The 72089-nt window shown below is 37.2% G+C and overlaps 2 protein-coding genes across 2 annotated transcripts; one reads left to right on the top strand and one right to left on the bottom strand.

Annotated features, from left to right (window-relative positions):
- The first annotated feature begins 32461 nt into the window (after positions 1-32461).
- LOC100655901 (olfactory receptor 4C3D-like) lies at positions 32462-33501 on the top strand. The gene has a single exon (XM_003423450.3). It carries the CDS (start codon positions 32569-32571, stop codon positions 33499-33501), a length of 933 nt encoding a protein of 310 aa, XP_003423498.2. The 5' UTR covers positions 32462-32568.
- A 19571-nt stretch (positions 33502-53072) lies between these two features.
- LOC135232081 (olfactory receptor 4A47-like) lies at positions 53073-53990 on the bottom strand. Its single transcript, XM_064289371.1, has one exon. It carries the CDS (start codon positions 53988-53990, stop codon positions 53073-53075), a length of 918 nt encoding a protein of 305 aa, XP_064145441.1.
- Positions 53991-72089: the final 18099 nt, after the last annotated feature.

Raw genomic sequence — 72089 nt, forward strand, 5'->3', positions numbered from 1 at the left:
TTATGCCTTTCACTGTCTTTGAGCTATTTTACAACTCTTCCAGTTATAGAAAACTGATAATGCAAATAATTCTTGTCCATAAAATTGGAAACATTGTCTGATGGGGGTTCAATTGATTTCCCTCAGTTATTGTGGATAAAGTCAGTTTTGCATCTATTTGTAAATTCATGACACATCCCTGATTGAACAAATGTGCTACACTGGATTCTCCTTTAAATGGATTATAACATACTCCTGGTTCCCTTCTTAATTAATGTGTTAAATAAAAACTTTGTCATGTATTCATTTTATATTTGTATGAGAGCCATGATTTTATATTTTTTGGAAAAGTCTTTTGTCTTCGTGTATTAGAATTACTTAGAGAGAAAGCTGAAAAACTCTCAAAAATCCTGATCCTCTTTCTCTGTGTCTTATTGCATTATGGGTTTTTCTGTATTATTTTATTCGGGGGAGTTGTTTTAATTCATTTATAAAATCTCTTTTTGAGACTTTGAAATCAAATATAAACAAGATATGATATTAAAGAACATTTTACCAGCCCCTCTAACTCCATTCCCAAAGAAAATTAGAGAAAATGAATGTCATGGATTAAATTATGTCCCCCCCAAAATGTGTGTATCATTTGGGCTGGGCCATGATTTCCAGTTTTGTGTGGTTGTCTTCCATTTTGTGATTGTAATTTTATGTTAAAGAGGATTAGGGTGGGATTGTAACAGCCTTACCCTGGTCACATTCCTGATTCAAAGTAAAGGGAGTGTCCCTGGCATGTGTTCTGCACCAGCTTTTAACTCTCAAGAGATGAAAAGGAAAGGGAAGCAAGCAGAGAGTTGGGGAGCTCATACCACCAAGAAAACTGCACCTGGAGCAAAGTGCATATCCTTTGGACCTGGGGTCCCTGTGCTTGAGAAGCTGCTCAACCAGGGGAAGATTGATGACAAGAAATCTTTCTCCAGAGCCAACAGAGAGAGAAAACTGGCTCCTGGATCTGACACCCCGAATTTGGATTTGTAACCTACTAGACTGTGAGAGAATAAATTTCTCTTTGTTAAAGCCATCCACTAGAGGTATTTCTGTTATGGCAGCACCAGATGACTAAGATAATGAATATCCTTATTAATCAGAATAAAACCTGTGGAGTCTGGGGAGAGAAGGGGGAAAAGGATTACCTAATGAAATATAGTTTTGAGGTCCATTTAATAATCCATTTGTCAAATATTTATTAATCATCTATTATATGTGCAACACTCTAGAAAGTTGAGAGATAGCAGTGAACAAACAGATAAAATCTCTACACTCAAGTAGCATACATTCTAGTAGGGGGAGACAGAAAATAAGCTAATAAAAAAGGAAGTAGATAGCATTTCAGATTGTAATATATGCTATAGGAATATTAAGCAGGATAATGGATATTTGGAATCTGGGGTAGGTTGTTATTTTCTATAAGGTAGTCAGAGAAGGCTTCTTTGAAAAGGGAACATGTAAACTAGACTAGAAAGAAGTGAAGAAGGATGCAAGAAGACATCTAAGGAAAGAACATTCCAGACCAAAAAAAAAAAAATCAGGAAGTGCAAACACTCTGAGGAGAGAATGTGGTTGGCATCAGTGTCTAAAGGAGATCAGTGTGGCTGGAGAGCAATGAACAAGGACTGATAAGTGGCAGGTCTGATAGGGCTTTGTAGGATCATTTTAAGGGGTATTAATTTATTCTAAGTGAAAAACAAAGCCATTAAAAGGTTTTGCACAGCAAAATGGCACGGCCTGACTGAATCTTAGAATTGATTGTTCTGGCTATTGTGTGGGGAATAGACTACAGAGGGACAATAGTAAAAGCAAGGAGGTGATTAGTTAAGAGGTTATTGCAAGAATTCAGCAGAAACTTGATGGTGATTTGCACTAGGATGGGCGTAGTGGAGGTAGATGTATGATGATAGTAGCTTCAATACTACCTGCTGATGGACTTGATGTGGGGTGTCAGAAAGAAAGAAGGGTAAAAATTATTCCAGAGTTTTGGACTTCACCCCGTGAAGGACATTGTTGACCTTTATTGAGACTACTTCACGTACAGATGCCATGATTAACGTGGTTAACGTTTACTTGGGTGCCTTTGAAATACCAGGCACATTTAATCCTTGTATCATCATTGAGTCATACATTGTTATTATATTTATTTAAAAGATGCAATAACTAAGATAGAGGGTAAGGAAATTTTTGGATGTTAGTCAGTAAGTTGTAACCCTAGACTTACACTGAAATAAAGAGTTAGCAAAGGTAATTCTGTAAAATGTGTTTAACCTCTGAACCTCTCAACTATTTTCTGTCAAATGAGGACAACTAGCTTGAAGGGTGGCTGTCAGAGTGTCAAGACTACTAGCTCTGCAATTGGCCCAAAGTAGAGGCACAATCAATATCAACTACTTTTTTTCTTATTGAAATTTTTAACAGTAGGGTATGTTTACTGCCTGTGAAATTTCATAACATACGACTGTGACTATTGAAATTATATTGTTCTTTCTATGAGGCTGTATGTGTGCCACCCAAAAGCAAATACTTACAAAAAAGGATGAGGACACATTTTACTCTCATTTATCTGCAAGGTTTTTAAGAACCTAGCATGAGCCTTTTATGTGTTTTCTTCTTTATTAAAGTGATTGTAAGGTATTTCACACACACATGCACACACACACCACCGCCACCACCACCACCACAAGCACCACCACTATCACCAGAATTAATGATTAGTTTTGGCTTTGAGTAGATAGAAGCAGAATCTGTCACATGATTAGTGTTTTAATATGAAGGTGAAATCTAATTTTATGACATCAATATATAGATTTTCTTACAAGGTTGTCACTCACTGATGCCCTCCCCCCCAATCCCACTTTTTTTTTTCCTTATTGCTAAGCTTTCCCCATCCCCCAAAAGATCTCTGCTGTCCACTGGTCTCCAGCTCTTTCTCATACCTCCTTCTTATCTTTACCTCCATTTTCAGATCTCAGAGTGAGTTCTGAGGAAATTAAGGACTGAAGAAATTAAGCCTACTTTCCCCACAGGACATACGAGAATGCTTCATAAATTATAAAGTTTTGCATAAAGGTTAGGCATTATTATTACATGCATTGATCAAAAACTAATATTAAATGATTGCTTCTTATATTCTTTTACGGTAGGCACTGTGCAAAGCACTTCACGTAAATTACCTCTTTTAATTTTTTTGAAGCACTATATTTTTTATATATAGTAGGAAGGTTATTCTTTCTGTTTTACATATAGGAAAATTGAGATAAACAGAGAGTTAGCCTTTTATCCCAGAACATATGGTTAGTGAAGAGTAGGTCGGAAGGCTAATTCAGCTCTCTCTGGCCTCAAATCCGGCTCTTGGCCTTGACGCCATGTTATCTCCCATGTAAGAACTTACCTAAGTAGTTAATATGATCCTTCTTTATTATTTGTCTATCAACAAAGGCTTTAAGAAAGCTCTCATCCTAACTTGTGGAGGCATAAAAATGGATTCAAAAAAACACTTAGGAATTTGAACTATGCCTATCTCTTTACTTCCCCTGAGAATTTTCCATCTTCCCTCTCAGGAGAATTTAGAACTAGAATTTAGAACTACTTACGTATTTCTTTGGGGTCCTTGTGGCACAGTGGTTAAGAGCTACAACTGTTAATCACAAGTTTGGGAGTTCAAATCCACTAGCCACTCTTTGGAAACCCTATGGAGCAGTTCTACTCTGCCCTATAGGGTCACTATGAGTCAAAATAAACTCGAAGGCAATGGATATATACTTATTTGTTTAAGTCAGTTTGTAAAGCATTACTACCCCTGTCCAAATAGTATTTCTAACCCACTCTAAATTCATCATTAAGAGTAAGTAGGCCCCTGAGTGGCACAAACAATTTTTCATTTGGCTACTAACCCAAAGGTTGGTGATTTGAACCCACCCAACAGCTCCACGGAAGATAGGCCTGATGACTTGCTTCTGTAAAGATTACAGTCAAGAAACCCCTATGAAGTAGTTCTACTCTGTAACACGTGGTGTAACCATGAGGCGGAATCAGTATGATGGCAACAGGTTTGGTTTTGATTTTTTGGATAATATATCGAGCACTTAGTAGTTGCAATCCACTTTCACATTTAAACTCAAATAACCCCATGTGTATATTGTTCCTGATTGATAGATGGGAAAGCTGATGCTCAGAATGCTTCATTTCACTTGCACGGTGTGGTGTAACTACTGAGCAGTAGAACTAAAAGCCAGCTTATTCTGTTTCAGTTCCATTATGTGTTCTTTCTAACTTGAGTTCTCCAGAATCAGTAGTCTCTGAAAAGAGTTGGACCCCATTTCCTACTGAGCAGAGTAAAATCCTATTCATATGACAGTATGAAGAGAATTTTCTGAGAATTTAAGTACATACAGGCCAGAATGTGATTATATATAAATAAGGAGATAGATGATAGATGACAGAGAGTTAGATAAATGGATGGATAGATGGATGAATGGACTGGTTGGTCAGTAGCCTGGTCTGTCGGTCAGTCGGTACGTAGATAGGTAGATAGATTCTTTTCATTTTGCAAATGAGGGAACTGAGACTGAGAGAAGAAACAGACATTTACAAAATTGCACATTCAGACTGTGGTAGACTAAAGATAAGTATTCAGATTTCCTGAGTCTCAACCTCTTTATCGTTTCCCTACATGGAATAGCTGATATTCTCACTTGTTACAGAGTAATTCAAACAAAAGGTATTACTTCGTTTGTCTAATTGATCTATATCATGGCTTCAATAACTGTAATGGATTGAATTGTGTGCCCCCAAAATATGTGTCAACTTGGCTAAGCCATGATTTCCGGTATTGTGTGATTGCTCGCCATTTTGTCACCTGACATTATCTTCCTGTGTTGTAAATTCTGTCTCTATGATGTGAATGAGTTGGGATTAGAGGCAGTTACGTTAATGAGACGGGACTCAATCTACAAGATTAAGTTGTGTTTTAAGCCAATCTCTTTTGAGATATAAAAGAGAGAAATGAACAGAGAGACAGAGGGACCTCATACCACCAAGAATGTAGTGCTAGGAGAAGAGTATGCCCCTTGGACCTGAGATCCCTGCACTGAGAAGCTCCTAGTCCAGAAGAAATTTGATAATAAGGACCTTCTGAAAGAGCAGACAGAGAGAAAAGTCCTTCCCCTGGCACCAATGCCCCAAATTTGGACTTCTAGCCTCATAGACTGTGAGAGAAAAAACTTCCGTTTGTTAAAGCCGTCCACTTGTGGTATTTCTGTTATAGCAGCACTAAATAATAAGACAGTTCCCCACATTGGTTTCCAAATGATACCAGCCTTTTGGGAAATGAAAATGTTGAAAGATCATAAGCAAATAGCCTTTGAATTTGTTCTAAAGGATTTATCATATAAAGACAAATCACAAAATGTAAAGATCGATGATACAGAATTTTTAAGCTTCTATTTTCCACACATATTAAATCTGTCTTTCCATCTTTTTCCAAAACAAGCAAGTAAATTAAATTTGAATGTGATAAGAATCACCCCCACATCCTTCAAATTAACCTACAAACACAAACTGTACATTATGGAAAAGAATGGATAATTCAGAAAGCAGAATCAAAATCCCAAATGTATTTTGGGAAAAGATGCATGGAAAAATTACTACCAGAAGTACTGGACAGATAACCAAAAATCTGGACAGATAACCAAGGACCTGGAAATAACGTGTCTAAATAAGATGTCAAAATTTCTATGGAACATCACTTCTGTTCACCTCTCATGTTTCCCCTTTTTGAACTTAAGTGTGTATAGAAGTTATCCTATACATGTCAGAGTGGGTGGGAGGTGGTGGACAGTGGGGCTGAGGAAGCAGATAATGTATCTGTAGTTCATAGGTCTTCAGATTGAATGGAACTACACCTCAGGAGTCTCATCCACACTTGGACATGATTTAGATGATAAGATACTGACCCTTAAGTCAGAACTCAATACTGTATTTGGATGAGGGTTGAGAGAGGAGCCTTGTGAAAGGGGACAGTGAGTATATTTTTCTTGTGGAGGGGATGTGCATTGCTGAGGCCAAAGGACATACTGTGGCGTATTATATTTCTACCACATTATATCCTGTTATATATGCTTTTCCAGAACATTGCCACTTCCTCCTCAAATGGTGGCATCTATGCCCTTTCTATTTGAACATGGAAGGGAATTTATGACTCTGGGGACTAATAGGATATGACAGAAGTGATTCTTTGTGACTTCCAAGGTTAGGTAAAAAAAAGACAATGCTCTTCTACCTTGCTCACTCTCTTGGTACACATACTTTTAGAGGTCTGATTCACCATGTAAAAGTCTCCATGCTTGACAGACTATATGGACAGACAACATAGAAATAGAGGGAGATGCCCAAACAGTGCCAGTTATTCCAGGCATCACTTTTCAAGACTTTCAAGACCAGGTACCAGATATATGATAAAGAAACCTGTTAGATGACCTCATCCTCAATCACTTCTGATTTTAACCTCATGAGAAACCATGAACCAGAAGTACCCAGCTGAGCTGCTTACAGATTCATGACCTAGAGAAACCATCTGAGATAATAAAGTGATTGTTGTTTTCAGCCACTAAATTTGGGAGCAATTTGTTACACAGCTATAGTATATGAAAGAGTACAGTAATTTAAACACTATAGTATTGGCTCATAGATAGACAGACCAATTGATCTAAATAGAAATTCAAGAAACAGAACAATGGATCCATAAATATTTTATATATAATAGTGACAGCATTGCAGGGTAGTAGGAAATAGAATAGTTGTTCAATATATGGTGCTGGAAAAATCCAGTTATCCACATTACCACCTCAAACACTACATTAAAATTCAAGCTGTATATAGATTAAAGACATAAATGAGAAAAGCAAAGCTTTAAAACTTTTGAAGTAAATTATCTTTTTAACCTCCAAGCAGGGAAGGACTTTGAGAAGTAATTGCATTGGCCTTTCCTTCTGAATCCAGTTTCCTAATCTCTGGATCACAGCTTAGATTGTCAATTCTTGATCTCAACTGGGTCCACTCCAATATCCAAAAGCCAGCTCCTCCAATCCCTCCAATGATTATGTAAGTTTTTAATTCTGTGTACTGAAACTGCACACACACATTTGTATGTGAATACATGTGGATCTGTTTCTGATCACACACGGGTTCGTATCTGCCTACTGAGACGACTATTTGACTAAACACAGGTCTATATCCATTTACACATGATGCTATAGTTTACCATACAATGGCATGTATCTGATCACATATGGCCTGTATTCAACCACACATGGTTTTTTATGTGACCTTACAAGGGTCTGTACTCAACCAGGTATGGATCTGTATCCAGCCAAACATGGATTTAGCTATAACCAACCTCCCATATATCTGTATTCCATCTTTGGGTGGTGCAAGTGGTTTGTACTTAATGAATAACCTAAAGGTTGGTGATTTGAACACACCCAGCAGCACTGTGAAAGAAAGGCCTGTTGATCTGGTTCTGTAAAAGTTACAGCCAAAAAAAAAAAAAAATCCTGTGTGGAAGTTCTGCTTTGTAACAGATGGGATTATCATGAGTTGGAATCAATTCTACAGCAATGGGTTTGGCTTTTGGTTCTGGCCATGGGAAAATTTTTGATTTGGTCCAATGAGATGTAACTTGGAAGAATTAATTGGTATGTAATGTCTTATTGGAATAGTTTCCTAGTGTTTTCAGCTGTGGTTTGAATTACAGAGTAAGTGAAGCCCAAAGTGGAATTAAAAATCTTTCAGAAAAAAAAAAATTATTTCAGGATAAATTCATTTTAAGCCACCAAGAGTTGTAGCTAATGGTTCTTTGCAATTTCTCTACAACTGTGCATTGGTCCTTGGTCCTATTTTAAGAGCTTTCCTGCTATTGCTATACAGCATGGTCTCCTACCACATTAGTGACTTTGGTTGGCTTAGTGGAATGTGTTGTTATTCTGGGCATAACTGTATGTCATTCATTTTAAATATTCAAGTGACCACTTCTGGGGGTTATGCCAAAGGCATTCTATTGTTTTTTGAGCCAATGCCTGGGTTTTTTGTTGTCATTTACATGACCCACTTTAATCTCCCCTCAGAACATCCATAATGCCTTCCATAACAACATTCTCTATCACTTCATTTCTTGACTGTCCATTTCTCAAGAGATTGTTTGCCTGACCAAATGGTGAGTGCATTAACCACAACCCATGAGTGTGTAAAGAGCCAGACACAGCTCTGACTGTGAGAACCAAGTGCTTCCTGCATACTGAATATACTGCTCATACATCTGGGCACTGGGTAGAATGAACTTTGCCTTTTTTGACTAAGTTTGTACCATTCAGAGGGAGAATTTCAGCAGATTTCCATATTGAATCACACCCTTCTACGTGAGAACTCTCTTTTGAAAACAAAGTATCTTGTTTTTCTTTAGCAGGAAGTGAATATTGCATTCATATCTCTCAACAAGAGAAGTGGAAATCTTGCCAGAGTTTCCATTTTGTTTTGAAAAATATGCTTTTGAATATGATAGACTTCCCCTGAGCCACATTCCTTGCTATACATCTGTATGTACTATTTTGTTTTTTTAAGTTTTGTTATGCTGATCAATCTCTTAGCAAATGAGCCTCTGACATCACCCATGACATAAAGGGCACTCATGATGTCATTTACTCACGTCTCTTTCAGAGCCCAGTGATCTTCTACTAGTTGTCTTTCAAATAGCATGCATCTCAAAACTCTATCAGGGAACTTTTGAACGCTACCTCCCAGTGTTGTTCATCACGGGGTGGCAGTATTAGGCTTCTGCCAAGGTGTCCATCTGCATATGTTCATAAAATGGACATTTCCAAAGTTATCTGAGCACTAGGATTATGCCTTTCTAATGCAAAAGCTGTACTAAGAAAAAAAGAAGACAAAAAACAGAACTGATACATCTTAATTGTGGTATTAGCAAAGGATAATTAACATGCCATGAACTGCCAGAACAATGTAGTGAATTAACTTAGAGTGTGCTCATGTCTAAACTTTATCGCACAAAATTGTGAGTATGCTAAGCATATCCTTGGGAAAAAAGTAAACATATATTTTGCTTCTTTCCACATATAACTATGCCTAACATTTCTTTGATTCTAAAGTTCATTTCAAAGCAGAACAATATGGAAATTGTATTTAAATTTTGAAAAAGTAATGACAGATTATAATGTAAAAATTAAATCAATTGACACTGGCTCAAAAAACACACTCATACACATAAATTAATCAAATTCATATATGCATTTAAGATCAGGGTGTTTCAGTTAGGTTGCTTTTGGTTGCAAATGACAGAAAATTCAACTAAAAACTTTTGAATATGAAGTATTTATTAATTGGACAGCACAACTGTAAACTTCAAGGTTATGGCAAGCTCCAGGGTTAGTTGATAAAATGTATCAATTTTGTGTAAAGGAGCCATGCATGCAAGTAAAATTTTAGCTGGTTCAAATTTAAGGTACCAGTCTGAAGTCCTAGTCAAGTTGAGTCTTGGTCCAACTGAGAATAAAGGGATTAAATTAAGACACATCCTCTTGGATTGGGAGTTAAATCTTTATGTTGTGACTATTGATGAAAGCAATTGTTGATTGTGTTTCAGAAATAGATCAGTACGGTTCCAGCTGACCTAGATCAACAACATTTGTTCCTATCCAGAGCTGCAGAATTGTGCCTATCTGCCTTTTCAAGAATTGGAAGTAAATATCAGTCACTTAACTAGTTCCAATGTTCTCTGCCTCTGAGCCGTAGGGTTTATTGGGTGTACAGGCTCTAACAGTCAGAGTAAGGCCTTCCTCTACTAGGAATATGGTTAGGCAAGAGAATCTGGGGCTTGTTCTCCCTTCATTTTGAAATAAACATTATCTGCATTACCTAAAGATTTACTAATATAAAAAAAATAAAACTCATAATTTATTATTCAACTTATTTTAGAATTTTCTCTTCACATTATAGACTTTTCTCATTACTTGCTTGTCTGCTGCTTTTTCTTGGCAAGACCCAAGTCTTTTTCCTTTAGGGATTGTCTAGGGAGGAAAACTGTCCAGGAGAGGTAACTTCATTTGAATTTCTTGCAAATATTTAACAACCAAATTTATAATGAACTTGCATTGTCTTTCATTTAAAACAGTGATGATGTAAAAAGCCACACACTACGTCTGCATTTATAAATGGAAGAATTATTTCCTGACAGAATGACCCAAGAGATTTCTGAAAACTCCAATTCCTATCCAGGCTGGAGGATTTTTTTATTTGGCATCTAGATCTGCAGATGTTTTCTTGTTATATTTTCTGTTAATACATATCTCTCATTGCTTGTAGGAATTTCTGAAAGTGTATGATTCTCTGAAGTTGGAGGGATGTAGGGGCATTCTTCTAATGAGGAAAGAAATGGTCTTTGGATATGCTTTTTGAATGACTGAATTGCTGAAAAGTTCTGCTCCCACCTGTGAGAAACTCTGTCTTGGCTTTTCTGGGAAGATAAATCCCAGCATTTGCCTTTTTAGGTACAGAATTAATGACTAGGGACATGAGTGTTACCCTAAATCATCAGTCAAAGTAAAATACTTTTTGGTTGCTTCATCCTAATTGATTAAAAGGAGAAAAATTCAAATGACTAATATCAGTAATTTTTCCATTTTTCTTTGTGTCACTAAATAACGGGCTTGGCCAGGTTAATTTCCATTAATTTGCCCAATTTTTACAGACTTATGCAAACATAGCATCTTCATTGTTCTTTGAACACATTTTCCCAACAGGTAAGAACATTCATCTATATACTATCTTTGTACTCTAAAAACTGACCAAAACCAAAATCAAGTCAAACCCTTTGTAGTCGAGTCAATCTTGATTCATAGCGACCCTATAGGACAGAGTAGAATTTTTCCAAAAAGTGCCTGGTGGATTTGAACTACTGGCCTTTTCATTAGCAGTGTAGCACTTAACTACTAACCACCAGGGTTTCTGTTAAAAACTGACAATATTTTTAAATGTCTTCATATTCCAGGCATCCACTTTGGATACATATATACCTCCACATGTATCAAAAAAAAAAAAATATATATATATATATATGATGAACAGCTTGTATGGAAGTATGAAAAGTGTCACCACTTGCAACTATTTCTAGATCCACTGAACACACATTGCCATGTGTTCTGTGTTTGCAGATAAATACATGAGATATCTGCAATTATTCTCAATAAAAGAAGCCCTGATTTTCAGGACCAAGGACAAGACCCAAGAGGTGAGTTTTTGAAATCTCTAATGGAAAACACTCATTATAAATTTACATGATATATTGAAATGTAGCTAATGTCTTAAATATATTTCATTAGGTTAATTCTGAATTTGTAAAATTAAGCAAGAGAAACAAAAAATTAATCAGAATATACATAGTCTATTTGGCTTCAGTATTTTAGCCTGATAGACATTTACTGTCCATTTGCCAAATAACAAAAGAAACATGTTGTGCATTAAAAATAAGTCAATAGATTTGTAATTTTGGTTCATAGGTAATGTGATATATTAATAAAGATTTATAATTAATTTAGATGTATTTGAACTAAATCAAATAACCAAGCCCACTGCCATCCAATTGAGTTGATTCTAACTCATAGCAACCCTGTAGCACAGGGTAAAACTACAGGGTTTCCAGGGAGTGGCTGGTGGATTGGAACTGCTGACCTTTTGGTTAACTGCCAAGCTCTTAACCACAGAGCCACCAAGGCTTTGTATTTGAACTAACCCAGTAAAACCCAGTGCAGTTGAGTCGATTCCGACTCATAGCGACCCTATAGGACAGGGTAGAACTGCCCCATAGAGTTTCCAAGGAGCGCCTGGTGGATTTGAACTGCCTAACCTTTGGTTAGCAGCCGTAGCTAGAGAATTTAAAACTGTGTATTATATCAAGTGTGTCAGGGTATAAAGAACAAATGCCTGTTGTGTTTGCAAGCTTGATATGTGCTTTTATGTGTGAATATTTTAAAATTATGACAACAACTTTCTTCGGATATATACAAAAAGAAACAGAGGATCAGTAAATACCTTTTTTTTTTTTTTTACTGTAACTTAGAGAGACTTATAAAACCGTAATTGTAATGTACTATAGAGGTTATTAGGGAACCCTGGTGACGTAGTGGTTAAGTGCTACGGCTGCTAACCAAAGGGTCGGCAGTTCGAATCCGCCAGGTGATCCTTGGAAACTCTATGGGGCAGTTCTACTCTGTCCTATACGGTAGCTATGAGTCGGAATCGACTCGACGGCATTGGGTTTCTTGGTGTTTTTTATAGAGGTTATTTTTGTTGCTATGGCATTTTAGTTTCTATTTGTAAAAAGCCAGGTTCTTATAAAAATATGTTAAAGGATTTTTTTTCTAGAAAGGTGTTAACTTAGGCGTTTAAGTTGAAATCCTACTTTTAGTTTTTATAGTATCAAATCTTTGAGGACTGAAACTGTAGTGGATACTTTACATACTCATTTTCTTTACATGTAATTTAGCTGGCCAATAGAATATTTATTTCAGTGAAATCCAGCGTTATTAATAAGATTAAGAACATTAGATTTTGCAGAAGATAAGTAGTTAGAAAAGATTTAGATATAAACTATCTTTACCATTATATTCTTCAACAGATGTGCCTTTATTAATCTACAGCTTCTAAAATGATAGAACTCCTGAGCCACCCAGACATACAGAGCTCTCGTTACAGCTGATTTCTAAAAGAAAGCTCAAAATTCTTCTGCACATGTTCCTGTCGCCGCCAATCCAAATCAATATAAATGAAATCAGTTTGTCTACATCTGAGGTTTAGTCATTCAGCAACTTTCTCCAACAATGAATAATCCTAAAGTTTGTGTTTATATCTATATATGTACTATTCACTCTTATTTGAATTTGTCGTTAACCATAAGAGCTAAGGACTTTGAGGAGTCAATGCTCTTGTTCTTTTTGTTGTTGTTTTCTTTGTTTTTCCTTTTGCACTTTCTTTTCTTTTTTCTCCTTTTTCTTTCCTTCCTTTCTTTTTTCTTCCCTTTCCTTCTCCTCTCCTCCCATCTTTCTTTTATCTTTTTGTCTTCTCTTCCTCTTCACCTTCCCTTGCTTTCATTTTCTTTTCTTTTTTATTCTTTATTTTCTAGGAGGGTCTCTGTTTATTTGCAATGGCTTCCCAAGAAGCCTCCTGAGTAAGTTCAGGAAGCCTCAGAGGTTGGCCTTCCAGCACTCTTTCACTAGAAGAAATCTTCCTGAAGAAGATTTCTTAAGAACGCTATCCACACTTAACACATTAATATTACTCATGTATAATATTTCTCAAATATAATATCCCTGCTTCCTGATTTGATTCTCCTTTTCTTTCATTTTCTACTCTTTAGGTCTCCATCTGATGCATGGGTACAATCTTTTCCTTTTTTCTGCTTAACTTCCGTCAATATACATAGCATGACAGGTAGATATTACTACAGATATGCAGCAAAATAGATAATTCTTACAATATACAGTTTTATCCTATGTCCAAAACTGGGTGTTCATGAGTTATAGGTCTATAATATTCTTTTTATAAGTAATGCACATATTCCTAAATGGCCAAAGATCCAGATGATTTGTATTGATCCTATGTCTATAGTGAAACATTCAAGAGCAATAATAAAAGTTATGATTTATTGATTCTTTATCAGGTTCCAGGCAGTGATTTAGGCACTTTACATGCAAAAAAAGACACACACAACCTTAAGAGATAGGTATTATTAGTATCCCCATTTTACAAATTCTGAAACTGAGACACAAAGAGGTTTATTAAGTTGCCCAAGATCACATAGATAGTAAGCGGTGAAGGTGGAATCCAAACACTGTTTTTCCAGAGTTCACATTATTCTTCACTGCTATGTTCTAAGGATGTCCTGGGCCTTAAATAGCCACACACTGAGTGAGATACCTTACCCATTTTCTGGTCACTGTAAAGGTCAAATCTCAACACTGGCTAGCATTTTTAAAGTCATAGTGATGACCTTGGAGATTGTTGTTTAATTATAAATATATAAATAGAAGTATCCAGCAGAATAAAATTAGGTGGGTTTTCACTGAAAGTATCATAGACAGTTGAACTAGGAAGGATTCCAAGATTATCTAATTTAATTCTTTTATTTTCCAATGAGTAAACTGAGACAGACTTGTGACTAAATTTAGAAAATGACTACAACTCATACTTTCTGATGCTGAGTTTACTCTTTTCCTCTGAATATGCTCCTTTTTGAAATCTGGGCATTGAAGTTCTAATTTTGACTGCGAGATCTCAGTGCCTAAGAAGCACTATATGTAAAACACTGTCCCACTGTCTTCTACCTATCTTTACAGTGTCTATTTTCTCCCCCCATCACTACCCAGCTCACCCCCAATTGGTTTGAAAATACTGGCTGCTAAAGTACTAGTTGGTAACTTCAGTTCAAAAATATTTGCTGAAAATATAGATCATACTGCAAGGGTACTCACCACAAATACTACCAACTTACAGTAACAACTCTATCCCAAAAGAGCATAGAAGTGTGTTAAGAGTGGTAGGATAGGCAAAGTGGAAATAGAAAGCATTATGGACCCTTAAGAAGAGACCTACAATCTATGTCCAAATAATTGCTACAGGGAATATTGTGCTAAATAATTGATACATTTCAAATTCCAGCCTCTTCAAATTAAGGATTCATGAAGACTGGACAACCTTTGAGGCAGGAGGGACTGAGCTTCTAATAGTGGAACATCATAATATTTAATGAGATATTCCTGAAGAGGGGTTATTTTTGGTGCTATATAGATCATATTGTAAAGGTACTCACCACAAATAGTACCAACTCTAAGTACTGATTCTATGTAAATTTATTTATTTAGAGTTTATCTTCACCACCAGAGAATAAGTTTCTTGAGAGCAGAAATAATTTCCTCCTTTGTCATTGCTGACTTCAGTGCCAAGCACTGCCATATTCTAAAAAAGGATTAACTGTTGGGTCTCTGACTGCTCTTGTCTATAGAAGATCCATTAACATTTAGAGATAGAACCTCTTATTTGTAGATCCAATCCAGTCATCTGAGAAGTAGAATTGTTGAGGGAGTTGGAATATTTCGAAGACAACCCTAGTAGACATTTCTAAATGTTTATTACGTATAAGTCACTGTAGAAGGTTAACTTCTTCAAGTGCTCCATGACCTAATGGACATACAAATAATTGTGTTCATGATTTCATTACAGGTCTTGTTCTACTGAGCTCCCAACTCTGAAACGGATTGTTTCCAGTTTTTGTTATCATAAGCAGTGTCATTGTGGACATTCTAAAAGAAATTATTTTGTGTTAAATAGGGTATTTAGATGTTCACTTTTAGAGATGTTGAAATTTTTTCTTGAAGTGGTATCATCAGTTATACTCCTGCCACCAGAGCTGAACAGTTCCATTACTCTATATACTTACCAACACCAAATATTGTAGATGCTTGATATTTTGGTCATTCAATGGATATAAAACTGTGATTTCACTGTGGTTTTAATTTGCATTTCTTATTTCTATTGAAGTTGAGCATGTTTTCATACGTTTATTAGATGTCACTTTGTTCCCCTCTTCTATGACATGTATAGTATATTCTTGTCTTTTGCCAGCTTTTCAACTGGGTTGTCTTCCTGTTATTAAATTGTTTGTGTATCCTGTGTACTAATTCTTAAATTTCACTTAAAAGTAGTTCAAAAGTCTTTTCCCTGTTTGTGGTTTTTCTTTTTACACTTTTATAATTTCATTTGAAATACTTCTTAATATAGTTAAGTTTCTCAGTCTTTATGTATTTGGTTAACACTTCTACGTCTTACTTAAGATGTTCTCTAATATAAAACCAAAACTTGTTGGAGTCAAGTAGATTCGGACTCATAGCGACCCTGTAGGACAAAGTAGAACTGCCCCCATATGGTTTCCAAGGAGTAACTGATAGATTTGAACTGCCAACCTTTTGGTTAGCTGCCAAACTCTTAACTATTGCACCACGAGGGCTCCATCCTCTGTTACAAGGACAGGAAACATTCTATATTGTCTTCTAAAGATTTCAAAATTTTGAATTTTTAATATCTGACTTAAATCTACTGAATATTTTATTTTTATAGCTAAACATGACATCAGCACAGCAATCTATTCTTTCTGCCTTTTTCATCAACATAGGATCCCCAAATAAAAATGGGACTAATTCCATTTAAATGTAATGGAAGAATGGCTGTGTTCATTGGCAGACACGTTTCTTTCTTAGTAACTAGGGCTTCCAAACATAGCCAGCTCAAAATTTTGAGTACACAGAGCATAAATGCTTTAAGTGGTTTGTTATGAATATTAAACATAATAGTGACAAGAGCCACTCTGACCTCTATGTTTTGTTCACAAGCTTTTTATTCTGGCTACAGGAGAGATGGTCTTGGTTTAAGTATATACCACATTCTGTGGGATAGCATACCAATGCTATTTTTGTTGTCTTTTGTTTTCCAGGCAGCACTATCATAAAGTATTCAGAACCAAATCCATAATTTTATCATGTCTGATGGGTAATGGGAGCATTAGTAAGACCAGTAAAGTTCATGCATATTGGTGGATTGCTTTGCTATGAAATATATTTCTTGGTCATAGATAATCTTTGGTGAGACTTCATGGCAGTGATTAAAAAGTTTCTTGCAAATCTACATACAGCAGAGCTAAAAAGAGAACATTATCTGTTCCTGTGAAGACAAATCACTGCCTCTTTCATGATTGACTGGGTCTAATATAATAATAATAACCACCTGTCTGTCAGCTTGTTGTACTGCCATGGTTCATGTGTTGCTGTGATGGTGAAAAATATGCCATCAGTATCTCAAATACCAGGAAGGTCACCCATGGCTGACAAGTTTCAGCAGAGCTTCCAGACTAAGACAGACTAGTAGGAAGAACCTGGCAATCTACTTCCAAAAAGAAAAGAAAAATCGACCGGTGAAAACCTTATGAATAGCAATGGAACATTGTCTGATATAGTGCTGGATGATGAGATCCTCAGGTTGGAAGGCGCTCAACATACAACTGGGGAAGATCTGTCTCCTCAAAGTACAGCCGACTTTAAAGACGTAGATGGAGTCAAGTTTTCAGCACCTTCATCTGCTGATGTGGCACAACTCAAAATGAGAAGAAACAGCTGCAAGCATCCCTTAGTAATGAGAACATGGAATGCATGAAGAATGAATCAAGGAAAACTGGAAATTCTCAAAAATGAAATGGAACATTTGAAGTTTGATATCCTGCACATTGTTAAGCTGAAATAGACTGGTATTGGCCATTTTGAATCAGACAATCATGTGGCCTACTATGCCCGGAATGACAAGTTGAAGAGAAATGGCATCACATTCATTTTCAAAAAGAACATTTCAAAATCTATCTATCCTGAAGTACAATGTTGTCAGTGATAGGGTAATAGTGATACACCTAAAAGGAAGACCAGCTAATATGACTATTATTCAAATTTACACACAAACCACTAATGCCAAAGATGAAGAAACTGAAGGTTCAGACTTCTGCAGTCTGCAATTGGTCAAACATGCAATCAAGATGCAATGATAATTTTTGGTGATTGGTATGCAGAAGTTGGAAACAAGGAAGAACAAACAATAATTGGAAAATACGGCCTTGGTCATAGAAATGATGTTAGAGATTGCAAGATAGAATTCTGTAAGACCAATGGCTTATTCATTGGAAACACCTTTTTTTTAACAACATAAACGGCGACTATACAGGTGGACCTTACCAGATGGAATACACAGGAATCAAATTGACTACATCTGTAGAGTGAGACAATGAAGAAGCTCAATATCATCAGTCAGAACAAGGACAGGGGCTGACTGAGGAACAGACAATCAATTAGTCATGTGTAAGTTCAAATTGAAGGAGAAGAAAATTGAAACAAGCCCATGAGAGCCAAAGTACAACCTTGAGTATATCCCACCTGCATTTAGAGACTATTTCTCAAGGCTAGATTTGATGCACTGAACACTAACGACCAAAGACTAGATGAGTTGTGGAATGACATCAAGGACATCATACATGAAGAAAGCAAAAGGTCACTAAAAAGATGGTAAAGGAAGAAAACACCAAAATGTATGTCAGAAGAGGCCCTGAAATTTCCTCTTGAAGACAGAACAGCTAATGTATATGGGACAAATTATGAAGAAAAAGAGCTGAACAGAAGAGTTCAAAGGCTGGATTGAGAAGACAAAGTATTATGATGAAATGTGTAAAAACCTGCAAATAGAAAACCAAAAAGGAAGAACATGCTTAGCATTTCTCAAGCTGGGGTACCGAAAAAAAAAAAAAAAAAGCCTTGATTTGCAATATTGAAGAAATCTATGGGAAAAATATTAAATAATGCTGGCAGCATCTAAAGAAGATGGATGGACAGGAGAAAGATGTGGCAGTCTGCTTCCGTAAAGATTAAAGCCTTGGAAACCCTATAGGGCAGTTCTACTCTCTCCTATAGGGCCACTATGATTTCGAATTGACTCCATGGCAATAGGGTTTTTTTTCTTTTTCTTTTTTTATTACTCCCTACTAAAGAAGGAGTCCTGGTGCTGCAACATTTAAGCACTAGGCTGCTAATCAATAGGTTGGTGGTTGGAACCCATCCACTGGCTCTGTAGGGGAAAGACCTGTCTCAATCCGCTTCTGTAAAGATTACAGCCTAGTTTAGGAGCAATGAGCTTGTGACAATTGTGGAGGGAAAACTCACAAAAAGAGGAGGAGAATAGTTGCACAACTCAAAGAATATAACAAATGTAACTGACTTGTACATGTAGAAATTGTTGAATCAGTGTATATTCCGCTGTGTATATTATCAACAACAACAAAATAAAATGAACTGCTGAAAAAGAAGATGGAAGGAAAACAGTCATTGTACTAAAAGAATTGGTGAAGTTCAACCATTTCAGCAGATAGCATATAAACAAGAACTGATGGTACTGAAGGAAGAAGTCTAAGCTGTGCTGAAGGCATTGGTGAAAAACAAGCCTCCAGGAATTGATGGAATACCAGTTGAGATGTATCAACAAATGGATGCAACCCTGGAAATTCTTCACAACTTCAATCTTTTCTCCATTTATCATGATGTTGCTTATTGGTCCACTTGTGAGGATTTTTGTTTTCTTTATGTTGAGGTGTAATCCATACGGAAATCCCAGTGCAGTAGTGGTTAAGTGCTATGGCTGCTAACAAAGAGGTCAGCAGTTCGAATCTGCCAGGTGCTCCTTGGAAACTCCATCGGGCAGTTCTATCCTGTCCTATAGGGTCGCTACAAGTCAGAATCGACTTTAAGGCAGTGGGTTTGTTTGTGTGGGTAATCCATACTGAAGGCTGTGGCCTTTGATCTTCATCAGTAAGTTCTTCAAGTCCTCTTCGCTTTCAGCAAGCAAGGTTGTGTAATCTGCATAATGTAGGTTGGTTTCAGTTATAATATAGAGCTCATAAAATGAAACAAATGATACATAATGTTAAATTCAGTATTTTGAAGGACGTTCTGGAGAAAGCCTTCTTATTTTCAGCAGATCATGTCACAGATGTAGCCGCTCACATATAGAAAACCCAGCTTTAATTCCAAAGTGTCATCATGGAGAGTGAAGCAAAAAACATGGGAAAATTATTGTGGGAGAAGGTTCCAAGGACCCATTTTCTAAAGAACTCTTGCGTGCAAGGCTCTATGGAGGAAACATAGTTGAGTAGGGCATCAAATTTTTGGCCTAGAGTTTCTGTCCTTCTCAAATTTATTATTGGCCCTTTTGTTTGCAGACTGTGACACCGAGTTCAACATCTTCAAAAGAAAACATGAAGAATGGGAACATTGTGACTGAGTTTGTCCTCCCTGTACTCACTCAATATCCTGAAGGGGAAAAGTTTCATTTGTCACATTCTTACCCATCTACATTGTGAAGGTAGTGGTCAGTCTGCTCATCATGATGACAATCATAGCCAGCCAATTCCTGGGTTTCCCCATGTGTTTTTTTTTTCCTCACCTATTTATCCTTTACACAGACTGTGTATTCTACTTCTATTGCTTCCAAAATGATCAAAGACATGCTCTACTAGAAAAAAAGGTCTTTTCCTTCCATGCTTACATGGCACAAGCCTTTATAAATCATTTATTTGTTACTGCTGAAGTTACTCTTCTGGTGTTGATGGCGTATGACTAATATGTGGCCATCTGTAAATCTCTTCATTATTTGGTGGATATGTGTTCTCATGATGAGGATAGCCTGAATTGGAGGCTTTCTGATTCAATTCTCTTTATTTATCAGCCCCCTTTCTGTGGCCCCAAAGCCACTGACAGCTTTGTGTGTGATGTGTATTCCTTATTGAAACTTGCTTGCATGAACACCTAGCTTATTAGACTTTCTGTGATAGCCAATGGAGAGGCAATTTTCACTGTGACAATCTTCATCCTACTAGTCTTCTATGGGGCCATCTTACACTCCTTGAAAACTAACTGTTTGGAAGGGAGACACCTGTGCATCTCATATGACTGTGGTCATTTTATTCTTTATTTTCTATATCTTCCTATATGCAAGGACCACATCTCCCTTCCCACTGATATATTCATGACTGTGGTTTTAGCTTTCATAACCCCTGTGTTGAACCATTTAATCTATCTGTACCCTGAGAAACTCAGAAATGAAAAATGCCATGAGGAAACTTTGGAGTAAAAAAGTAACCTTAGTTGGAAGAGGGCTGTAGCCCTCATTCAGAACATGATATTCATTATTTCACAGAGCCAAGGAATGCTTTCACTATCAGTGATTCCAGTCTTCCCAGTCTTTTTTTTTTTTTTTTTAATCATTGTTTTGGATTCTTTAGACTATTTATTTTTAAACTTATATATAAATTATTCTTTATATAAATAGAATATGTTATAGCCCTTAGAGACAAAGAAAATTTCATAGGTTTAATGCCCTATGTATTGAATCATACTGTGTTAATTTTCCTTTGTGGACAGCAATATTTGGTTTTATTTCAAATTCTTATTTGTGAAGCATGGTACCTTCCTAAAACATAAAAATGTGACCTAATTAAACATTTCTTTTAGTCCAACACAGTGAGATCTTAAAATTAAAAATTAAGATTTTTAAAAAAGTTAATCTAACAAAAAAATAAGTGACTTTGTCAAATTAATGAAATATACATGGCATCATAGATGAGGATAAATTCATAAGAAATGAACTTTGTTAACTTTGTACTGTGATGAAGCAAAGATAACCAAGTAGCATATGGTCGATTTTGGGAATTGTGACTGATTTTAGAACAGAAAAGTAGTTGAACCCTGTTTAGTATATCTAGTTAATCGACCTCCTCCAATAGTTGAAATACATGTTTAAAGTCATTCATATCACAGATAATTCAAAAACAGTTGCAATAGTACATCCACAGGGAACTGCCGGAAGTTCAAGAAGAATTCAGAAGAGGACGTGAAATGAGAGATATCATCGCTGATGTCAGATGGATTTTGCCTAAAAGAAAGAACACCAGAAGGATATTAACCGGTATTTTATTGACTATAGAAAGGCATTTGTGTGGATCATAAGAACTTATGAAAAATATTGCAAAGAATGGGAATTGCTGAACACTTAAATGTGCTCTTATGGAACCTGTAAAAAGACGTAGAGGCAGCTGTTTGAACAGAACAAGGGGATACGGTATGGTTTAAAATCAGGAAAGGTGTGCATCAGGGTTGTATCTTTCATCATACTTATTCAATCTGTATGCTGAGCAAATAATCTAATAAATTGGATTACAAGAAGAAGAATGTGGTATCTGGATAGATGGAAGATTCATTAATAATCTGAGATATGCAGATGATATAGCCTTGCTTGCTGAAACCCTGGGGGCATAGTGGTTAAGTGCTACAGCTGCTAACCAAAAGGTCAGCAGTTTGAATTCACCAGGTGCTCCTTGAAATCTCTATGGGGCAGTTCTGCTCTGTGCTATAAGGTTGCTATGAGTTGAAATTGACACGATGGCCATGGGTTTGGTTCTTGGTTTGGTTTTGCTGACAGCAAAGAGGACTTGAAGCACTTACTGATGAAAATCAAAGACTACACCCTTCAGTATGGATTACATCTCTACATATAGAAAAGAAAAATTCTCACAACTGGACCAATAAGAAACATCATGATAAATGGAGATAAGATTGAAGTTGTCAAGGATTTCATTTTACTTGGATCCACAATCAACCCCCTTGGAAGCAGCAGTCAAGAAATAAAATGAAGTATTGCATTGGAAAAATCTGCTGCAAAAATCTCTTTAAAGTGTTGAAAGTAAAGATGTCACTTTGCAGACTAATGAGTGCCTGACTCAAGCCATGGTGTTTTCAATCACCTCATGTGCATGCAAAAGCTAGGCAACGAATAAGGAAGGCTGAGGAAGAATTGATGTCTTTGAATTATGGTGTTGCTGAAAAATTTTGAAAGTACTATGAACTGCCGGAAGAATGAACAAGCCTGCCTTGGAAGAAGAACAGGCAGAGTTCTCTGGAAGGGAGGATGGCAAGACTTTGCTTCCTGTACTTTGGACATGTTTTCCAGGAGGGACCAGTTCCTAGAGAAGAACACTGTGCTTGGTAAGATAGAAGGTCAATGAAAGAGAGGAAGACACTGGATGAAATGGATTGACACAGTGGCTGCAACAATAAGCTCAAACATAGCAACAATTGTGGGGAAGGTTAAGGACTGGGCAATGTTTACTTCTGTTGTACACAGGGTCACTATGAGTTGGAACCTACTCAATGGCACCTAACAATAACCACATATCACAGAGCAGAGTTTCAGAATCTGCCTACATTAAACTCTTTGAGTACACTTTTTTTTTTCTTTTTAACACAATGATATGGATTGAATTCTGCCATTTCCAAAATAGGTGTTGAAATTCTAACCCCTGTACTTGCATATATGATCCTGTTTAGAAATAGCAGTTTCATTTTGCTATGTCAATGAGGCTATACCAGTGTAGGGTGAATCCTAAACCTACTCTTGTCTGAGTTATTAAAAGATCAGAATATACACAGACACACAAACCATGTGAGGATTCTTTAAAAGCCAAAGAATGTCAAGGAGCCAAGGAATGCCCAGGGCTATCCACAAGCAAGGAATTGGCACAGCCAGTACTTTATTTGGACTTTTAGCTTCCAGAAAAATGAGAAAATAAATTTCTTTTATTTAAGGCTACCTAGTTTTGGTATTTGAGTCATAGAGACCCTATGCAACGTCCCATAGGGTTTCTGAGGAGTGCCTGGCGGACTTGAACTGTCGACCATTTGGTTAGCAGCCATAGCACTTAGCCGCTACACCACCAGGGTTTCCAATTTGTGTCATAGCAAATAAAAGTAATATCAAACCCACTGTCTTCGAGTCGATTCTGACTTGCAGTCACCCTATAGGACGGAGTGGAACTGCCCATAGGGTTTCCAAGGAAAGCCTCGTGAATTCGAATGACCAAACTTTCAGTTAGCAGTCATAGCTCTTAACCACTGTGTCACCAGCAGCACTAGATAATTAAGACACACAATAAATATTAAATATTTTTGGAACAGATTATTTTGTTTTATGTAATGAATGCCTTTCTGATTCTCAGTAAAACGAACTATACATTCTTGTTGACTTAGGTGATAAATCACAGGTGTCTCTCTGTTTATAATTGTTCTATAGCAGTTTAGTGCAATGGATAAGTGCTTGGCTGCTAACCGAAATTTGACATTGTGAATCCACCAAGTGGCTTCTCAGCAGAAGACCTGGGGATCTGCTTTCATAAAAATTATGGCCAAGAAAATTCTATGGGGCTGTTCTACAGTCACGTGGGTCACCATGACTCGAAAATCAACTTGATGACACCCAATAAAATAACAACAATAATTCTGTATTACAAAGATTATTTGTTTAAGGCTCTGACCTTAGATGTTTCCCTCTTGGTAAGTGTACCCATAACATACATACTAAGGCATTAAAATTAGTCTGTGTGTGTGTTTCCCCCCCCTTAATCATTTTCTGAATTTATAATTGGATTCCATTATGGTACTTGGAGATATTAATACCTCCATTTATTGAACAAATAATGAATAAATCCCAATCATGTAGTCACATTTAATCTTCAGCAAAGGAAATAAAAACTTCTCTAGATTTTTTAATAACAAATGAATCCAGTGCACAAAATTAAATCTTACATAATCATTGGAGGGATTGGAGGAGCTGGGTTTTAGATTTGTGGATTCAGAAAGAAAGTCCACTGCAACTACTTCTCAAAATACTTTCCTGTTCAGAGTTTAAAAAGATAATTTACTTCAAAAGTTTTAAAGCCTTACTTTTTCACATTTACCTCTTTAATCCATATAGAGCTTGAATTTTAAGGTAGTGTTTGAAGTCGAAATATGGATAAGGATAACTAGATTTTTCCAGCACCATTCATTGAATATCCATTTCATTTCCTACTACGCTGAAATGTCATTTTTATATATAAAACATCTACTGATCCATTGTTCTATTTCTTGAATTTCTATTTTCTTCAATTTGTCTATCCATGAGCCAATACTATAGTGTTTAATTACTGTATTGTTTCAGATAGATACTATAGTTGTGTAACAAATTGCTCCAAAATTTAGTTGCTGAAAACAACAACAGTCACTTTATTTCCAGATGGTTTCTCTAGGTCATGAATACAGTTCATGGTTTCTCATGAGGCTAAAATCAGAGGTGATTGAGGATGAGGTCATCTAACAGTTTTCTTTATCATATATCTGGTACTTGGTCTTGAAAGTCTTGAACAGTGATGGCTGAAATAACTGGCACCGTTTGGGCATCTCCCTCTATTTCTATGTGGTCTGTCTAGATAGTCTCTCAAGCATGGCCTCTCAAGCATGGAGACTTTTACATGTTGAATCAGAGCTCTAAAACCATGTATGTCAAGAGAGTAAGCAAGGAGGAAGTGCATTGTCTTTTTTTACCTAACCTTGGAAGTCACATAGAATCACTTCTGTCATATTCTATTTGTCCAGAGAGTCATAAATTTCCTTCCATTTTCAAGTAGAAAGGGCATGGACTCTACCACTTCAGGAGGAAATGTCCATGTTCTGAAAGAGCATATGTAACAGGCTATACTGTGGTGGAAATATGCCAAAATCTGCCCTTTGGCCACAACAATGTGCATGCCCCCCACAAGAAAAACACACTCACTGTCCCCTTTCCCAAGGTCCCTCTCTCAACCCTCATCCAATTACAGTATCAGGTTTTGACTTAAGGTTCAGGATCTTATCATCTAAATTACTTCCAAGTGGGGATGAGGCTCGTGAGGTGTGGTTCCTTGGACACAACTCTTTTAGTACTGTTCAGTCTGAAGACCTATGAACTATAGATACGCTATCTGTGCTCCCCTCCTCCCACCACAGTGTACAATGCTCTGACAGGTATGGAATAACTTCTGTACACACTTATGTTCAAAGAAGGGAAACATGAGAGGTGCACGGCAGTGATGTTCCATAGAAATTTTGACAACCTATTTAGACACATGTTATTTCCAGATTCTTGGGTATCTGTCAGGACTTCTGGTAGTGATTTTTCCATGCATCTTGCCCCAAAATACCTTTGATATTTTGATTCTGCTTTCTGAATTACCCATTCTTTTCTATAACATATAGCTTGTGTTTGTAGGTTACCAAACATACTTGAAAGATATAAAAAAAAAGATATAGAGGAGATTATTATCACATTCCCATTTATCTTACTTATTTGGCTTGGAAAAAGTTGGAGAGACAGACTTAATATGTGTGGAAAATGGAAGCTTAAATCATTTATCCTTATTTTTTGTGATTTGTCTTTATACAATAAATCCTATAGAATAAATTCAAAGGCTATATTTGGTTATGATATCTCAACATCTTCATTTCCCAAAAGGCACGTCTCTCTTGGAAACAGCATGGGTAATTGTCTTAGTTATCTAGCGCTGCTATAACAGAAATACCGCAGGCGAATGGCTTTAACAAACAGAAGTTTATTTTCTCAGTCTATTAGGCTAGAAGTCCTAATCAAGGTGTCAGCTTTTTCTCTCTGTCAGCTCTGTAAAAAGGCCTTTATCGTCAATCTTCTGTTGGACTCAGTGCAGGGATCCCAGGTCCAAACACTCGCTCTTCTCCTGGCACTACTTTCTTGGTGGTATGAGGTCCCTCTGTCTCTCTGTCCCCTTCTTTCTTTTATATCTTAAAAGAGATTGGCTTAAGAAAAGCTTAATCTTATATTTGAGTCTTGCCTCATTAACACAACTGCCACTAATCCCATCTCATTACAATCACAACTCATAGGAAATTCACATCAGATTACAAAATGGTGGACAATCACACAAGATTGGAAATCATGGCTTAGCCAAGTTGACACATATTTTGGGAAGACACAATTCAATCCATTACAGTAATGGATTGAAGTAACTATATAGATCAATTAGGCAAACAAAACAGTAAGTTTTGTTTGAATTACTCTGTAAAAAGTGAGACTATCAGCTATTCCACGTAGGGAAAAGATAAACCGGCTGACTCAGGAAAACTGAGTTCTTATTCTTAATCTACCACCATCTAAACATGCAATTTTGTTAATGTCTTTTTCTTCTCTTAATCTCAGTTTCCTCATTTTCAAAATGAAAAGAATCTGTCTACCTACCTACCAACTGACCAACCAGTCAACCAGTCCATCCATCCATCCATCCATCTATCCATCATCTATTTATTTATTTATAGGTCACATTCTGGCCTCAGTGTGCTTAAATTCTCAGAAAATTTTCATTGTAGTGTAATATGAATAGGTTATTACCCTGCACAATAGGAAACATGGTCCAACTTTTTTCAGAGACTTTTTATTTTGGAAAACTATTAAATTAGAGAACGTAATGGAACCGAAACGCAATAAGCTGGCTTTTAGTTCTGCTGCTTAGCAGTTATACCTTATTGGGCAAGTGAAATGAGACCTTCTGATCCTTAGATTTCCCATCTATGAATTAGGAAAAGTATACTCAGGGTTTATTTGAGTTTAAATGTGAAAATGACTTGTAAATACTAAGTGCAAAAAAATCAAACCTGTTGCCATCGTCTTGATTCCACCTCATGGTGACCCCATGAGTTACAGAGTAGAACTGCTGCATGGGGGTTTCTTGGCTGTAGTCTTTGCAGAAGAAGGTCACTAGGCCTATATCCCTGGAGCTGTTGGGTGGGTTGAAGTCACCAACCTTTAGGTTAGTAGTCTAATGAAAACTATTTGTACCACCCAGGGAGAAAAAGAAAAAAAAAATGGTACAAATAGTTTTCATTAGACTACTAACCTGAAGGTTGGTGACTTGAACCCACCCAACAGGGACCTAAGCCAAAAAAACCAAACCCAGTGCCGTCAAGTCGATTCCAACTCCCAGGGACCTACTTACTTTTAATAACAATTTTAAGGTGGGTTAGAAATAATATTTGGATGGGGTAGCAATGTGTTATTAACTGACAAAAAACAAAACAAAACAAAACAAAGTATTTATCCGTTACCTTCGAGCTGATGTAGACTCATAAAGACCCTACAGGACAGAGTAGATCTGCTCCAAAGGGTTTCCAAGGAGTGCCTGGTGTATTTGAATTGCCAACCTTTTTGTTAACAGCTGTAGCTCTTAACCACTATACCACCACGGCCTCAAATAAGTATATAAGTAGTTCTAAATTCTTGTTCTAAATTCTCCTGAGAGGGAAGTTGGGAAATTCTCACAGGAAGTACAGAGACTGGCATAGTTCAAATCCTTAAGTGTTTTTTGAATCCAATTTTATGCCTCCATGAGTTATGGTGAGAGTCTTCTTGAAGCCTTTGTTGATAGATGAACATTAAAGAAGGGTCATGCTAACTACGTAGGTAGGTAAGGTTTTAAATGGCAGATAACACGGGGTCAAGGTCGAGAGCAATACTTGAGGCCAGATACTTGAATTAGATCTTCTGACCTGCTCCTCACTAACTATACGTCCTGAGGTAAAAGGCTAACTCTCTCTTTTTCTCAATTTTCCTATATGTAAAATAGAAGGATTAACCTTCCTACTGTATATAGTTCTTTTAAAAAAATATTAAATGAGGTAATTTACATGAAGTGCTTTGCACAGTGCCTAGCATATAAGAATATAAAAAGCAATCAATTAATATTAGTTTTTGATCATTGTATATAATAATAATGTTTAACCTTTACATAGAACTTTATAATTTATGAAACATTTTCGTATCTTCTGTGGGGAAAGTAGGCTTAATTCCTTTAGTTCTTCGTTTTCTCAGGACTCACGCTGAGATCACAAAAGTGGAGGTAGAGGTAAGAAAGAGATATGAAAAGGGTATGGATACCAGTGGGCGGTAGAGATCTTTTGGGGGTGGGCAATGCTGACCAATAAGGTAGAAAACAGTGGGATTGAAGGGGAGGACATCAGCAAGTGAGAACCCTCATAAGTAAATCTATATGTAGGTGTCAGAAAATTAGATTTGACATTCACATTAAAACATTAATCATATGACAAATTCTGCCTCTACCTACTCAATGCCAAAATTAACCCCTAATTCTGGTGGTGGGGGTGGTGATGTGCGTGTGTGGGTGTGTGCATGTGTGCATGTGTGTGTGAAATATCTTATAATCACTTTGATAAAGAATAATAATAAAAAGATAGATTCATGCTGGTGGTTAAAAACCTTGCAGATGAATGAGAGAAAAATGTGTCCTCATCTGTTTTTATAAGTACTTGTTTTGGTGTGGCACAGATACAGCCTCATAGAAAGTACACTGTAAATTTAATAGTCACAGTTATATGTTGTGGACTTTCACAAGCAGTAAACATACCCTACTCATAAAAATTTCAATAAAAGTAGTTGATATAGATTGTGCACCTACTTTGGGCCAATTGCAGAGCTAGTAGCCTTACCACTCTCACAGCCATACTTCAAGCTAATTGTCCACATTTGACAGAAAATATTTGAGAAGTTCAGACGTTGAACACATTTTATAGAATTACCTTTGTTAGCTCTTTACTTCACTGTGAGACTAGGGTTACAAACCACTGACTAACATCAGAAAACTTCCTTACCCTCTTCTTATCTTAGTTATTTCATCTACTAAATAAGGATAATAATAGTGTATGACTCAATATTGATACAAGGATTAAATGTGCCTGGCATTACAAAGGCACCCAAGTAAAAATTAGCCGTATTAATCACGGCATCTGTACGTGAGGTTGTCTCAATAAAGGGCAACAATGTCTTTCATGGAGTGAAGTCCAAAACTTTGGAATAATTTTTACTCTTCTTTCTTTCTGACACCCCACATCAAGTCCATCAGCAGATACTACTGCAACTACCTTCATCATACACCTCCCTCCACTAAGCCCGTCCTGGTGCAAATCACCATCACGTTTCTGCTGAATGGTTACAATATTCTCCTAACTAACCATCTCCCTGCTTCTACTGTTGCCCCTCTATAGTCTATTCCCCACTCAGTAGCCAGAACAATCAATTCTAAGATTCAGTCAGGCCATGCCACTTTGCTGTGCAAAACCTTTCAACGGCTTTGTTTTTCACTTAGAATAAATTCATACCCCTTAAAATGATCTACGAAGCCTTATAAAAACTGCCACTTATCAATCCTTGTTCATTCCACTCCAGCCACACTGACCTCCTTTAGACAATGATGCCAACCACATTCCCTCCTCAGAGTGTTTTCACTTACTGATTTTTTTTCTCTGGAATGTTCTTTCCTTAAATGTCTTCTTGCATCCTTCTTCACTTCTTTCTAGTCTAGAATACATGTTCCCTTCTCAATGAAGCCTTCTGTGACTACCTTATAGAAAATAACACCCCACCCCCAGATTCCGTATATCCATTACCCTACTTAATTTTCCCCATAGCAGATATTATGATCTGAAATACTATCTACTTTCTGTTTTATTTGCTTATTTTCTGTCTTCCCCTACTAGAATGTACACTACAGAGTGTAGAGACTTTACCTGTTTGTTCACTGCTATCTTTCAGCTTTCTAGAGTGTTGGGCACATAGTAGATGATTCATAAATATTTAGTAAATGACTTATTAAATGGAGCTTAAAGCTATATTTCATTAGGTAATCCTTCTCCCCAGACTCTACAAGTTTTATTTTCATTAATAACAATATTCATTTTGTCTAATTTTGTGTGGATGTGGAGTTTGGCAGACTGATAAAATGTTCCTTAATATTATATCTTGTTTCTGTTTGACTTCAAAATCTCAAAAGGAGATTTTATAAGTGATTAAAACTACCCCTCCCAAATAAAATAAAACAGAAAAACTCAGGATGCAATAACACACAGAGAAAGAGAATCTGGATTTTTGTGAGTTTTTCAGCTTACTTTCTAAGTAATTCTAATATACAAAGACAAATACATTCCCAAAAAAGATAACATCATGGCTCTCATACAAATTTAAAATGAACACATGGCAAAGCTTTTATTTAACACATTAATTAATGAATGAACCAGGAATATGTTGTAATCCATTTAAAGGAGAATCCAGTGTAGCACAATTTGTTCAATCAGGGATGTGTAATGAATTTACAAATAGATGCAAAACTGACTTTGTCCACAATGATTGAGGGAAATCAATTGAACCTCCATCAGACAACATTTTCAGTTTTATGGACAGAAATTATTTGTGTTATCAGTTTTCTATAACTCAAAGAGTTATAAAATAGCTCAAAGACAGTGAAAGGCATAAGCCTCACAGAATCATGTAGCCCCAAGGAGAGTGCTATAGATAACACATAGCTTTCATTGAAGATCGCCCGTAATGTTTTTATATTTCAAAGTCTTTCAAAGTTTTTTCCTCACAGAAGTTAAATTTCTTTAGCAGCTATACATCAAAAGAAGTAGAGATTATTTTGAAATAACATAAAATTACATAAAGGGAAAACTATTTTTCCATTTATTTCTATTATTTACAAAAGAAAAGGGCAAAATTTCTATATCCATTGGAGTCTTCACAAGAAACAGCATAGTCAAAATGGCATATTAAAAAAATTTAAAGAAGATTATTTATCGAGGTATGAATAAGTTTAAGGGGAATTAATTAGGGATGATGATAAAGCATTCCAGGCCTAGCTACCAGTAGGAAACCATAACCACAATCATGGCTGAGGGAATGAGTGAAATAAATGATTACAAAAGGAAATATGAGAGGAGGAGACGCCTACCCAACAAGTGCTGTGACCCTAGTTTAAGGTACCCTGTTACTGATAAACCATGGGAGGGGCCCAGGAGAATAAACCCTGACATTCTTTTCTTCCCACCCTGTCCTCTAACATTCATCTAGTACTTCCTGTTGACCAGAGAAGAAGGAGGCCTGGTTGAGGAACACCGTGGAAGCCCGCCATAGAGGAGAAGAGTGAGAATATATCTGAAGGGCTGAAATGAGTATATCTTGCTCACTTTCCAACACTTTATTAAATTGTTTTTCTTGGTAAGATGGTGAGCACTCCTATTTTGGAAAAGAGAGAACACAGGAGAAATAAGTAAATTGTCTTCCAACTTATTTGTACACTTAATGTTTATTGACCTCCACTCTGGGTCAAACATTAAAGTAGTTCTGGGGATAAAAGAGGTGAAGAAGGCAGATAAAGTTTTCCTTCTCTGTGGCTTAATGAAAGGGTTTTTGAATGGAAGAGTGAGGTGATTTGGTCTTAATCTGCATATCAACAGTATGTAAAACAAGAACTAAGAGGTGGTTAGAAGCCATAGCTCTTAACCACTGCCCCACCAGGGCCCCTCATATATATATATATATATATATATATATATACACACACACATATATGTACTTATATGTGTGTGTGTTTCTCTGTGTATGCGCTGTTGTTTTTGTTGTGTGCTGTGCGGTTGATTTTTACTCATAGTGACCCTATATGACACAGTAGAACTGCCCCATAGGGTTTCCTAGGCTGAAATCTTTATGAGAGCAGATGGCCAGGTCTTTTCTCCCACAGAGTGACTCATAGGTTTGAGCTGCCAATCTTTTGGTTAGCAGCAGAGTGCTTAACTGTTGTGGCACCAGGGCTCCACACCCACACATAGATGAGTTCCCTAACATTTCTTGGTGGCCAGGAAGGAATTAAGTTTATTAAATGATGAGCTCCCTCTGCCTGGATATCCTCCGGCAAATGTCCAGTGACCACTTGTCAGAATATGTTGTAGATGGCATTCCAGCACCAACAGAAAAAGCTGGATTAGACAGCTTCAATGGTTCTAATCTTTTTGTAAAATAGAAATTGCTTGTTTTTTTCTCTTCTTGTATACCATAAGGAAAAGAGTTTATATTATTAAAATGCTTTGTTCTTATTTGCAAACCCAAAATCTCATCACCCTGCTTTAATAATGCTGTCTTTACAGGATAATCCCAATTTCTGTGTCCATCATCGGAACTGAAATGAAAGAAAACAGGATGAATGTGACTGATTTAATTCTAATAGGACTTACACAGAATCCTCAGATGCAGAGAATTCTAGTTGTTGTGTTGTTTATCACCTACATTGTCACTGTCACAGGAAACCTGCTCATTGCGGTCACCATAATCTACAGTCAGACATTGAAATCTCCAATGTATTTTTTCCTGGCCTTCTTATCTTTGATAGATGCCTGCTACTCCTCTTCCATAATCCCTAAAATGCTAGCTGACTTGCTCTCTGAGACAAAAACCATCTCCTTCAATGGCTGCATGACACAGATCTTTATTGAACATTTCTTAGGTGGTTCTGAGATTGCCCTCCTTGTGGTCATGGCCTATGACCGTTATGTGGCCATCTGTAGACCTCTGCACTATGTGACCACCATGAACCACCATGTATGCTGCCTTTTGGTGGGTGTGTCTTGGACAGTGGGTTTTTTCCATTCTATTGGACAGATTCTTGTCACTTTCTGGCTCCCATTCTGTGGCCCCAACATTATGGATCACTTCATGTGTGACGTCTTTCCACTGATACAACTTACCTGCACAGACACTTTCCTTGTTGGTCTCTTGATTGCTGCCAATGGTGGGGTAATCTGTGTAATAACCTTTGCAATGTTGTCGATATCCTATGTTGCCATCCTATATCACCTGAGGACTCAGAGCTCTGCAGGGAGGAAAAAGGCCCTCTCTACCTGTGGTTCCCACATCACTGTTGTTGTCTTGTTCTTTGTGCCCTGTATTTTTATGTATATGCGACCAGTAGCCACCTTCTCCATGGATAAAGCCATAGCTGTATTCTATACTCTTGTCACTCCCATGTTAAATCCCATTATCTACACAGTAAGGAATGCAGAAGTAAAAAATGCCATCAAAATGTTATTGAAAGGAAATGTAATTTCAGATCATAAATGACCCAATATGAAGATTTTATTTCTATCATAATCTTTACATTTTTGTTTTATGTTACATACATATATGTGTAAAAATGTATATGTTTGTGTGTGTGTATATATATATGTAGCTTTTTCTCACATATATCATTTAACTTCCATACAACCTTTGTGCAAGAATGGCATGGAGGTGGTGTCTGACCTCCTCTATCTTCACAAGGAGGAAGAAGAATCAAAATTAGCAACCCAAGCCTGATTCCTTGCGGAAGTCAGACATGCCTCCTCTCTCCACCATCTTTACTAATTCTGACACCAACTGCCCTTCCTATGTCTCTACTTCTCTGCTGGGTTCAATAATTCATTGCAATGGCCACACAGAAGTCACAGACAATACTCACTATTATGGTGTTTATTAGGGAAGTAACAGTTACAATTCAGGCCCAAGAACATTCAAGATACAGTTCTTCCATAAGAACAGCCTCTTTCCAGCTGTGCTGAAAGGCACACCTCTCCCTGGTCCTAGACATATGCCCAAAGGCACTCAACTTTCTCCATCAGCTTGGAAGCCCACCAGGCAGTTGCCTGCTGCTGGGTGTCTCCTGCTGCTGGGTGTCCCCTACTAGGTCTTTTCTGCCACTGCTTCTCACCATCTTCAGGGTTTCAGCTCATTGTCTCTGTTGGTCTCCTGCTTCCAGGAGCTTCTCAGCACAGGGAACCCGTGTTCAAAAGGCGTGCTGGCTCCTGGCTGTTCTTCCTTGGCAGTGGTGGGATCTTCTCTTTTCCCCCTCTGGGGTGGCTGATTTTAAGTCCAGCAGGATGACAAAACTGACCAATCCCTTTGGTGGGCCATAATTACCCTACCACTCAATCGCATCCAATCACTTGGGTGGGGATTACAAGACCATGGCTATAAAGTCATCACGAAAGTCATCCATCACACCACACTTTGCAACAATTATTCTGATTTTCCAGATGAAGAGGAATAAAGTTAAAAGAGGTTAAATGATCAGCCCAAAGGCTGAGTCAGAGCTATTTGGATTGTTTTAATTGTTTGAATTCCAAATCCCATGCTCTTTTAACCATTTCAGATGGTATCAGAATCAAAGGCAGCATTTATATCAAAGCCTTTTTTGTTTTGTTACAAATTGAAAATTCTCTTCTCTAATTGCAGAGTTGTATAACAGACCTGCACGTGTAAGCTATTGGCAGTCAGAACCTGTACTGCCTACTGGTATCTAGGACAGTGCAGAATACAGTTTAGAAAGAAAATACTCTCTCTCAATACACTGTCAATATACCAATGTTTAAAATTATATGGGCTTCTTGTTCTGTTGAGTAAAAGTTGACAGTAATAAAAATTAATTGCATTTAAGCCTATGTGAAATTTTAAAATGTCCTTTGGTGGTCACAATGACCCTATAAAACTGAAATTTAGTTAGTGTTATTATTTCACAGATAGAAAAATGGGCAGGGTTGTAAAATTTAAATAATTAGATCATAGAACAAATAAGTCAGCCTTGAGCTCAAATATTCTCACTTCACATCCTGTGAACTTTTCATTATATGTATACTTCTTTGGTGCTGGTACTTAGTTGTGGCCTGTTTTTTTAAAACCATTTTTTTTTTTGTATGTCATACTTATTGCCGTTGAGTTGATGCTGTACTCTTAGTGACCCTACAGTACCCTGTAGACCAAAGAGCGACTGATGCATTTTAACTGCTGAACTTTTGGTTAGCAGGCAAACCCTTCTTAACTACTACTCCACCAGGGCTCCTTATGTGGTAGGAAGTGACTTTTATTAGATATAAAATCATTGAAAAAACAGACAAACAGATTGCCGTCTAGCCGATTTGGACTCATAGAGACTCCATAGGACAGATTAGAGCTGCCCCACAGCATTTCCAAGGAGTGGCTGGTGGATTCAAACTGCCGACCTTTTGGTTAGCAGCTGTATCTCTTAACCTCTGGGCCACTAGGACTCCTTAGTGGTAATTAAGTACAGATTTTTTTCAAAAGCACATGGTAACATAACAATTTCATTATTAAAATTTCACTATATAATTAGTTACTGGAATCTAACATTGTTAAGTATATATCTGAGACTCGTCTAGCAAACTGCTTTCAGAGATGGCTTAAGCATAAGGCTTATAAGCAAAGAGAAATCATTACTCCTCAGTTGATCAAAGGAAGATTTCTCAGCTAAACAACTTACCTAACTCATAAGAGCTTGTTGCAAATAACTTCTGATTCTTTTCAAAAATGAAGTCTGCTACCACGAGACAAATGTATGTCATAGTTGTCTTTATAGTTACCTGTTTTGACAGAGAGCTCAATTTCGTGGGTATCATATGTTTTACTGAAGAAGTCAGAGAACTCTATGATGTAACAATATTTAGCAAGGCTATTATGATTCTGAAACACAATGGTGGTTGAGAACATCAGCTTCAGGATTAGTAGACATGGGTTTTCTTTCTCACTGTGCCGCCATCTCATTGCATAATCTTAAACAGGTCTCACTATTTCTATAGGCAGTTCACTTAGATACCTTAGAAAGTGTCTTAGTAATCTAGTGCTGCTATAAAAGAAATAGCCCAAGTGGATAGCTTCAAAAAAGAGAAATTTATTCTGTCACAGTCTAGTGAGCTGGAAGCCCAAAATTCAGGGTGTCAGCTCCAGGGGAAGGCTTTCTCTGTTGACACTAGAGGAAGGTCCTTGTCATCAATCTTCTCCTGGACTAGGAGCTTCTCTGCACAGGAACCCCGGGTCCAAAAGTCATGCTCTGCTCCTGGCACTGCTTTCTGGCAGGTATGAGTTCCCTCACTCTCTGCTTGCTTCCCTTTCATTTTGTCTCTTGTAAGATAAAAGGTTGTCAGGTCACACCCCAGGGAAACTCCCTTTACACCGAATCACAGATGTGAGCTGAAGAAGGGTGTCACATCACACACTAATCCTCTTCTACCACGGGTAGAGATTATGATTTAAAACACATAAGATACTGTAACAATTGAGCAGAAATGTGATAGTGGTTTGCACCAGGATGGGAGTAGCGGAGTTAGATGTATTATGATGGTAGCTTCAATAATACCTGCTGATGGACTTGATGTGGGGTGTCAGAAAGAAAGAAGGGTAAAAATTATTCCAAAGTTTTGGACTTCACCCTCTGAAAGATAGTATTGCTCTTTACTGAGACAACTTCATGTACAGATGCCATGATTAACATGGCTAACTTTTCCGTGACTGCTTTTCAAATGCCAAGCGCATTTAATCCTTGTGTCAATATTGAGTCATCTACTATTATAGTAGATGAAATAACTAGGATAGAGAGAGGGTAAGGAAGTTTTTTGATGTTAGTACTAGGTCATACCCTTAGTCTTACACTGAAATAAAGAGCTAACAAAGGTAATTCTGAAAATGTGTTTAACCTCTGAACCCTTCTACTATTTTCTGTCAAATGAGGACAACTAGCTTGAAGTATGGCTGTGAGAGTGACAAGGCTACTAGCTCTGCAATTGGCCCAAAGTATGTGCACATTCAATGTCAACTACTTTTATAGACTATTGAAATTTTTAAGAGTAAAACCAAAACCCACTGCAGGTGAGTCGATTTCAACTCATCGCGACCCTATAGGACAGAGTAGAACTGCCCCATATGGTTTCCAAGGAGTGCCTGGTGGATTCAAACTGCTGACCTTTTGGTTAGCAGCTATAGCTCTTAACCACTACACCACCAGGGTATCTATGTTTACTGCCTATGAGAGGGGATAACATGACTGTGACTATTAAAATTATAGTGTTCTTTCTGTAAGGCTGTATCTGTGCCACCCCAAAACACCTAGTTATCATAAAGAATGTGGACAAATTTTTCTCTTATTTATCTGCAATCTACATTTTCTTCTTCTTTATAAAAGGTTTTTAAACACCCAGCATGAATCTTTTTTTCTTCAAAGTGATTACAAGCTATTTTACACAGACACATACACACAAGCACACGCACATAACCACCAACACCACCACTACTATCACCAGAATTAATGGTTGATTTTGGCAGTAGATAGGGGAAAAATTTGTCACATGATTACTGTTTTAATGTGAATGTCACATCTAATTTTCTAACATCAATATATAGATTTACTTACAAGCGTTCTCACTCACTGAAGCCCTCCCCTTCAATCCCACTTTTTTTTTTTTAAATGATGACAACATTTATTTTGTGTATGACTCTGTAATCTGAGTAGGGCTTGGTGAGAACAGCTCATCTGTATTCCAGTTGGCCTTTGTTGGGGTGGCTTGAAAGCTGGGGGCTAGAATCATCTGGAGGCACTCACTCACAGTTGATGTTTGCTGTTGACTGCCCTACCTGAGCTGTTGGCCAGAACACCTTCATGTGGCCTCTATATGTACCTTGGGCTTCCTCACAACATGGTGGCTGAGTTCCAAGGATGAGCTTCCCGAGAGAGAGTCAGGTGGAAGCTGTATTACCTTTTCTGATCAAGCCTCTGCAGCATTGCTTACACTGCATTTTTATTTTTATTTTTATTGAGCTTCAAGTGAACGTTTACAAATCAAGTCTGTCACATATAAGTTTATATACACCTTACTCCATACTCCCACTTGCTCTCCCCCTAATGAGTCAGACCTTCCAGTCTCTCTTTTTGTGACAATTTTGCCAGCTTCCAACCCTCTCTACCCTCCCATCCCCCCTCCAGACAGAAGATGCCAACACAGTCTCAAGTGTCCCCCTGATACAAATAGCTCACTCTTCATCAGCATCTCTCTCCTACCTACTGTCCAGTCCCTTTCATGTCTGATGAGTTGTCTTCGGGAATGGTTCCTGTCCTGGGCCAAAAGAAGGTTTGGGGACAATGACCGCCGGGATTCCTCTAGTCTCAGTCAGACCATTAAGTATGGCCTTTTTGTGAGAATTTGGGGTCTGCATCCCACTGTTCTCCTGCTCCCTCAGGGGTTCTCTGTTGTGCTCCCTGTCAGGGCAGTCATCGGTTGTAGCTGGGCACCATCTAGTTCTTCTGGTCTCAGGATGATGTAAGTCTCTAGTTCATGTGGCCCTTTCTGTATCTTGGGATCATAGCTATCGTGCGACCTTGGTGTTCTTCATTCTCCTTTGATCCAGGTGGGTTGAGACCAATTGATGCATCTTAGATGGCCGATTATTAGCATTTAAGACCCCAGATGCCACATTTCAAAGTGGGATGCAGAATCTTTTCCTAATAGAATTATTTTGCCAATTGACTTAGAAGTCCCCTTAAACCATGGTTCCCAAACCCCCGCCCTTGCTCTACTGACCTTTGAAGCATTCAGGTTATCCCGGAAACTTCTTTGCTTTTCGTCCAGTCCAGTTGAGCTGACCTTACATGTATTGAGTATTGTCCTTCTCTTCACCTAAAGTAGTTCTTATCTACTAACTAATCAGTAAAAAACCCTCACCAACCCTCCCTCCCTCCCCACCTCGTAACCACAAAAGTATGTGTTCTTCTCAGTTTATACTATTTCTCACAATCTTATAATAGTAGTCTTATACAATATTTGTCCTTTTGCCTCTAATTTCCCTCAGCATAATGCCTTCCAGGTTCCTCCATGTTATGAAATGTTTCACAGATTCGTCACTGTTCTTTATCGATGCGTAGTATTCCATTGTGTGAATATACCACAATTTATTTAACCATTCATCCATTGATGGACACCTTGGTTGCTTCCAACTTTTTGCTATTGTAAACAGAGCTGCAATAAACATGGGTGTGCATATATCTGTTTGTGTGAAGGCTCTTATTTCTCTAGGGTATATTCCGAGGAGTGGGATTTCTGGGATGTATGGTAGTTCTATTTCTAACTGTTTAAGATAACTCCAGATAGATTTCCAAAGTGGTTGTACCATTTTACATTCCCACCAGCAGTGTATAAGAGTTCCAAACTCTCCGCAGCCTCTCCAACATTTATTATTTTGTGTTTTCTGGATTAATGCCATCCTCATTGGAGTGAGATGGAATCTCATCGTAGTTTTAATTTGCATTTCTCTAATGGCTAATGATTGAGAGCATTTTCTCATGTATCTGTTAGCTGCCTGAATATCTTCTTTAGTGAAGTGCGTGTTCATATCCTTTGCCCACTTCTTGATTGGGTTGTTTGTCTTTTTGTGGTTGAGTTTCCACAGAATCATATAGATTTTACAGATCAGGCGCTGGTCGGAGATGTCATAGCTCAAAATTCTTTCCCCGTCTGTAGGTGTTCTTTTTACTCTTTTGGTGAAGTCTTTAGATGAGCATAGGTGTTTGATTTTTAGGAGCTCCCAGTTATCGGGTTTCTCTTCGTCATTTTTGGTAATGTTTTGTATTCTGTTTATGCCTTGTATTAGGGCTCCTAGGGTTGTCCCTATTTTTTCTTCCATGATCTTTATCGTTTTAGTCTTTATGTTTAGGTCTTTGATCCACTTGAAGTTAGTTTTTGTGCATGGTGTGAGGTATGGGCCCTGTTTTGTTTTTTTGCAACTGAATATCCAGTTACGCCAGCACCATTTGTTAAAAAGACTATCTTTTCCCCAATTAACTGACACTGGGCCTTTGTCAAATATCAGCTGCTCATATGTGGATGGATTTATATCTGGGTTCTCAACTCTGTTCCATTGGTCTCTGTGCCTGTTGTTGTACCAGTACCAGGCTGTTTTCACTACTGTGGCTGTATAATATGTTCTAAAATCAGGTAGAGTGAGGCCTCCCACTTTCTTCTTCTTTTTCAGTAATGCTTGATTTATCCGAGGCTTCTTTCCCTTCCGTATGAAGTTGGTGATTTGCTTCTCCATCACCTTAAAAAATGACATTGGAATTTGGATTGGAAGTGCATTGTATGTATAGATGGTTTTTGGTAGAACAGACATTTTTACTATGTTAAGTCTTCCTATCCATGAGCAAGGTATGTTTTTCCACTTAAGTAGGTCCTTTTTAGTTTCTTGTAGTAGTACTTTGTAGTTTTCATTGTATAGGTCTTTTACATCTTTGGTAAGATTTATTCCTAAGTATTTTATCTTCTTGTGCGCTACTGTGAATGGTATTGATTTGGTTATTTCCTCTTCGATGTTCTTTTTGTTGATGTAGAGGAATCCAAGTGATTTTTGTATGTTTATCTTATAACCTGAGACTCTGCTGAACTCTTCTATTAGTTTCAGTAGCTTTCTGGAGGATTCCGTAGGGTTTTCTGTGTATAAGATCATGTCATCTGCAAATAGAGATCATTTTACTTCCTCCTTGCCAATCCGGATGCCCTTTATTTCTTTGTCTGGCCTAATTGCTCTGGCTAGGACCTCTAGCACAATGTTGAATAAGAGTGGTGATAAAGGGCATCCTTTTCTGGTTCCCGTTCTCAAGGGAAATGCTTTCAGGTTCTCTCCATTTAGAGTGATGTTGGCTATTGGCTTTGTATAGATGCCCTTTATTATGTTGAGGAATTTTCCTTCAATAACTATTTTGGTGAGTTTTTATCATAAATGGGTGTTGGACTTTGTCAAATGCCTTTTCTGCATCAATCGATAAGATCATGTGGTTTTTGTCTTTTGTTTTATTTATGTGGTGGATTACATTAATGGATTTTCTAATATTAACCAGCCTTGCATACCTGGTATAAATCCCACTTGGTCATGGTGGATTATTTTTTTGATATGTTGTTGAATTCTATTGGCTAGAATTTTGTTGAGGATTTTTGCATCTATGTCCATGAGGGATATAGGTCTGTATTTTTCTTTTTTTTTTTTTACCTGGTTTTGGTATCAGGGATATGCTGGCTTCATAGAATGAGTTAGGTAGTATTCCATCCTTTTCTATGCTTTGAAATACCTTTAGTAGTAGTGGTGTTAAGTCTTCTCTGAAAGTTTCGTAGAACTCTGCAGTAAAGCCATCCAGGCCAGGACTTTTTTTTGTTGGGAGTTTTTTGATTACCGTTTCAATCTCTTTTTTAGTTATGGGTCTATTTAGTTATTCTACTTCTGATTGTGTTAGTTTAGGTAGGTAGTGTTTTTCCAGGAATTCATCCATTTCTTCTAGGTTTGCAAATATGTTACAGTACAATTTTTCTTAGTAATCTGTTATGATTCTTTTAATTTCAGTTGGGTCTGTTGTGATGCGGCCCATCTCTTTTCTTATTCGGGTTATTTGTTTCCTTTCCTGTATTTCTTTAGTCAGTCTTGCCAATGGTTTCTCAATTTTGTTAATTTTTTCAAAGAACCAGCTTTTGGCTTTGTTAATTCTTTCAATTGTTTTTCTGTTCTCTAATTCATTTAGTTCAGCTCTAATTTTTATTTGTTTTCTTCTGGTGCCTGATGGATTCTTTTGTTACTGGCTTTCTATTTGTTCAAGTTGTAGGGACAGTTCTCTGCTTTTGGCTCTTTCTTCTTTTTGCATGTGTGCATTTATCGATATAAATTGGCCTCTGAGCACTGCTTTGGCTGTGTCCCAGAGGTTTTATAGGAAGCATTTTCAGTCTCGTTGCAGTCTATGAATTTCTTTATTCCCTCCTTAATGTCTTCTATAACCCGGTCTTTTTTGAGCAGGGTGTTGTTCAGTTTCCAAGTATTTGATTTCTTTTCCCTAATTTTTCTGTTATTGATTTCTACTTTTATGGCCTTGTGGTCTGAGAAGATGCTTTGTAATATTTTGATGTTTTGGATTCTGCAAAGGTTGGTTTTATGACCTAATATGTGATCTATTCTAGAGAATGTTCCATGTGCACTAGAAAAATAGTATACTTTGCTGCAGTTGCGTGGAGAGTTCTGTATAAGTCAATGAGGTCAAGTTGGTTGATTACAGTAATTAGGTCTTCCATGTCTCTATTGAGCTTCTTACTGGATGTCCTGTCCTTCTCTGGAAGTGGTGTGTTGAAGTCTCCTACTCTAATTGTGGAGGTGCCTATCTCATTTTTCAGTTCTGTTTAAATTTGTTTTATGTACCTTGCAGCCCTTTCATTGGGTGCGTAAATGTTTAATAAGGTTGTATCTTCCTGGTCAATTGTCCCTTTTATCATTATGTAGTGTCCTTCTTTATCCTTTGTGGTGGATTTAACTTTAAAGTCTATTTTGTCAGAAATTAATATTGCTACTCCTTTTTTGTTTATTGTTTGCTTGATATATTTTTTTCCATCCTTTGAGTTTTAGTTTGTTTGTGTCTCTAAGTCTAAGGTGTGTCTCTTGTAGGCAGCATATAGACAGATCGTGTTTCTTTATCCAGTCTGAGACTCTCTGTCTCTTTATTGGTGCGTTTAGTCCATTTACATTCAGTGTAATTATAGATAAGTATGTGTTTAGTGTTGTCATTTTGATGCCTTTTTATGTGTGTTCTTGACAATTTCTTTTTCCACTTACCTTTTTGTGCTGAGACGTTTTTCTTTTTAAATTGTGTGTTCGTCATTTTCATAGTCGTTGACTTTATGTTTGCTAAGTCGTTACGTTTTTCTTGGTTTTTATTTTGAGTTATGGATTTGTTAGACCTCTTTGTGGTTACCTTAATATTTACCCCTATTTTTCTAAGTAAAAACCTAACTTGTATTGTCCTATATTGCCTTGTATTCCTCTCCAAATGGCAGTTCTATGCCACCTGTATTTAGTCCCTCTTTTTGATTATTGTGATCTTTTACATATTGACTTCAATGATTCCCTGTCTTGAGAGTTTTTTTTTTAATTAATCTGAATTTGTTTTTGTGATTTCCCTATTTAAGTTGATATCAGGATGTTCTGTTCTGTGACCTTGTGTTGTGCTGGTATCTGATATTATTGGTTTCCTGACCAAACCATTTCCTTTAGTATTTCTTGTAGCTTTGGTTTGGTTTTTGCAAATTCTCTAAGCTTGTGTTTATCTGTAAATATCTTAATTTCACCTTCATATTTCAGAGATAGTTTTTCTGGATATACAATCCTTGGCTGGCAGTTTTTCTCCTTCAGTGCTCTGTATATGTCATCCCATTGCCTTCTTGCCTGCATGGTTTCTGCTGAGTAGTCTGAACTTACTGATTCTCCCTTGTAGGAGACCTTTCTTTTATCCCTGGCTGCTTTTAAAATTTTCTCTTTATCTTTGGTTTTGGCAAGTTTGATGATAATATGTCTTGGTGTTTTTCTTTTTGGATCAATCTTAAATGGGGTTTGATGAGCATCTTGGATAGATATCCTTTCATCTTTCATGATGTCAGGGAAGTTTTCTACCAGCAGATCTTCAACTAATCTCTCTGTGTTTTCTGTTATCCCTCCTTGTTCTAGGACTCCAATCACACGCAAGTTATCCTTCTTGATAGAGTTCCACATGATTCTTAGGGTTTCTTCAGTTTTTTTTAATTCTTTTATCTGATTTTTTTTTCAGCTATGTTGGTGTTAATTTCCTGGTCCTCCAGGTTTCCCACTGTGCCTTCTAATTGCTGGAGTCTGCTCCTCTGACTTCCTATTGCGTTGTCTAATTTTGTAATTTTATTGTTAATCTTTTGGATTTCTGAATGCTGTCTCTCTATGGATTCTTGCAGCTTATTAATTTTTCCACTATATTCTTGAATAATCTTTTTTAGTTTTTCAACTGCTTTATCAGTGTGTTCCTTGGATTTTTCTGTAGATTGCCTTATTTCATTTCTGAGGTCATCCCTGATGTCTTGAAGCATTCTGTAAATTAGTTTTTTATATTCTGTATCTGGCAATTCCAGGATTGTATCTTCATTTGGGAAAGATTTTGATTTTTTTAGTTTGGGAAGTTGTAGAAGCAATCATGGTCTGCTTCTTTATGTGGTTTGATATCGACTGCTGTCTCTGAGCCATCACTAAGATATTGTAGTGATTTATTCTATATTTGCTCACTGAGTCTTATCTTGTTTTGTTTTCTTTCAATATACGTAGATGGGCTACTAGATTGCGCTGTCTTGATTGTTGTAGCCCTTGACTCACTTATGACCTATTACCAGTTGGTTTGGGCTGTTACCAGATATATATGCCTGAGTCCATTCACTATTGTTGAGTAGAATCTGATTTTGGGTCATCAAGTGTGTGAATCACATTGTCACCTATCCACCTTGAGAAGTAGTGGTGATAGTTGTGTGCACCAGATTCTATCAGCAGCTGGGGTTCACACTCCGGGGGGGCAGGATGTTGACAGGCTTCCCCCAAGTGTCAGTGAGACAGGTGTGTCTCTATTCCTAAAGCACCTTGGTGGGTGGGCTCTGCAGCTGTACCTTAGGCCCCCAATGCAAGTACCTCTACAGATTGGTGGGTGTCACCCTCCTTAGACCCCTAAGGCAGGAGGCTAGGTGGTCTGGGGGGAGCTTCAGCCCTCAGTTCCCTATTGTGGGTCAGTGAGCTCTCTGTTGAATACCCAGAGATATCAGACCTGGGAAACTTGTCTTTCCAGTAAATCCGCTAAAACAAATGCAGTCAGATCCCTATCAGAAATGCCTTTGCATTATAATATCCAACTTGTTCCCTGTAGGGTTAATCACACTTTTTTACACCTTGTTGCTCAGCATTCCCCACACCCAGAAAGATCTGTGCTGTCCACTGGTCTCCATCACCTTCTCATGATCCTTTCTTTTCTCTACTTCCATTTTGCAATCTCAGACTGAGTCCTGAGAAAACAAAGGACTGAAGAAATTAAGCCGGCTTTCCCCATAGGAGATATTAAAATGTTTCATAAATTATAAAGCTCTATGTAAAGGTTAAACATTATTATTACATGCAATGATCAAAAACTAATATTAATTGATTGCTTCTTATATTCTTATATGCTAGGCACTGTGCAAATCACTTCAAGTAGATTATCTCTTTTGATTTTTTTTTAAATGCTATATATAGTAGCAAACTTATTCCTTCTATTTTACATATTGAAAACTTGAGACAACACAAGATTTAGCCTTTTACCCCAGGACATGTGGTTAACGAGGAGCCAGTCTGAAGACCTAATTCAAGCTTCTCTAGCCTCAAGTCTTTCTTTTGACCTTGATCTCTTGATCACTTGTGATTTCTCATGTAAAAACTTACTTTACCTAGGTAGTTAGCATGATCCTTCTTTAATATTTATGTACCAGCACAGGCTTTAAGAAGACTCTCATCCTAACTCATGGAGGCATAAGATTGGATTCAAAAAACACTTAGGGGTTTGAACTATGCCTATTTCTCTATTTCCTCTCAGAATTTCCCATCTTCCCTTTCAGGAGAGTTTAGAATGAGAATTTAGAACTGCTTGGGGTCCTGTTGGCACAGTGGTTAAGATCTACAGCTGTTAACAAAAAGGTTGGCAGTTCAAATCCACCAGCCACTCCTTAGAAACCCTATGGAGCAGTTCTCCTCTGTCCTGTAGGTTCTTTATGAGCCAAAATCAACTTGAAGGAAATGGGTATATACTTATTTATTTGAAGTCAGCTAATAACACATTACTACCCTTGTCGAAATAGACTTAGAGACACAAACAAACTAAAACTAAAAGGATGGAAAAAATATATATCAAGCAAAGAACAAGCAAAACAGTGCAGGGGAGGCAATATTAATTTCTGACAAAATAGACTTTAAAGTAAAATCCACAACAAGGATAAAGAAGGACACTATATAATGATTAAAGGGACAATTTACCAGGAAGATATAACCATATTAAATATTTATGCACCCAATGACAGGGCTGCAAGATACATAAAACAAACTTTAACAGACCTAAAAAGTGAGATAGACACCTCCACAATTATAGTAGGAGACTTCAACATGCCACTTTCGGAGGATAGGACTTCCAGTAAGAAGCTCAATAGAGACACAGAAGATCTAATTGCTACAATCAACCAACTTGACCTTATGGACTTATACAGAACACTCCACCCAACAGCTGCAAAGTATACTTTTTTTTCTAGTGCACATGGAACATTTTCTAGAATAGATCACATATTAGGTCATAAAACCAACCTTTGCAGAATCCAAAACATCAAAATATTACAAAGCATCTTCTCAGACCACAAGGCCATAAAAGTAGAAATCAATAACAGAAAAATTAGGGAAAAGAAATCAAATACTTGGAAACTGAACAAGATCCTGCTCAAAAAAGACCGGGTTATAGAAGACATTAAGGAAGGGAATAAAAAAATTCATAGACTGCAACGAGACTGAAAATGCTTCCTATAAAACCTCTGGGACACAGCAAAAGCACTGCTCAGAGGTCAATTTATATCAATAAATGCACATATACATAAAGAAGACAGAGCCAAAAGCAGAGAACTGTCCCTACAACTTGAACAAACAGCAAGCAAGCACCAAAAGAATCCATCAGGCACCAGAAGAAAACAAATATTAAAAATTAGAGCAGAATTAAATGAATTAGAGAGCAGAAAAAACAACTGAAAGAATTAACAAAACCAAAAGCTGATGGTTTGAAAAAATTAACAAAATTGATAAACCTTTGGCCAGACTGACTAAAGAAATACAGGAAAGGAATGAAATAACCCGAATAAGAAATGAGATGGGCTATATCAAAACAGACCTAAATGAAATTAGAAGAATCATATCAGATTACTATGAAAAAATGTACTCTAAGAAATTTGAAAACCTAGAAGAAATGGATGAATTCCTAGAAACACATTGCCTACCTAAGCTAACACAACCAAAAGTAGGATGACTAAATAGACCCACAACAAAAAAAGATATTGAAAAGGTAATCAAAAAAAGCCCCCCCCAAAAAAAAAAAAAGCCGTGGCCCAGAGGGCTTCACTGCAGAGTTCTACCAAACTTTCAGAGAGCAGTTAACACCACTGCTACTAAAGGTATTTCAAAGCATAGAAAAGGATGGAATACTACCTAACTCATTCTATGAAGCCAGCATATCCCTGATACCAAAACCAGGTAAAGACACCACAAAAAAGAAAAATACAGACCTATATCCCTCATGGACATAGATGCAAAAATCCTCAACAAAATTCTAGCCAACAGAATTCAACAACATATCAAAAAATAATCCATCACGACCAAGTGGGATTTATACCAGGTATGCAAGGTTAGTTCAATATTAGAAAAACAATTAATGTGATCCACCAAATAAATAAAACAAAACAAAAAAAAAAAAACCACATGATCTTATCCATTGATGCAGAAAAGGCATTTGACAAAGTCCAACACCCATTCATGATAAAAACTCTCAGCAAAATAGGAATAGAAGGAATATTCCTCAACATAATAAAGGGCATTTACACTGAGCCAACAGCCAACATCATCTTAAATGGGGAGAGCCTGAAAGCATTTCCCTTGAGAACAAGAACCAGACAAATATGCCCTTTATCACCACTCTTATTCAACATTGTGTTGGAGGTTCTAGCCAGAGCAATTAGGCTAGACAAAGAAATAAAGGGCATCCAGATTAGTAAGAAAGAAGTAAAATTATTTCTGTTTGCAGACGACATGATCTTATAATCAGAAAGCTCTAAGAAATCCTCAAGAAAACTACTGAAAGTAATAGAAGAGTTCAGCAGAGTTTCAGGTTACAAGATAAACATACAAAAATCAGTTGGTTTCCTCTACACCAACAAAAAGAACATCGAAGTGGAAATCACCAAATCAATACCATTCACAGTAGTCCCCAAGAAGATAGAACACTTAGGAATAAATCTAACCAAAGATGTAAAAGATCTATGCAAATAAAACTACAAGGTACTACTGCAAGAAACTAAAAGTGACTTACGTAAGTGGAAAAACATACCTTGCTGGTGGATAGGAAGACTTAACATAGTAAAAATGTCTATTCTACCAAAAGCCACCTATATATACAATGCACTTCTGATCCAAATTACAACAACATTTTTTAATCTTATGGGGAAACAAATCACTAGCTTCATATGGAAGAGTAAGAAGCCCCAGATAAGTAAAGCATTACGGAAAAAGAAGAAGAAAATGGTAGACCTCACTCTACCTGATTTTAGAACATATTATAGAGCCACAGTAGTCAAAACAGCCTGGTACTGGTACAACAGCACATAGACCAATGGAACAGAATTGAGAACCCAGGTATAAATCCATCCACATATGAGCAGCTGATATTTGACAAAGGCCCAGTGTCTGTTAATTGAGGAAAAGATAGTCTTTTTAACAAACGGTGCTGGCATAACTGGATATCTATCTGGAAAAAAATGAAACCGGATCCATACCTCACATCATGCACAAAAACTAAAGGATCAAAGACCTAAACATAAAGTCTAAAACGATAAAGATCATGGAAGAAAAAATAGGGACAACCTTAGGAGCCCTAATACAAGGCATAAACAGAATACAAAACATTACTAAAAATGAAGAAGAGGACCAAATAACTGGGAGCTCCTAAAAATCAAACACCTATGCTTATCTAAATAATTTACCAAAAGAGTAAAAAGACCACCTGTAGATTGGGAAAAAATTCTCAGCTCTGACATCTCCAACCAGCACCTGATCTCTCAAATCTATATGATTCAGCTAAAACTCAACCACAAAAATCAAACAACCCAATTAAAAATTGGGCAAAGGGTATGAACACACACTTCACTAAAGAAGATATTCAGGCGGCTAACAGATATATGAGAAAATGTTCTCGATCACTTTAGAGAAATGCAAATTAAAACTACAGTGAGATTCCATCTCACTCCAAAAAGGCTGGCATTAATCCAAAAAACACAAAATAATAAATGTTGGAGAGGCTGTGGAGAGATTGGAACTCTTATACACTGCTGGTGGGAATGTAAAATGGTACAACCACTTTGGAAATCTATCTGGCGTTTCCTTAAAAAGCTAGAAATAGAATACCATACGACCCAGAAATCCCACTCCTCAGAATATATCCTAGAGAAATAAGAGCCTTTATAAGAACAGATATATGCATACCCATGTGTATTGCAGCACTATTTACAATAGCAAAAAGATGGAAGCACCCAAGGTGCCATCACTGGATGAATGGATAAATAAATTATGGTATATTCACACAATGGAATACTACGCAACAATAAAGAACAGTGACGAATCTGTGAAACATTTCATAACAAAGAGGAACCTGGAAGGCATTGTGCTGAGTGAAATTAGTCAGAGGCAAAAGGACAAATATTGTATAAAACCACTATTATAAGATCTTAAGAAATAGTTTAAACTGAGAAGAACACATTCTTTTGTGGTTACAAGAGTGGGGAGGGATTGAAGGTGGGAGAGGGTTATTTACTGATTAGATAGTAGATAAGAACTAATTTAAGTGAAGGGAAGGACAACACTCAATACAGGGAGGCCAGCACAACTGGACTGGACCAAAAGCAAAGAAGTTTCCTGAATAAACTGAACACTTCGAAGGTCAGCAGAGCAGGGGTGGGGGTTTGGGAACTATAGCTTCAGGGGACATCTAAGTGAATTGGCAAAATAAATTCTATTAAGAAAACATTCTGCATCCCACTTTGAAGAGTGGCATCTGGAGTCATAAACGCTAGCAAGTCTCCATCTAAGATGCATCAATGAGTCTCAACCCACCTGGATCAAAGGAGAATGAAGAACACCAAGGTCACAAGGTAATTATGAGCCCAAGAGACAGAAAGGGCTACATGAACTAGAGACTACATCATCCTGAGACCAGAAGAACTAGATGGTGCCCAGCCACAACCGATGACTGCCCTGACAGGGAGCACAACAGAGAACCCCTGAGGGAGCAGGAGAACAGTGGGATGCAGACCGCAAATTCTCATAAAAAGACTAGACTTAATGATTTGACTAAGACTAGAAGAATCCCGGAGGTTGTGGTCCCCAAACCTTCTGTTGGCCCAGGACAGGAACCACTCCCTATGCCAACTCATCAGACATGGATTGGACTGGACAATGGGTTGGAGAGAGATGCTGATGAGGCATGAGCTACTTGCTTCAGGCGGACACTTGAGACTGTGTTGCCATCTCCTGTCTGGAGGGGAGATGTGAGAGTAGAGGGGGTTAGAAACTGTCAAAATGGTCAAGAAAGGAGAGACTGGAAGGAGGGAGCAGGCTGACTCATTAAGGGTAGAGTAAGTGGGAGTATGTAGTAAGGTATATATAAGTTCACACGTGAGAGACTGACTTGATTTGTAAACTGTCACTTAAAGCACAATAAAAATTATTTAAAAAAACTTCTGATTACTGAAATAGTGTGTATTAGTGGCAGAGAAATTAACCAAAAAAAGTAGAAGAAAAGATTGATTTTTTTTTTTACGTATAAAATGACATATTAACAGAAAAAAAATTAAATTGGTATTTCAAATAATTAATAATCTATGCTGGCAGAATATTTTACTGATTTGTAGAAAATAGTTTTAGATAGTCTCTCACCACACACACAAAAAAATCTAGGTGGGTTGAAGACAGGATTATTTTAAAAGTTGTTTACAAAACAAAAAAAGATTAAAATGTATAAAGTCAATGAAAGGAAATGGAATTGTCAAAGTATATGTAAATGAAGAAATCAAAAAGTAAAATATTTTTAAGTATAACATCTGTATGTAAAAACAATCATAATTACAATATGAAAAACATGTACGGTAAACATTTGTAGCAAATATCAAACAAAATTGGTACATATATTTAATATAAAAAGTTCATCAAAATTCATCAGTGAAATTCTGACTCCAATAGACTGAGAATTCAAAAATACAAATCATTTACAAAGTTTTCTGGGGTCAATTCTACATCCCACATGTTGCTCAAAAAAGAGAGGGCACAAAAATAATTAATTTTCCACCCTCAGGTAACTTAAAAATCAGTGAATATAAATAGACAATTAATTAGAATTTTTATCTCGTTGCTTGATATAACTATGCACATTTGAAAAAGGCAAAAGTGGAGGATTTAGTTATGCTAACTCAGACCAACCAAATGTTTGCTATTATTTGAGGAACAATCTTATGCTTAGGAAGGGTTGAGATGGTATATATAAAAAAAATAGCCATGTAATAATACTGGAGATAAACACCAGGATACAAAGCCATGCATGCAGTGTGCTTTACCAGTGAAATGGACCGAATCCTGCATTGCATTAAGCCAAAACCAAACCCACTGCTGCTGAGTCCATTTGGAATCATAGCGACCCTACAGGACAGAGTAGAACTGCCCCATAGAGTTTCCAAAGAGCACCTGGTGGATTCGAACTGCAGACCTCTCGCTTAGCAGCTGTAGCACTTAACCACTACACCACCAGGGTTTCTCATTGCATTAGATCATCATAAAACAAGACTAAATAAGAGAGGCAGGGACCACTAGTGCCTTTGACCACAAGTTTCCTACAATCACAGGGGCAAATAATATTTTAAGCCTGATTCAAAAGAAAAATGTTCACAAAGATGTAATGAATGAGGCCTCTATCAAATAAAACAATCTGTTCCGATCTCTTTCTTACCTAATAATCTGCATTCCCCTAGGAAGAGATGTGAGGATGGAAACATCATGAATGGTCAGTATCATTACTGAAATGAAATCTTGCAAAGTAATCCATTGTCGACTTCTGGAGTGTGTACTTGAAGCTCATTGATTATGGATTTTGCTAATTTTCCGTGAGAATGGCAGGGTCTAGGTCCTTTTGGAAACCCTGGGTGGCGTAGTGGTTAACAGCTACAGCTGCTAACCAAAAGGTAGGCAGTTTGATTCAACAAGTCACTCCTTGGAAACCCTATGAGGCAACTCTACTCTGTCCTACAGGGTTGCTATGAGTTAAAATCAACTAGAGAGCAATGGGTTTGTTTGTTTGTTTGCCTTTAGGACCTTTTAGAAGACCATGAAACACTATGAGCAAGAAGGAGATGGGATTTTGAAAAATAGCAAAGCCTTCAAGAAGTGTTTTAAACGACTTTAGAAGACGAATTCATCATCTTTATGCAAATATAACACCAAAGCTGCTCCATTTGAGGAGATAAGATGATTTCCCATTTGGGAAAATAAGATTCAATTTTCTGCCTGTCTGCCTTGCTCATTCACATTCTTTTTGTATGTTTAGCTTCCTTATCGACGGCAGTGGGTTTAGTGGGTGGAGCCTCTTTATAATTAATTCAGATTTCTGAAGCATTCTTATAAACTTTAGCATGCTAACCAGTATAAGCAAGCACTATATTTAAAACATCTTGCAGACATAAAAATGAATACATAAATTTCTAAGTAATATGTTCTATCTCTTTTTGGGGTGGAAGGAACAATTTGTATGCTATATCTCAAAATATATTATTCTGAAATTGACAATGAGCACTACTAATTGTGAAAAAAAGGTTTAGATTTATTTAAGAGACATGGGAGAACCTTCCATCAACTAAAATAGATTTCTGGCATTAGATTTAGCGTAAGTCATCACACAGAATGTAAATCCATAGACTCAACAGAACTATTCTACATAAAAAAAGTATGCATATTTTCTTAAGAAATAAAAATCTTAAAAATATATTTTCAACAAAATTAATCCTTGGAGGTATCCTAATAAATGTTTTCCATCATGCACAATCATGATGACTTGAGGAAATATTTACTACAATTAAATAATTACACACATCTTCCCTGGAATTGACTAGATAGCAGTGGATTTCAGTTTTTTCTTTTGTTTTCCTGGAAGGGGAAACCTTTATTCAAAGTAGATGATGCATTTGCCTGTTGCCTCATTTTCTTTTTCTGATCCAAAGCTTCTTCATGGCATTTTTCATCTCTGAATTTCTCAAAGTATAGATTAAGGGATTAAACATAGGTGTGAAAACAGTGCAAAATACGGTCGAGAATTTATCAATGGGTAAGGTGGAAGAAGGTTTCACATACAGAAAAACACAACGGACAAAGAAGAGGACCACCACGGTGATGTGGGAGCCACAAGTGGATAAAGCTTTGCGCCTCCCTTCCTGTCTAAGATTCTTCAGGGAGTGCATAATGACTCCATAGGAGATGAATAACAGCATAAAGATGACCACACATATTACCCCATCATTGGCAATCACAGTGAGACCAATGACGTAGGTGTCAGTGCAGGCAAGCTTTAATAATGGATACATGTCACAGCAAAAGTGGTCAATAACATTGGGACCACAGAAGGGAAGATTGTAAACAAAGAGATGGTGAGCTATACCATGCACAAAACCTCCGACCCAGGTCACCAGCAGCAGCAGAACACGCACCTGTTGGTTCATGATCATCGTATAATGCAGGGGTCTACAGATAGCCAAGTAGCGATCATAGGCCATGACCACTAGAAGTAAAATCTCAGAACCACCAAATAAGTGTTCTGCAAAAAGCTGGGTCAGGCAAGCTTGGAAAGAGATGGTTTTCTTCTCATAGAGTAAGTCTATAATCATATTTGGGGTAACTGTAGTAGAATAAACAGCATCCACAAATGATAAGTAGCCAAGAAAGAAGTACATAAGAGCATCCAGTGTTGGGCTGACCACCACAGTCAGGACAATGAGGAGGTTGCCCACCATTGTCACAATGTAAATGAGCAAGAACACAACAAATAATACCTTCTGACCCTGGAGACTCTGAGTGAGCCCCAAGAGGACAAACTCAGTCACATTTTTCCATTGTTCCATACGGTCTTCTGTGTGCCCTTATTTTAGATGTCAGGACAAATTTACCTGTAAATGTAATCACAATTAGTGACTTTAAGAAATCTCCAGATAAATTGTTTATTCATTCAACAAATAGGCATTATGATTTATTATGTTTCAGCACTGTACAATCTTTTAGGAATATAAGGCTGATTAAAATATGGTCCATAACCTCAGTGATCTTATCAAATAACAAAGATAAATAAGTATTTAGAAACATATGGGAAAAGAGCAGATTATGAAATAAATAGGTTTAACACACTAACTTGCCACATCTGGTAGAAAATAAAATTGGGTATATATACTCAATACTGTTTATAAAAATAGAATGTAGAATCCGGCGCCAAGATGGCAGACTAGGTGGACGCTACCGCGGATCCCTCTTGCAACAAAGACTCGGAAAAACAAGGGAATCGATCACATACATAACAATCTACGAACTCTGAACAACAAGCACAGACTTAGAGACGGAAAATGAACAAATACGGGCAGACAGCGACTGTTTTCAGAACCAGGAGCCAGCGCACCAGGCAGGTGACCTTCGGAGCCCGATCTGGGGCAGAGCTCAGCGGGGCAGATGGCACAGAAAGGGGGCCCACCCCTTCCCCCTGAACCCATCCCGGGAGGAAGTTTAGCAGGTTGGCGCGGGCGGCGTAGAGGCGCAGCCGGAGGGAGAAGCACCCGGGAGGCAGTGACTGATCTGGGAGGGGGGAGAACAGCGTCCCAGCTGGGGTGCCGTCCCGCCAGGAGTTAGGCGAGAAGCCAACGGGGCACGAGCGGGGGGGGTCAACTATATTTCCCTAAAGTGACCCCAGGGCGGGGCCCACACGGTCGTGCGGGAGGACGCACACCCAGTCCGCGCGTGTGGCGCGGCACACAAGAGGGAGAAATCCCCGGAAGTGTCTGGCCTCAAAGCAGGGAAAGCAGCATCCCAGATGGGGAGCCATTCCGCTGGGATCTGGGCGCGTGCGCGCGCTCAGAGGGGGCACGAGCGCGGGGTCCATTTTTATTACCCTGAATTGACCCAGGGGGCGGGACCACCTGGTCGTGCGAGTGACGCCCTCCCAGTTTGTGCGAGAGGTGTGGCACACCGGAAGGAGAAGTCCTCGGGAGGAAGTGATTGGTCCCGAAGCGCGGAAAGTAGCGTCCCACACGGGGTGCCGTCCTGCTGGGACTTGGGCATGCGCAGGAGCGGGGCGTAAGCGCAGGGTCCATTTTTATTACCCTGAATTGACCCAGGGGGCGGGCCCACCTGGCCGTGCAGGTGACGCCAACCCAGTTTGCACGAGAGGTGTGGCGCTCCTGAAGGAGAAGTCCCCGGGAGGAAGTGACTGGTTCCGGAACGGGGAAAGAAGCGTCTCAACCCGGAAGTCATCCCGCTGGGATTTGGGCGCACGCACGGGCGGGGCATGACCGCGGGACCCAATTATAATCGCCTGAATAGACCCTGGGGGCGGGCCCACCCGTTCGTGCGGGAAATGCCCACCCAGTGCCCACGAGCGGTGCCGCGCACCGAAGGAAGTCCCCAGGAGGAAGTGACTGGTTTCCGAGCAAGGAAAGCAGTGTCCTAGCCAGGGACCTGTCCAGCCCGGATTTTGGCGAACGGGGGCGGAGCGTGAACATGGTGTTCAGTTCTATATTCTGTGGTGCTACACTCCTAGCTCTCAGATCCCTCCCCCACCCTCCCCAGGCGACCCCATTAACATCCGAATACCCGGAGCCAGAGAGAGAATTCAGATAGGGATGTGACTGCATTTTTTTTTAGCCGACTACTTGGAAAATCTAGTTTCCCAGTGATGGCTCGGAGACAGCAGTCCATATCAAACCACATAAAGAAACAGACCATGACAGCTTCTCCAACCCCCCAAACAAAAGAATCAAAATCCTTCCCAAATGAAGATACAATCCTGGAATTATCAGATACAGAATATAAAAAAATAATTTACAGAATGCTTAAAGATATCACAAATGAAATTAGGATAAATGCAGAAAAAGCCAAGGAACACACTGATAAAACTGTTGAAGAACTCAAAAAGATTATTCAAGAACATAGTGGAAAAATTAACAAGTTGCAAGAATCCATAGAGAGACAGCATTCAGAAATCCAAAAGATTAACAATAAAATTACAGAATTAGACAACGCAATAGAAAGTCAGAGGAGCAGACTCGAGCAATTAGAATGTAGACTGGGACTTCTGGAGGACCAGGGAAACAACACCAACATAGCTGAAAAAAAATCAGATAAAAGAATTAAAAAAAATGAAGAAACCCTAAGAATCATGTGGGGCTCTATCAAGAAGGATAACCTGCGAGTGATTGGAGTCCCAGAACAGGGAGGGGGGACAGAAAACACAGAGAAAATAGTTGAAGAACTCCTGACAGAAAACTTCCCTGACATCATGAAAGACGAAAGGATATCTATGCAAGATGCTCATCGAACCCCATTTAAGATTGATCCAAAAAGAAAAACACCAAGACATATCATCATCAAACTTGCCAAAACCAAAGACAAACAGAAAATTTTAAAAGCAGCCAGGGAGAAAAGAAAGGTTTCCTTCAAGGGAGACTCAATAAGAATAAGTTCAGACTACTCAGCAGAAACCATGCAGACAAGAAGGGAATGGGACGACATATACAGAGCACTGAACGAGAAAAACTGCCAGCCAAGGATCATATATCCAGTAAAACTCTCTCTGAAATATGAAGGAGAAATTAAGATATTTACAGATAAACACAAGTTTAGAGAATTTGCAAAAACTAAACCAAGACTGCAAGAAATGCTAAAGGAGATTATTTGGCCCGATGACCAATAATATCAGGTACCAGCACAATACAAGGTCACAAAACAGAACGTCCTGATGTCAACGCAACTCAAACAGGGAAAGCACAAAAACAAACAAATTAAGACTAATTCTAATAAATAAATAAATAAACAAAATAATACACACAACAGGAAATCATGGAAATCAATAGATAAACGATCAAAATAATCAAAAAGAGGGACTAAATATAGGAGGCATTGAACTGCCAGATGGAGAGTGATACAAGGCGAAATAGAAGGATACAAGTTAGGGTTTTACTTAGAAAAATAGGGGTAAATAAAAAGGTAACCACAAAAAGGAATATCAATCCCATAACTCAAGAAAAAAGCCAAGAAAAACATAACGACTCAATAAACACAAAGTTAAACATTATGAAAATGAGGATCTCACAAGCTACTAAGAAAAACGTCTTAGCACAAAAAAGCATGTGGAAAAATGAAATGGCCAACAACACACATGAAAAGGCATCAAAATGACAGCACTAAAAACTTACTTATCTATAATTACGCTGAATGTAAATGGACTAAATGCACCAATAAAGAGACAGAGAGTCACGGACTGGATAAAAAAACACGATCCATCTATATGCTGCCTACAAGAGACACACCTTAGACTTAGAGACACAAACAAACTAAAACTCAAAGGATGGAAAAAAATATATCAAGCAAACAATAAGCAAAAAAGAAGAGGAGTAGCAATATTAATTTCTGACAAAATAGACTTTAGACTTAAATCCGCCACAAAGGATAAAGAAGGACACTATATAATGATAAAAGGGACAATTGATCAGGAAGACATAACCATATTAAATATTTATGCACCTAATGACAGGGCTGCAAGATACATAAATCAAATTTTAACAGAATTGAAAAGTGAGATAGACACCTTCACATATATAGTAGGAGACTTCAACACACCACTTTCGGAGAAGGAAAGGACATCCAGTAAGAAGCTCAATAGAGACATGGAAGACCTAATTACAACAATCAACCAACTTGACCTCATTGACTTATACAGAACTTTCCATCCAACTGCTGCAAAATATACTTTTTTTTCTAGCGCACATGGAACATTCTCTAGAATAGACCACATATTAGGGCATAAAGCAAATCTTTCCAGAATCCAAAACATCGAAATATTACAAAGCATCTTCTCAGACCACAAGGCAATGAAGCTAGAAATCAATAACAGAAAAACTAGGGAAAAGAAATCAAATACTTGGAAAATGAACAATACCCTCCTGAAAAAAGACTGGGTTATAGAAGACATCAAGGAGGGAATAAGGAAATTCTTAGAAAGCAACGAGAATGAAAATACTTCCTATCAAAACCTCTGGGACACAGCAAAGGCAGTGCTCAGAGGCCAATTTGTATCGATAAATGCACCCATACGAAAAGAAGAAAGAGCCAAAATCGGAGAACTGTCCCTACAACTTGAACAAATAGAAAGTGAGCAACAAAAGAATCCATCAGGCACCAGAAGAAAACAAATAATAAAAATTAGAGCTGAACTAAATGAATTAGAGAACAGAAAAACAATTGAAAGAATTAACAAAGCCAAAAGCTGGTTCTTTGAAAAAATTAACAAAATTGATAAACCATTGGCTAGACTGACTAAAGAAAAACAGGAAAGGAAACAAATAACCCGAATAAGAAACGAGAAGGACCACATCACAACAGAACCAAATGAAATCAAAAGAATCATATCAGATTACTACATAAAATTGTACTCTAACAAATTTGAAAACCTAGAAGAAATGGATAAATTCTTGGAACAATACTACTTACCTAAACTAACACATTCAGAAGTAGAACAACTAAATAGACCCATAACAAAAAAAGAGATTGAAACGGTAATCAAAAAACTCCCAACAAAAAAAAGTCCTGGCCCAGATGGCTTCACTGCAGAGTTCTACCAAACCTTCAGAGAAGACTTAACACCATTACTATTGAAGGTATTTCAAAGTATAGAAAAAGACGGAATACTACCCAACTCATTCTATGAAGCTACCATCTCCCTGATACCAAATCAGGTAAAGATATTACAAAAAAAGAAAATTTTAGACCTATATCCCTCATGAACATAGATGCAAAAATCCTCAACAAAATTCTAGCCAATAGGATCCAACAACACATCAAAAAAATAATACACCCTGATCAAGTGGGATTTATACCAGGTATGCAAGGCTGGTTTAATATCAGAGAAACCATTAATGTAATCCATCACATAAATAAAACAAAAGATAAAAACCACATGATCTTATCAATAGATGCAGAAAAGGCATTTGACAAAGTTCAACACCCATTTATGATAAAAACTCTAACCAAAATAGGAATTGAAGGAAAATTCCTCAACATAATAAAGGGCATATATGCAAAGCCAATGGCTAATATCACTCTAAATGGAGAGAACCTGAAAGCATTTCCCTTGAGAACGGGAACCAGACAAGGATACCCTTTATCACCGCTCTTATTCAACATCGTACTTGAAGTCCTAGCCAGGGCAATTAGGCTAGACAAAGAAATAAAGGGTATCCAGATTGGTAAGGAGGAAGTAAACTTATCACTATTTGCAGATGACATGATCGTATACATGGAAAACCCTAAGAAATCCTCCAGAAAACTACTGAAACTAATAGAAGGGTTTGGAAGAGTCTCAGGATATAAAATAAACATACAAAAATCACTTGGATTCCTCTACATCAACAAAAAGAACATTGAAGAGGAAATAACCAAATCAATACCATTCACAGTAGCCCCCAAGAAGATAAAATACTTAGGAATAAATCTTACCAAGGATGTAAAAGACCTATACAAAGAAAACTATAAAACTCTGCCACAAGAAATTCAAAAGGACACACTTAAGTGGAAAAACATACCCTGCTCATGGATAGGAAGACTTAACATAGTAAAAATGTCTATTCTACCAAAAGCCATTTATACATATAACGCACTTCCAATCCAAATACCAATGTCATACTTTAAGGGAATAGAGAAACAAATCACTAATTTCATATGGAAAGGAAAGAACCCCTGGATAAGCAAAACATTACTGAAAAAGAAGAAGAAAGTGGGAGGCCTCACCCTACCTGATTTCAGAACCTATTATATAGCTACAGTAGTCAAAACAGCCTGGTACTGGTACAACAACAGGCACATAGACCAATGGAACAGAATTGAGAATCCAGATATAAATCCATCCATGTATGAGCAGCTGATATTTGACAAAGGACCAGTGTCAGTCAATTGGGGAAATAATAGTCTTTTTAACAAATGGTGCTGGCATACCTGGATATCCATTTGCAAAAGAATGAAACAGGACCCATACCTCACACCATGCACAAAAACTAACTCCAAGTGGATCAAAGACCTAAACAAAGACTAAAACGATAAAAATCATGGAAGAAAAAATAGGATCTACCCTAGGAGCCCTAATACAGGGCATAAACAGAATACAAAACATTACCAAAAATGCTGAAGAGAAACCAGATAACTGGGAGCTCCTAAAAATCAAACACCTATGCTCATCTAAAGACTTCACCAAAAGAGTAAAAAGGCCACCTACAGACTGGGAAAGAATATTCAGCTATAACATCTCAGACCAGCGCCTGATCTCTAAAATCTACATGACTCTGTCAAAACTCAACCACAAAAAGACAAACAACCCAATCAAGAAGTGGGCAATGGATATGAACACACATTTCACTAAGGAAGATATTCAGGCAGCCAACAGATACATGAGAAAATGCTCTCGATCATTAGCCATTAGAGAAATGCAAATTAAAACTATGATGAGATTCCATCTGACACCAATTAGACTGGCATTAATTCAAAAAACACAAAATAATAAATGTTGGAGAGGCTGCGGAGAGATTGAAACTCTCATACACTGCTGGTGGGATTGTAAAATGGTACAACCACTTTGGGAATCCATCTGGCGTTATCTTAAACAGTTAGAAATAGAACTACCATACAACCCAGAAATCCCACTCCTCGGAATATACCCTAAAGATAGAAGAGCCTTCACACAAACAGATATATGCACACCCATGTTTATTGCAGCTCTTTTTACAATAGCAAAAAGCTGGAAGCAACCAAGATGTCCATCAACGGACGAATGGGTAAATAAATTGTGGTATATTCACACAATGGAATACTACGCATCGATAAAGAACAGTGACGAATCTCTGAAACATTTCATAACATGGAGGAATCTGGAAGGCATTATGCTGAGCGAAATGAGTCAGTTGCAAAAGGACAAATATTGTATAAGACCACTATTATAAGATCTTGAGAAATAGAAAAAACGGAGAAGAACACATACTTATGTGGTTACAAAGTGGGGAGGTAGGTAGGGAGGGAGAGGGCTTTTTATTGATCAATCTGTAGATGGGAACTGCTTTGGGTGAAGGGAAAGACAACACTCAAAACAAGGAAGGTCAGCCTAATTGGACTGGATTAAAAGTAAAGAGGTTTCGAAGATAAAATGAAAGCTTCAAAGGTCAGGGTAGCAGGGGCTGGGGTCTGGGGAACTTGGTTTGAGGGGACTTCTAAGTCAATGGGCAAAACAATTCTATTATGAAAACACTCTGCATCCCACTTTGAATTGTGGCGCCTGGGGTCCTAAATACCAACAAGCGGCCATCTAAAATACATTAATTGGTCTCAACCCATCGGGAGCAAAGGCAAAGTAAGAACACCAAGGTCACACGACAGCTAAGAACCCAAGAGACAGAAAGGGCCACTTGAACCAGAGACCTACATTATCCTGAGACCAGAAGAACTAGTTGGTGCCCGGCCACAATCGATGTCTGCTCTGTCAGGGAACACAACAGACAACTCCTGAGGGAGCAGGAGACCAATGGGATACAGACCCCAAATTCTCATTAAAAGACCATACCTAATGGTATGATTGTGACTAGAGGAATCCCAGAGACAATGTTCCCCAGAACTTCTGATGGCACAGGACAGGAACCATACCCAAAGACAAATCATCAGGCATGAAAAGGACTGGTCAGTGGGGGGGAGAGAGATACTGATGAAGAGTGAGCTAATTAAATCAGGCGGACACGGGAGAGTGTGTTGGCAACTCTTGACTGGAGGGGGGATGGGAAGATAGAGAGAGAGGGAAGATGGTAAAATTGGCACGAAACGAGAGACTGTAAGGGCTGACTCAATAGGGGGAGAGCAAGTGGGAGAAGGGAGTAAGATGTATGTAAACCTACATGTGACAGACTGATTGGAATGGTAAATGTTCACATGAAGCTTAATAAAAATTAAAAAAAAAAATAGAATGTAAACAAAGCTTTAGTACAAAAATAAAGGAAGATTTACTTAATATTCACTTTCATGTTAGTAAATGAGATTTTTTTTTTCTTCATTGTAGGAACGGCAGAATCTTTTTAACTAATAACTGAAATCCACAATGGACATATTTCACAATTTTAAAAATACTTATAACAAGTACTGTTGAGCAACAAAGAAATAAGCATGAAATTATGTATAATATGAATATAAAACAAAATAAAAATAATTATGTGAGCATGAATAAAACATAGAAAGATTAAATTTTTTTTGAAAACCATTTACTTTTTGCTGGTGATGTCTGTGCAGGAGTGAAAAAGATTAGAGAAAAGATTCCAAGGAAAAAATGAAATGAAGATGGCACACACACATACACACACAAACTATATCATAAATATCTTCAATATTAACCAACCCTGGTTTCTCTTAAAATAATCCTAGTAATGATATCCAGTTACTCTTTAAGCCCCTATTGACATTTGCTTCAATATCTGACATCACAATTCTTCTGGACCTCTTCTTCACAATGCATGAATTTTCTGTTTCCATGACCAAACCCTCTGTGTTCACTAGATCCCATCTCTTTATCACTCTTAAAATAGTCCTCCTGTAATTGTCTGTTCCATTTTCTACGGTAACAATTTTCCTCTCTATATTTAGACAGTGTAGTATCTCCATTGTTTAAATAATTAATCCATCTACTCCACATCTATTTCAAGCAAGCAACCCAATTCTGTGTTCTTCATTGTAAAAACACTATTTGCTAAGCCTACTGATCAATTTCAGTCCTCTTCTTACCCAATCTATCACTCCCATGAATTGAAGTAATAACCTGCTTGCATAAGTATCATCTTAGGTCCTTGAAAGCCACTCACGCAAGGTTTAAAGATTTACATTATAATCTACTTATTAACAGATTACAGAGCACTTCCGTTGATCCTATATGAGCTTTACAAATCTCTGCCTATTAGAATCACCCCCAAATACCCTTACATTAGTTTCTAAGAATACTGATGTAAGAGGAGGTAAATGTATTTTAGGTCTTTCCACTATGAAAGTATCCAAAAGAGTATTTCAGAATTAAGTCAATCTCCATATTTTTATCGACCACAAAGGTTCTCTAACATGGCTCATTATCAGAATCACTCAGGAGAACTTTTAAAAGACTATGACTTTTCAAATCACAGTACCAATGTACCCTTGCATAATATAAACCGTAATGAAAACTCTTATGTGTACAAACACTTCCTGGGTTACCTACATAATGAAACAGTCATTCATTCTAAGGTCTGAATTGTGGTTCCTTCTCCCTTGTCCTAAAAGATAACAGCCTCATACACTGATGCCGTCTCTGTGAACACAGAGAGTAAGATAGTACATGCACCATCACCTGAACTGGAAGTGTTTCTCTGTGACCAAACTTTCCATGCTTCAGGAAGTCCGTCTCAATCTTTCATAAAATTGTTACCTTTTAAATTATTGGGACTTCTAACACAAATATCAAAAATGTCTTCTAACCAAAAGAAGTCTGAATCTTCATTACAAGCAGAGAGAGCCAAAGACCTCAACGCTGGGATAATTTGTTCTAAAAAATCAAATGTTAAATAAGTTGTATGAGGTTAAAAAAATAAATAAAAAGTCAATTTTGTGGGAGAGAGAAGTGTGAATAGAAAAATATTTTGCATTTTGTGGTTTAAATGTGAAATAGCCCTTACAACATTTTGATTCTCAATCTGTTATATTGGTCTGACTTCTTACAACAAAGTCAAACTTTGGTTTTCTGAAGGATGGAGAATAATTTCATTTTCATATGTCATTACGCTTTGGGTTCAACATTTCAATTCCTGAAAAGACTTGTCATGTAAACACTCAGGTAGGCAAGCACTCTCTGTGGTAACATAAGAATCTTTGGCATTTTATTTACACTGAACTACAAAAAATATTTTTGATTCATTTAATAGATGCATCTTAAATAGTGATTCTTCCGTCATTAAATTCATTGTGACCTTAATCATAATTCCGAGAGTAGGTTCTGCATCTCCAGAGATGTTGCAAGGATAATCACCCATGTAAAATAGGATTTACAGGACCAGGTACTCAGGGGAGAAAAATCACAAAAATATAACCTGAGGTCAAATCATCCCAAGGGAAGAGTCCAGATTGGGAAGAACTTAAATATGTAACAATTCACTTTTTAAAATCATGATCTCCAAAATAGGCAAGCCTTTTGAATGTGTACTTTTAAGTTATATCTTTGCAGATGATATCAGAACTCACTACCACTGGACGAAGACTATTGATTTCAGAACAAATCATTGAAAATTCAATTCAAATATATGTAAAGCAGGGTTCTCGCTTATTATGGATTGAGTTGTGTCCCTCACAAATATAAGTTGAAGTCCAAACCCCTATACTTGTGAATGTGACTCTTTTTTGTAAAAAGGGTCTAAGAAAATGTTATTAGTTAGATTAATAAGAGATTTTACTGGAGTAGGGTGGGTCACACTGGTGATTTTATAAAAGAGAAGATACACAGAGACAAAGAGAGAAAGATGAAGGACTCCATGTGATGCTGCAGTAGCAACTCAGGAATTCTTGGAGCTACTAGGAACTAGGTTAGAGGAGCAGAACAGACCTCCATCAAAGCCTCAGAAAGAATCAACACAGTTGACACCCTGATGCTGAACCTCCACCTCCAGAACTGAGACTAACTTTCTGTTGTTTAAAGCCACCTACTTTGCAGAATTTTGTTATGGTAGCCCTAGGAAACTAATATATCATACTAGCAGTAACAGCCTTGAGTTTGTCACGGTAAGAGTTTCAGACAGGCAAATTGGTAAAATCTGTATTAAACATGAAATAAAGGAAGTAAAAAAAATTAAAGGAATAGCTTGCAAATCTAGGATTCTTAGTGTTAGACCTTATATTTCCAGGGAAACCAGTAGTCCCAGATTTAAAAAATTAAATTTCCCAGCATTCTTTGAAAACTAAGGTGGCATATAAGATACAAGTTAAGTCATTAAATGAGACATGCAGGAAGTGAAATGATCAAATTCGAAGCCAAACTCCCTTTTACCCTTCAGCCTTGATGCTTCTCTAGATCTCAGACAAATTGTTCAGAGCTCCAACAACCATCCTGTGACCACAATCATACCAAAGAATGGAAGTTAAGAGAATGGGAGGTGAGGGTCCTTCTATTCTGTTCTTTTTCAAGATCGCTTAGGTAACTAAGAGCCCTTAGCAGTTCCATGAACATTTGAGGACTGATTTTTCCATTTCTGGAAAGAAGACTGTTGAAACATTGAGAGGGATTTTCTTGAATTTATAAGCTGTTTTAGGTAGTATTGACATCTTGACAATACTGAGCCTCCTAATCTACGAGCATGAAATGCCCTTCCATTTATTTAAGTCATCTTTCATCCATTTTAGTACTCTTTTACACTTTCTCTGTACAAGTCTTTCTAAAATTATTCCTAGTGATTATATTCTTTTAGATGATATTGTAAAAGTGAATTTTTTTCTGTACCCCTCTTTAGTATGTTCATTGCTGATGAAGAAAAACCCAACTTACATGCATGAGCACAAGAAAATTTTTCCCAGAGATACTCTTAAAGTTTAAATCTTAAACCAAAGCTAACCCCCGAAGTCTTCTTTGAACAAAAAAATACATTACTTTCATTAGTAAATTACATCTGCTTTGAGCATTGTGTGCTTTTAAAGAATGATCTATGTGAGATCAAATTTACAAATGACAACTCAAAACATTGAATGGAAAACTTAGGCAGCAGTTAGTTTAAGATAATGGGAGTAGAATAATGAGGTAATGGTAACTAGCAAGTATGGTAGCACAATTTGAATAATGTAACCAATGTCGCTGAAATGTGCATGTAGAATTTGTTAAAATGATGTATCTTTGGCTCAGTATACTTTAGCCAAAATAAAGAAATTAAGAAAAATAAAATAACATGGAAGTCAAGAGTTAATAATTGCTGAGTAGAAGAATTCAGTGTCCATAAGCAAACTACTCTCTACTTCTTTTGTGAACAGAAAATCAAAACTCTACCTTGTTAAGGTCGCAGTTCTTTTAGATCTTTCTTACTAAAATAGCAGCCCCCAAATCATCTTAATTACACTTCAGAATGTATGGTGAAGGATTCTGTGGCATGTCCTAGTTCTCCTTCAGGCTGCTCAGTCTTGATAGAAATGAAAATTGTTGCATATATCTATGGTTCCCCACTATCTAATTTCCTTGTGGAATCAATCCTATTGTCAAAAATCATGAGTGTGTCTATTTACAAGTTAAAACATGCAGCTTAATTTTTTAAACACTTCATACAATCTTATTAGCCAATATCCATAAAAGAGTGCTTAAATCGACAATTACCTACATTTCATTCTGAAGAAAATTTTAGAAATAAATATTTCTAGATTGGAGTATAATTGTAGATATAAATTCATTTTAAGGAAATGATAAAATCACTGCAGTTTATACTACAAAAAGAATTTGTATACAATTATCTCTTAACATTAAATCAGATTATAAAACTCAACCCAAAATTCCTATAATAATTCTAAAATGAGAAGTTATAGTTTATACAATAAAATATTGGGTAATGATCATCTGACTTAAAGCTTTATATTAAACCAATAAAGACAAAAGTAAAGTGACAGTATGGCAACAGAGAAGAGAAAGGAAATGTGTGACTATTATATTTATCACAAAGTCCTCATGGAACATTCCCCCAAAATAGACAATATCCTAGCACAAAACAAGCTGCAATACATTTCAGAGGACTTATACAGAAATATGTGTGATAATATTAACATTCAACTAGGAAACTTGATTAAACAAGTAACTATACACTCCCCAACTATTTACAAATTAAAAAACACAGTTCTTAATAAGCTATGGATCAAAGAAAAAGTCACAATGAAAATTAGAATGTATTGTGTATATTATTATATTATAAAAAATACTAAAATTTGTTGGATGCAGCTTACTTAGATAGTGCATAAAAAGAATTGTAAACCTTAAATTGCAAATATTAGAAAATAGGGAAGATTATTAAAAAAATGAACTAGCTTCTATCTCACGAAGCTAGAAAGGAAAGAGCAAAATAAACCCGGAGAATATTGTAGAATTGAAACAGTAAATATAAAAAAGAAATCATAAACATAGAAATTAATTTAAAATAGAGAAAATACATAAAACTAGGAGTTGGTTTTTGACAAGACTAATAAAATGGATAAGTGTCTAACAAAATGAATTTAAAACAAAAGAGGAAAAACAAACCGAGATCTGGTAGAGAAGAAAGTGTCATCACTGTTGATTCTGTATATTCTAAAGGATAATAAAAGGATATTCTAAACAAATACATGCCAATATTTTTCTCAGCTGAGAAGAGGTGGAGGAAGCCTTTGAAAAATACAACTTTCTGAACACACACACACAAAATTAAAAATCATAATAACATGATACCTGTTAAATGATGCTTTAATTTCTCCCCCCCCCCCAGAAAAAAAGATCCATTCACATATACCTTTATCAATGAATTCTACTCAACATTTCAGCAAAAAATCCTTTTGGGACAAAAGAAAATTAAAATACTTTCAAACTCATTTTCTAAACACAGCATAACTCAAGCAAAGATAAAAAAGGAGTTACAAAATTTTGTAAAATTCATCAAAATACCCTCAAAATCTCTCAAGTATTATTTACCAATTCAAATACAGCCATATATTTTAAAAATCTAACATGACAAACTAGGTTTTATTTTAAGAATAAAACCCGGCCTTAATATCTGAAATAAATTGATGTTATTCCACTGACTACAGGAAGCACCGTAGTCTTTCACTTGCCAGTCTTTTGAAAAGTAGTGTCTATTTTGATAATCTTGCATTCCCTCCCATTGTATGTTGTGTGTGTGAAAGAGAGAACATGACTCCAGTTCATATATCTTTAAATACAGAGAAACAATAATTTAGGAGCTGTACGAAATGAACTGTACCCAAGAAGTCTCACCCATACCTGATATGGATTTAGAAATTGAGGTCCTGAGCTTCAAGCTGAGGCAATGATGAGATAAGATGTTGGTGAAGAGGATGAGTGTACCTTGCCTGTGTATGATGGTTATTGTGACCTTAGGCAAACGGGTACAAATTGTATTTCTAAAGGCGGACACAATTCTTCTATCTTATGCTTTTCTACATGTTACGTTAAAACCACCCAAAGATATGGTGTCAGTTTCTTCACCCTTATCAACCTGGACAAATATATGGTTGCCTTGGTCTCTAGAATATGACAGAATGTTGAGCCATTTGTGAGGATAGCCCTTAACTAGTCTGGCAGCTTCTACCTGCTCCCTCTGAGAGGCATGAGTAGTCATTTTAGAAGTCTAATAAGCTCGCTGGAGAAATCTTCTCTACATAGGTCTACATGGACTACAGAACAAATGTAATTAACACTCTGTTACACTGTTGCACAATTATACAAACAGTTGAACAAAATTGATCACAGAGTCAAGAAATAGAACCATACATATATACACGTGAATTTTCAACAAAGTTTCATTAAATTCAATAGGGAAGAGAAAGAGTTTTAAGGAATGGGTATTCGAACAACTGGATACCCATATTAAAAAATGAATTGTGTGAATGCAGCCTACAGTACATCCTAGACAGATGCACTTGCCATCTCTCTGCAGCAAAGACCCAAAAAACTAAGTAAAAGAGGTACAAACATCAATCCTGGAACTTTAAGCATCAAATGAAGGGATGAGGAACTACGTCAAATACTGAATGAAAGAAGATATTGACAGAAAGCAGAGAACTAGGAAAGACATGAAGTAGAGGTCCCTGTCAACTATTATGAAACAGCCAACAATGACCCCAGACAGGGAAGATGGGAATCAACTTCAAAGTGCTCACAACACGATACAGAACACTTCATAACCAGAAAAACAAGCTTTTTCACACCTCGCCCTTCAGTACATATGCCACTTCCTCCCCTTTATCTGGACCCCCTCGCTGCTGCCAAGGCTAGAGCATCCCCAACACTCAGGCATACCTCCACCCCAGACTCCCATTTCACGTGCCTTTCCACCACTCGACCAACAGCTGAATGGTGGGAAATGAACCTGTACCACCACCCATCTGACACCCTGTTCCATATGGTGAGGGGCTGTGAATGCTCCCACACCTCTGGACCAACATCAGAAAGCAAATATCACCCACCCAAGCCACCTCCACCCACCTCACCAAATCAGTGTAGAAAGAAGTGGCCTTACCCTGACTGCTGCTGCTCTGCCCACCGGACAAGGTGGTGAGAACTATTGTGTCCACAACAAGCAAGCAACAAGCAAGCCCAGCCTACCCACCCTGACATCAAAAGAAAAGAGAAAAACAGGATGAAACAAATATACAATCAATAAACAAAGAAAATAAGACCTTAATGTCTTAGAAACAGCAGAACAAGTTGGTTCCAGAAAGTGACCAAAATAAAGAATCAGATAAACTTCTGGTAGAAGGAAAGGCAGTGGAACTACCTGATAATAAAAAATACTAATATTTAGAGCTCTCCAAGACATTAGGAAAGAGATAAAGACACATAGGAAAAAAAAAAAAAAAAACACAAGGAAAAAAATACACAAAATTATGAAAGAAATAAAGATGAAACCAACAAAAACAAAGGCAAAAAAAAAAAGGAACACAGACAAAAATATAGAAGAATTCAGGAAAACAATACAAGAACAAATCTACGCAATAAATAAAGAATTAGAAATCATGCAAAAAATGCAACTGGAAACCAGAAAGATAACAAAATTTCAGAAATAGACAACTCAATAGAGGCTTTAGAAGCAAAATTGAAACAATGGAATACAGAATCAGTGATATTGAAGGAAAATATATGGACACCACTTTGAGGAAAAATTAGAGAAGACAATTAACAAAACTTCAGAATTATGTGGGATACAATTGAGAGCAAAATTTGCACATGATTGGAGTTCCAGAGGAGGGGAAGAAAGTGGAAAAAACAGAGAAGATTGCTGAAGATGTGCTGACAGAAACCTTCCAAAATAGCATGAAAGAAGAAAAACTGACCATCCAGTAAGTTCAAAAACCGCGTATAGAATGGACTCCAAAAGAAGTTACCAAGATATATCATAATTACACTTTCCAAAACCAAAGAAAAAGAAAGAAAACTGAGAGCAGCTCTAGAAAAACAAAAAGTCACTTACAAAGAGGAAAAATAAAATTAAACTCTGATTACTCAGCAAAAACAATGCAGGCAAGAAGGTAATGGGATGACATATAAAAAACCTCAAATTAATAAAATTGCCAACCAAGAGTAATATATCCTGCAAAACTCTCCAATAAAATAGCAAAATTAGCACTTATCCAGATAAACACAAATGAAGGGAATTCTAAAACCAAACCAAACTTACAGGAAATATAAAGGGAGACCTTCTGTTATAGAGCTAACATCAGACAACAACCGCAGTCTAGGACAAAAGTAAGCATCAGCCGGATACCAACCTAGGCAAAGAACTCTCAATAATAAAAAAAAGCTAAAGACTCGAAAAGGAAAACAGAAACATCAATCAATAAATGATAGCAACGTCAAAACAATAAAAAGGAGAATAAATGGGTAGGTGTAGAACTTTCAGATGGAGAGGCAGTCAAGGCAATATCAAGTAATAAATGACTGATTCAAACGTAGGAAGGTAAGGGTAAATTTCAAGGAAACCATAAAGAAAGTTAACAAACCTAACCACCCCCCCAAAAAAAACAACAAAAAAAAAAACACACAAAGACTCAGTAAACACAAAATTTATAGTAATGAAAGAGAAGAAAAGAAAAACCACAAACAAAAGGAACTCAGCATGGGAAAGGAAGAGACAAAAGTAAACATCAGCACCACAGAACAAAAGCACAGTGTGACAGCAATAAACTCATACTCATCTAACAATAATTACGCTGAATATAAACGGCTTAAATACACCCATAAAGAGACAGAGAGTGGCAGAATGATTTAAAAAAAATAGTAGTTCATCAAAATGCTATCTACAAGAGACATATCATTAACAAAAAGACATAAAAATACTAAAAATAGAAAGACAAAAAAAATCAAGCAAACAGTAACCAAAAAAGAGTAGGAGTAGAAATACTGCTCTCAGATAAAACAGACTTTGAGGTAAAATAGAACATAAAGACAAGGGAGGACAGTATATAATGATTAAAATGACAGTCATATATCTATACATTCAATGACAGGGTTCCAAAATACATAAAACAAACTCTAAGATCATGGAGAGGAGAAATACTCAGTTCCACAATAATAGCAGAAGATTTCAACACATCACTGTAAAAAGGACAGAACATCTAGAAAGAAATACAGCAAAAATGCAGAAGATATAAAGGCCATGATCACCCAACTCTACCTCATAGAATTATATAGAAGACTCCAGCAAACAACAGCAAAGTGTGCATTTTTTTCAATGCACATGAAACATTCTCCAGAATAGACCACATTTTAGGGACAAAACAACTCTCAATAAAATCAAAAACATTAAAATAATACAAAACGTTCTCTCTAATCACAACACAATAAAAGTAGAAATCAACATCAAAAGAACAAGGGAAAAAAAATCAAATACATGAAACCTGAATAACATCTTACTTAAAAACCACTGGCTAATAGAAGAAATCAAAGAGGGAATCAAAAAAATTCCTGGAATCAAATGAGAATGTAAACATATCATATCAAAGGCCTTGAGAAACAGCAAAGGCAGTGTTCAGAGGTCAATTTATAGCAGTAAATGCACACATCAAAATAGAAGAAAATATCAAAAGAAAAATGTTATCTCTACAACTACAACAAATAGACAGAGAATAGCCAAAAGAGGCCACAGTCAACAGAAGAAAGGAAGTTATAGAGATAAGAGCAGAAATAAATG

Source organism: Loxodonta africana, chromosome 7 (assembly GCF_030014295.1).
Source record: "Loxodonta africana isolate mLoxAfr1 chromosome 7, mLoxAfr1.hap2, whole genome shotgun sequence".
Taxonomy (NCBI): domain Eukaryota; kingdom Metazoa; phylum Chordata; class Mammalia; order Proboscidea; family Elephantidae; genus Loxodonta; species Loxodonta africana.

Coding starts and splice junctions, on each gene's coding strand:
- LOC100655901 (XM_003423450.3), top strand. CDS start 32,569: ATGAAAGAAAACAGGATGAATGTGACTGATTTAATTCTAATAGGACTT.
- LOC135232081 (XM_064289371.1), bottom strand. CDS start 53,990: ATGGAACAATGGAAAAATGTGACTGAGTTTGTCCTCTTGGGGCTCACT.